Source organism: Pyrus communis, chromosome 12, assembly GCF_041283825.1.
Source record: "Pyrus communis isolate YQ-2024b chromosome 12, ASM4128382v1, whole genome shotgun sequence".
In the NCBI taxonomy this organism is placed as follows: Eukaryota; Viridiplantae; Streptophyta; class Magnoliopsida; order Rosales; family Rosaceae; genus Pyrus; species Pyrus communis.
This window is the reverse complement of record NC_142576.1, coordinates 20232434-20303049: the sequence shown is the minus strand read 5'-3', so window position 1 is coordinate 20303049 and position 70616 is coordinate 20232434. Positions and strand designations below refer to the sequence as shown.

At 35.8% G+C, this 70616-nt stretch overlaps 7 protein-coding genes and 1 pseudogene across 13 annotated transcripts; 5 read left to right on the top strand and 3 right to left on the bottom strand.

The window, feature by feature from the left end:
- Positions 1-6026: 6026 nt before the first annotated feature.
- On the bottom strand, positions 6027-9804 carry LOC137745941 (Leucine-rich repeat protein kinase family protein). Its single transcript, XM_068485974.2, has 2 exons — positions 8253-9804; positions 6027-7016 (listed from the first exon to the last, which is right to left on the bottom strand). The coding sequence occupies exons 1-2, from the start codon at positions 9562-9564 to the stop codon at positions 6379-6381; spliced, it is 1950 nt and encodes a 649-aa protein (XP_068342075.2). The 5' UTR covers positions 9565-9804; the 3' UTR covers positions 6027-6378.
- A 3063-nt stretch (positions 9805-12867) lies between these two features.
- On the bottom strand, positions 12868-16338 carry LOC137745553 (WD repeat-containing protein 55). Of its 2 annotated transcripts, none has more exons than XM_068485514.2 (15): positions 16208-16338; positions 15551-15831; positions 15384-15448; positions 15201-15288; positions 15031-15103; positions 14844-14950; positions 14698-14740; positions 14540-14596; positions 14336-14412; positions 14114-14162; positions 13978-14024; positions 13815-13888; positions 13530-13585; positions 13283-13403; positions 12868-13197 (listed from the first exon to the last, which is right to left on the bottom strand). In XM_068485514.2, exons 2-15 carry the CDS (start codon positions 15676-15678, stop codon positions 13115-13117), a joined length of 1068 nt encoding a protein of 355 aa, XP_068341615.2. In that variant the 5' UTR covers positions 15679-15831; positions 16208-16338; the 3' UTR covers positions 12868-13114. The 2 variants fall into 2 exon arrangements, with proteins under 2 accessions (XP_068341615.2, XP_068341616.2); XM_068485515.2 differs by having other exon boundaries at positions 15551-15826; positions 16208-16336.
- An 807-nt stretch (positions 16339-17145) lies between these two features.
- Positions 17146-23233, bottom strand: LOC137745989 (uncharacterized). Of its 4 annotated transcripts, none has more exons than XM_068486031.2 (13): positions 22908-23233; positions 22722-22826; positions 22261-22416; positions 21758-21874; positions 21143-21253; positions 20911-20973; positions 20684-20810; positions 19470-19552; positions 18866-19082; positions 18585-18712; positions 17943-18017; positions 17643-17763; positions 17146-17422 (listed from the first exon to the last, which is right to left on the bottom strand). In XM_068486031.2, the coding sequence occupies exons 1-13, from the start codon at positions 23043-23045 to the stop codon at positions 17313-17315; spliced, it is 1551 nt and encodes a 516-aa protein (XP_068342132.2). In that variant the 5' UTR covers positions 23046-23233; the 3' UTR covers positions 17146-17312. The 4 variants fall into 4 exon arrangements, with proteins under 4 accessions (XP_068342132.2, XP_088536852.1, XP_068342133.2 ...); XM_088680726.1 differs by having other exon boundaries at positions 18866-19051; positions 19478-19552; positions 22908-23195; XM_068486032.2 differs by having other exon boundaries at positions 22261-22505; positions 22908-23086.
- Positions 23234-24513: 1280 nt separating this feature from the next.
- Positions 24514-28006, top strand: LOC137745219 (protein cornichon homolog 1). Of its 2 annotated transcripts, none has more exons than XM_068485136.2 (4): positions 24514-24674; positions 25147-25328; positions 26439-26561; positions 26688-28006. In XM_068485136.2, the coding sequence occupies exons 1-4, from the start codon at positions 24600-24602 to the stop codon at positions 26764-26766; spliced, it is 459 nt and encodes a 152-aa protein (XP_068341237.1). In that variant the 5' UTR covers positions 24514-24599; the 3' UTR covers positions 26767-28006. The 2 variants fall into 2 exon arrangements, with proteins under 2 accessions (XP_068341237.1, XP_068341238.1); XM_068485137.2 differs by having other exon boundaries at positions 24515-24674; positions 27690-28006.
- Positions 28007-56215: 28209 nt separating this feature from the next.
- LOC137744845 (transcription factor bHLH48) lies at positions 56216-61384 on the top strand. Its single transcript, XM_068484653.2, has 7 exons — positions 56216-57229; positions 57341-57460; positions 57555-57620; positions 60042-60110; positions 60334-60405; positions 60662-60868; positions 61036-61384. The coding sequence occupies exons 1-7, from the start codon at positions 56732-56734 to the stop codon at positions 61069-61071; spliced, it is 1068 nt and encodes a 355-aa protein (XP_068340754.2). The 5' UTR covers positions 56216-56731; the 3' UTR covers positions 61072-61384.
- Positions 61385-62090: 706 nt separating this feature from the next.
- On the top strand, positions 62091-65222 carry LOC137745573 (Pectin lyase-like superfamily protein). Its single transcript, XM_068485545.2, has 3 exons — positions 62091-62993; positions 63659-63990; positions 64601-65222. Exons 1-3 carry the CDS (start codon positions 62386-62388, stop codon positions 65086-65088), a joined length of 1428 nt encoding a protein of 475 aa, XP_068341646.2. The 5' UTR covers positions 62091-62385; the 3' UTR covers positions 65089-65222.
- A 135-nt stretch (positions 65223-65357) lies between these two features.
- Positions 65358-68097, top strand: LOC137745572 (putative pentatricopeptide repeat-containing protein At3g13770, mitochondrial; annotated as a pseudogene). Its single transcript, XR_015954103.1, has 2 exons — positions 65358-65970; positions 66433-68097. The product of XR_015954103.1 is annotated as a putative pentatricopeptide repeat-containing protein At3g13770, mitochondrial (transcript).
- Positions 68098-68305: 208 nt separating this feature from the next.
- On the top strand, positions 68306-68959 carry LOC148692458 (uncharacterized). The gene has a single exon (XM_088681173.1). The coding sequence runs from the start codon at positions 68399-68401 to the stop codon at positions 68723-68725; it is 327 nt and encodes a 108-aa protein (XP_088537299.1). The 5' UTR covers positions 68306-68398; the 3' UTR covers positions 68726-68959.
- Positions 68960-70616: the final 1657 nt, after the last annotated feature.

Here is a 70616-nt window from a genome sequence, read left to right as displayed (position 1 = left end):
TCCACCAATAATATGATGAATATGAAAATTACATTTTCAATTTAGATATAGGTATCGAATTCTTTATTTTCACCAAAAGAGTCGTCAATTTTTAGATATTTCAAATATAGGGATGAAATTTTTATGTTTGGTAAAAGAGTCGTCTAGTACAAGTCTACTTGTTATTGTTTGTGCTTCCTCTTTTAAAGAAATTTTTTGCTATAAGTAGTGCAATCAGTTTCTAAAATTAGATAGAGTTAGCAAACTCGGTCTACGTTAAATAAATGACTTATGTGGATGCTAAAACGGCAATTAGTTGTGAGTTCAATATGATAATACCTAATTAAGAGTAGACAATTTGTGGTGGCTTAGTTTTGTTATAGATGAGATGACTAGACTCACTGTATTATAGTTATCTTGTTTCTTGTTAAAATAAAAAGTTGGAATTTATTCCTCTATGACGACAGAAGCATAAACCATTCTTAGAACATCTCCAATAGGAATCTACAAAGTTGTCATTACCATCATATGTCCCTATATATGAGGACGATAAGACTTCCAACAAGGTAGTTGTTCCTATAGTATAAGAACTCACTGGAGTACCCCAAAAAATCCTCACATATGGGGACTCTATAAGGACCCCGTAGTGGTGCCCAAGGTTGGTTTTGAGTGGGCAGAAACCTCACCCACGTGGGTTGCACATCAGCTTCTCTCACTCACTAGACAGTTGCGTCACGGATGACCCCACATCACCTTATTCTTTCTTCTTCTTTTTCAACCGATGGAAAACCAACGGTCTAGACAGATTCTTGGTTTTTTTTTGTTTTTTTTTTTTGTTTTTTTGTTCTTATTGTTTAGATCAATGGCCACAATACTCAAATCAAATTAATATTTGTGGATGCAAATTTCTTCCTCATTGGACAAATTTGCACCTACAAAACAAATAACACTTTTGGTCAAGGCTAAGAGCCTCACGCGCCCATGATGAATTGGGGGGGGATTTGGCCGAAGAACCTCCGATGCCAAAGTTAGAATTTTGAGGGAAAAGTGTTTGGAGAATTTAGAGAATTTAGCAAGAGAATTGGAATTGAGTTCTGGAGAGAATGAAGTAGTATTTATAGGGGTGTGGCCGGCCCCTTTAGGAGGAGGAGGACCAGCCACTTGGTTGGTATTTTGGGTGAGGTTCATGATTTGTAGCTAATTAGGAATAATTGAATAATAAATCATTAATTAGATAATTAATAGAATAATTTCCTAATTGATTAGCTAATTAATATAATAAAAGATGAATGATTGGGAGTTACCTTGTGGAGAGGATTTGATGAGGATGGATGAAATAGGTTTTGAATTGTTACCTATTTTGGGCACTTTTGACTTGGTTGAGGAATGATTGCCCACTGCTATCGCGTAAGAATCCCGGTGTGCCTCGAGGGTAATTTTGTCATTTTAACCCAAAAATCCATGTGTCGCCTTGTGATTGTTTTTGGCTCCACAATATTGTTTTGTCCTTACATTTAGAGATTATACTATAAGGACCTTTTATTGGAGACAATATTCTTTTATAGACTTGAATATTCTTTTGAAATCGTTAAATAAGTCCTCAAAGGTGGTGGTAGAGTTTGGAGATGCTCTTACTATGAATTTTACTTATTCTTTCTACTTTTGTGAAGTTTTAGTTATTCCTAGATTGTTAATTGCTAGTTTCGCTTTTCGATATGGATTCATACTTGGTACGTAAAACTTTGCGTTTGAATTCAAGTGGTTTTCTATCAAGAGTTTACGATGAAAGCCCTTAAAACTTCACTTAAACTGCTATATAGGAAGCAGATGCTCTGCTAAAAATCACCAAGATAATGATAGAGAGAAAGAGAGGGAGCATCTTAGAAATATTGAAGGCTCCTGAATAACATTATCTGCTATGAAAAGCTTCCCTATGAATATTTTTACATAGGTAATGCTAAGGAAACTAAATTTCTAAATCAAATTTTGTAAATTAAATTATGTGGATGTTGACGATTGGATTATTACTTAAGTATTGATTAACGTGTTTATTTCCTATTGGTGGTGACATATCATTTTATTTAAAAATTTGATCTCCTTAACATTATTTTTTTGCACAACAATGCATTTAGTAATAGGGTTATGAGTTAGACCGCACAATAAGACAATCTTAATTAACTGGTATCGAACTCATCATCTATAAGTTGAATCTAAAATATCTCACTTACAAATTAAAATAAATATCAATAAATTGCAATATTAATTAGTAGTATCAATAAGTTCCAACTCACTCTTTATTTTCCTTTTGGGTTAGAAATTCTCAATATAATATCTATTAAGTTGTCCCTTGTGAATCTTTTTGAGTTGGATCGTGAACAATGCAAGAATATTATCACGTCATATATATCGTATTCTGATTATTGATTAGGCAAGAATTATTGTAAAAATAAAAGGCAATTATCAATCGAGATGGATACTCTATGTAAATTGGAATACATCCAAGTGCTTAGAAAAGGGACTAACCACCCAGAATTGCAAGCAACATTACATATATCTTATTCCACCAATGATATAATAAGTATATGAAAATTACATTTTTCAAATTTTTAGGTAATTTAGATATAGATATTCATTAAAAGAGTCGTATGTTACAAATCTACTTGTTATTCTTTGTGCTTCCTCTTTTGAAGAATTTTTTAGTCTAATTAATTATCGTTATTTCAGATGATATCATTACATGTTATGATGTAAATGAACGATATAACTATGTTCTTATAGATTTCGAGTGTAATGACATTCATATTATTCATGTAAAATGACCTTCATATTATTTATGTAATGTTACTACATCTTTATGATATGAAATAATGACATAATTATGTTTGGCCATTTTAAAACAATCAATTTTTTTGGTGGAATGGTCAAGTTATGTGACTTTGTATCGTTACATACATGTCAACACCTAGCATAGAAAAACATGATGCCCGTGATGTGTACTTGTCAGATGAACCAAATTCTTATTGAATTTGACATGAGTGAATGAAGCAGCTATATCCTATAGACCTAAGGTATAATATTAACAAATAAATGCACATCTTGTTATAAAACCATATTTGCAACACCAGTCCCATTATAACGCAAAATTACTCATTTTTGTGATGTAATTATATATTATAACGTGGATGACCAACATACTTGATACTTCATGGATCTAAGATATATATATTAATGAGACCTACGCTATATTATTAATGAATAAATATCTTTCATCAGTCGATTCGTAGCATCACATGATCTAACATTAACTATTTCGTAACATCATGTAATATTCACATTGAAAACTACTCACTTTTTGGCAGTAAAATTCCAATGTGCAAAGTAACTTTCTCGTTCTTTTCATTAAACAGATAAAATGGATTTAAAAAAAAATTAAACATTAAGATAAGTAGAAGAAGCTAGATCATATGCTGTGAAGGACCACTTCATGAAAACCTTGTTGGATGGAATCAAGATCTTCGATTTACTAGACTATGCTTAAATAAAGTTGAATTACGCCATCAAACTTTTTTGTGAGTTTATTTGTGGTCCCCCTCTCCATTGTCGCTCGTGTTACCTGTGATATTTAATCATAATAAAAGTAAAGAAAGTAAACCAAGAAAAAATAAAAAAAGTCAATTAAGAAATTAATAAATGATAGTGAGAGATGCAAGACGACGCCTTGAGGGGGCCAAAGGGTAAATGCACTTTTGTGCGGAGGGCAACAAGGCCACGTGACGCAGCATTTTCTCCAAGAAGTCTGCCCTATTCTTTTTCAACTTTTTAGCACACAACAAAAACATCATAAATTTTTCGAAGTAGGATTCTCCCTCCTTATTCTCGCCCTTTTATCTCCTCGGGCTCACATTTTATTTTTTATCTTACTATTTTTATGAAAAAAATAATATAAGATGTTAAAGTGATGTAACCGTAAATATTTAATTAGGAGAAAAAAATGATATAGATTAAAAAGAGAGAGAATCCTCTTTTATACTTTTCTATACTCGAAAAACAAATTGGCACATCATGTGTTGTAATTTAAATTTATGGTTTATTTACAAGAATAAGAATTAAAATTATTTTGATTCTTGATTCCATTCTTTACAAAAATATGAGTAAGAAAATCATTTTACTTCTTAAATTTCCCTCGTATTTAGTTATGTGTCTATAAATAAGGCAGAAGTGGAGAGGTGAGATATTTTTCAGTATCCTTCTTTTTATATTATAAGATATTTTGTACCAATATGTGTCCCGAAGTAAGCTGAACGATCCACCCCACCTTACAAGAAAAAGCCAATATCTTATTAAAAAGGGCTTTTAATTTAAGCAGAGTTTGCATATGTGGTGGTTAGAAAATCACTTATTCAGTTTCTGCTTCTGGGAGGAGAGAATGGGATGGTGGGGAGTCCCAAAAGAGGCATGAACTATAGAAATTAAAATGGCTTAAAAGTTAAAACCCATTTGATTCAGTGATTCCCATGTCTTGTTCAGGAATGAGGATATATATATATATATATATATATATATATATATATATATAAAGCCATTTCTGTTTAGGGAATCCATTAGATTTGGTGACATCCTCTATCTAGATTTTGTGTTTATATTATCTCCGCTTTTGCCAAACTTTAGCCATCATTGCCCTAACAAACAATATTTTTGACACAAAGAGGTGGGGAAGTGGACTAAATTTCATACTGGGCTAGCCATAAATGTGGTTTAAATTTGCCTTTGGCAAGAATCAAACTTAAGACCTCTTACTTACAAGTGAAAATGAATATCACTAAATCATGATACTGAGTGACAACACATGTTAAGTATATAAATTATTAAACATTGTATGTGACTAGCTGGTTTAGCGACAATCGTTTTTAATTTGGTTTAAGTAGCTCTCAAGTTCAACGCATTGAAAGTTTGGTATTCAATTGTGAAACACCATGACTTCTTGTAGCTGAGTTAATGCCTCGTTGGAGAATAGAAATATTTTTCATACATTCTTTCTGCACACATTCTTATAAAGAAAAGAAAAATGTGTGTGTATAAATTATGAACTCGTTTGAAAGTGTTTTTAAAATGGCTGAAAGTTCTTCTGGTGAAAATGTATTTTGAAATCCTTAGTACAAATGCAAGTAAATCCTAGAAAATCACTTAAAGTAAGTGTTTTTAGAACCCAAAAATATTTTTTCTAAAAACGCTTTTGATCATTTTAAAAGTACTTCCAAACGAATCTTATGTTTATTGTGAGAATATCTTTGTAAATGTTCAAGCGCTTGTCAAAAAATACACAAAATGCATTGCCCTCCCTGCGCTTGTCAAAAAATACACATAATGACAAAAAAATGCCTTTTGGGCTTTGTATGTTGCAGCCTCTAATTTTGGATAAGGCCATTAAGCCCGTTATTTGCTTATGATTTATGAACCATTTTTCAATTAACTTTATTTATTTTCGATATGTTGTAAATATATTTTTATTTTTTGTCAAATTATATTGTGAATTTATTAATTTAGCTACATTTTACACCTTTCAAGTTTACGTAATTTTTAAAATAGGCCATAAAGTTCTATTTTTTTTGTCATTTAGCACCATAATGTTTTAAAATTGTATCAATATATATCTTTGCTTGGATTGATCATTCATTAACTTGATGATGCTATGAGCGTGAGATGCATATGTAAGCTAATGTGTAAGCCACATTAGCACCATATTGACAAAAAACTTCACCGACTTAATGAATGATTAGACGTTTAAAGAGGCAAAAAGTATGAATTGATACAATTTAAAAAAAAAAAAAAAAGTGCAATTCGAACTCATGTGATGGCATTTCATGAGCTTATTATGAACCGTAGTTATTTACAAGTATAAACAACAGTTATGTTATGTGCTACATCAGTTGGTATAAAAAATTTAGGACGATAGTTGGTGCCCTTTAATAGTCCACTCCATAAAATAAAATGAATGTCCTTTACCCTAAACCACATTAGCAATTAGCAAACATAACGAAGAACACAGGTGCTAATCAACATTAACCATTCGAAATTTCAACTTGAGCAAAAGCAGGGATTGAGAACAGGGCAAAAACAAGTCCTAAAGAAGAGAAACGAAGGGCGAAAATACTCTTCTCGTCCCGTTCCACCAGAATGCCGGCAACCTAAGAACATGTCGGTCCCTGTTGAATTCATCATCTTCAAACAAGCAATAATTCAACTACACAACACATATGATACATCCAACCCATTAAGCTAATGGATTTCCTAACAGTGATCGACTCGACAAAAACACTGAAACGCCCATCTGAGACCATTTTCAGCACCATAACAAAATCCCGGATGAGCAGTGTCAGCTTTACATTCTGTTTTTCTCTCTTAACATTGCAATTTGAGGCGATCAAGACTCTCGGAGACAGTTTTCATCCTAGGACGCAGTTCGGGGTCAAGCTCAGTGCAATTTAGGGCAATGTGAAACGCTTCGACAACTTGCTTCTTTGCATAAACTTCTTGCAGAAGTACAGGGTCTATGATCTCAGACAAGGGGCGCTCATCTCTGAATGTCTTCCTGACTAGGCTCTCAAGTCCCTTGCCACCATTTTCGATCCCCTCATCTGGCAACCTACCAGTCAGGATCTCCAAGAGCACAATTCCAAAGGAGTACACATCACATTTCTGAGTTAACTTGCTCCTAGAAATTCGAGCCTCGGGTGCCAAGTAAATGGTTGAAGAAGTTGGAACAACCAAACCAGAGGCCGCAATGGATTCGTTTGAGTTCTGTCTTCTGGATGCTGAAGTGGTGAACTTTGAGGTACCCAACATAAGACGTGCCAATCCGAACCCGGATATGTAAGGTTGGAGATCATTGTTGAGAAGGATCTTTGTCGATTTAATGTTTCCATGAACATACCTTCGAGTGCTGTGTTCGTGTATGTACATCAAACCCCTTGCAGTCCCCTGAGCAATTTTTAACCTTGCCGTCCATGGCAAAGGCGGCAAAGAGTTGGATGGTCCCCCTGCAATAAATTACATGACCACACAAGTTTGAGCATATTTGAACATTTTATGTCACTATATTGCATGAGAAAAACATATGTTAAAATATTTGGAGGTAAAATCTTCATCAACTGAATGTTTCATTGTGCAATAAACACACAGAGAACTAACTTCCGCACACCCGTGTTCATTTTTGTCCCTCAACTCTCATTTGATTTACTTAGTCCCACGGCCAAAAAATAACAGGGGTGTGCAGAGGGGAAAACGGCATACGAAAATCACTTCCCAAAGGACACAAAACAAATACCGTATATATGTGTAGACTGTTTCAAATTATAAAAATGTTGCTCCAGAATTGCAGTGGCCCAAATTACTTGAAATTGCATATTAAAAACTCTGAAAACTTGTCAGTCTTGCTGAAGGAGTCTTAATTAAATAACTTTAATAATAGGACCACAAGTGTATGATTTGAAGAGTGAATAAATGTCTAGCTAACATGCATTTCTGAGGAGATTAACCTATTCTGAACCAGTTGAGACAAAACACACTGCAATATTTTCGGTGCGCAAGCAGTAACACAAGAAAATATTCTAAAGTATTGCACGTCACGGGAAAAATTTCGGGTGCAACCGGGTGCCTATCTCTTTCATCACATGACACGTAAAGAAAAACAGTTATGCATGCATATGAGGATAAGGACGACGAAAAATGATGTCAAACTCAAATGCACTTCAAAATATTGATTGTATATGGCATCTGTAAGGTTTTAACTATCAATAAACGTTGGGACTCATCGTATCATTGTCTGAAATGTTTTACTTTTTAACTCTGAAAAGATAGCTAGTCTGCCAACAACAGAATGAGGACTTGTTTGGCAGGGATATACCGGCATGGTGATATCTCATGTCGTTGATGCAAGGATGTCGAGACAACATCTCCTTGTGTCCTAGTATTATTGACAAGAGGACATCGTCGTGACAATATACTCGTGTCATGCAAATCATTTCCCGTATGATAGCATTACTGAAAGCTTAGTATAGAACACAAACAAATTTTCTTTTAACAAATAGTAGTAACTTTCAATGAGCTTGTAACTCAAGTAATTAATATTTACTACACCCGAGGTCATGATCACCTCGACCCGTATTATATTATGTAGATCCCGCTTTACCAAAGATTATATTCAAATAAAAAAAGGCCAAAGATTTGAAAATAAAATTAAAAAAAAAAAAAAAACAAAGGGAGGGTGAATTTACCATGAAGTGCATTGTACAGGCTGCCATTGCGAATGAAATCAGTAACCAGAAGTTTCTCATCATTCGCGTAGTAGTATGCTCTCAGGCGCAATATATTGGGGTGGACCACCTTCCCTATCGCCTCCACCTCAGCCTCAAACTCCTTCAACCGCCACGTGGCATCACCCTCGCTCAGCCTCCTCACGGCCACAACCGACGGCGCTGCACCAGGTCCCTTCCCGCCACTCCCGGCGACTACCCTGTACGTAATCCCACTCCTACTCTTCCCCACCACGTACGCCGATGCCCTCAGCAAATCCTCCAATTCCAACCCGAATCCCTCGTCCACCACCACGAATTTACCATTTTGCCCTTCCCCCTCTTCCACCACCACCTCAGCTACTTCCCTTACCACTTTCTCCCTTCCCGTTTTGCCCTCCTTGGTCCTGCTTCTTATCCGAAACAGCCACACCGATACCGAGACGGCCCCGATCACCACCGAAACGCCCGAAATTATCGGAACCGTCACCGAACCGCCGCTCCGATTTTCCCTCTCTTCCACCCCGCGGACTAGACTCGGATCCAGGTCGATGGGTTTAACATCCTGACCTCCGCTTTTCGAGGAATTAAGGTTTTGAGCTTCCGGGCACGGAATATCCAACGGAAACCCGCAGAGGCTAGGGTTTCCAGAAAACGCGGTGGGGCCCTGGTTCGCCAGCGAGCCCACCTGAGGCACTTTTCCGGTGAGGTTGTTGTGCTGGAGGTCCAGGCTCACGAGCACCGGAATCCTTCCGTACGATGCCGGAACTTCGCCGGAGAAATTGTTGTAAGAGAGGTTCAGGGTTCCGGCGAGGGAGGGAAGCTCGGCGAGAGACTCGGGGAGTGAGCCGTTGAGGAAATTGGAGGACAAGTCGAGGTGCTTCAGGGCCTTGAGGGCTCCAATTTGCGCCGGGACTGGGCCCACGAGGGAGTTGTGGGAGAGGTCCAGAGTAATGAGGGCGGTGGCGTTGAATAGGTGGGCAGGGATGGGCTTGGAGAAGTTGTTGTTGGAGAGGCTGAGTCGCTTGAGCGAGTCGAGGTGGCCGAGCTCGGAGGGAATGTAGCCGGTGAGGCGTTTGTTGGCGAGGAGGAGGTCGGTGACTCGGTTGCGGGTGCAGACGACGCCGTGCCAGTGGCAGGGAGTGGGATCGGATTCCGACCAGGAGTCGAGGATCCCGTTCGGGTCGGTTTCGATTGCGGATTTGAGTGCGAGGAGGGAGAGCCCATCTGGGTTGAGACAGAGAACCACGTCAGGAACCAGAAATAGAGCAATATGCAGCAAAAGAAGCATCATTTTGTTTCTTTCAATTTTTGGGAAATTGGCAATGCCACTCTACATATATATCATTCTCTCTCCGTGGAGTTGCAGAGAGACTGGAAGAAGAAGAAGAAGAAAAGAAGAAGGGGTTTTAGAGCTTGAGTTTGAATTTGTGGAGAATTGTTTAATTCGAGGGGAGGTTTGAATTTTTCTGACCAGTGTTGTACTACTCAGCACAGCAGCACCTGCAAATCCCCATAATTTCTAACATTTTTTATTTAATTTATTTTTGTTTTTTTTTTATCTATACTCACTTTCTGCTTTAACTAATTAAAAAAAATGTCAATCAATAGTAGGTAAATTAAATAATGTATTACAATGATAAATAAATAGATTAATCAACACTCAAGTATTAATTTAATTATTAACTTTCATTTCATTTAGCTTACAAATTTAATATACAAAGATCATGTGACATTTTAATTGGGATAAATAAAAGAAATAAGTATAAAGAGTACTGATTAGTGAGTAACTAAGTATTATCACATTTAAAATTTTTGGTGGTTAATCTTTCGAAAAATTAAGAACAAATTAAAACGTGATTAAAGTTTGTCAGTTTCAAACAAAACAAGCAATAGGGGAGGGAGGAATGAGAAGATTTGTGAATTTTGGGATTGGATATACAACTATTCCCCTTGTTATTATTAGCTTATTTGTTTTTAAGATAATGGGATTATGTTATATCATATTCCCACTTGCAATTGTCATTACCGTTGTGCCCAAATTCAAATCCAAGGTTAAAGGTCAAAGTGACATTGAGAATTTTATGTATTTGATTAAGTTTAACATCATCACTACTTTCGCACAACTTGATCTAAAAATTAGAAATTATGAATAATAAATTTGATACCAAATGAATAATAAATTCGATACCAAATATTATGTTGCTCAATTAGGCGTCTTAGCTAGGGCCCCCCAATTCATTATTTCGCCCATATCATTACCATGAAATATTTGTAAACTTATACCAAATATTATGTTGCTCAATTTAGGGCCCCCCTCCCCCAAAAAAAAAAAACACAATCATTACCATGAAATATTTGTATAAATATAGAGATATTATATTCACATACCTTAAATTACTTATTATACACCTTTTTAATTTTTTAATATTTTCTACACACCATTAACCCTTGATAAAAAAATATTAAAAAATTAAAAAAGTGTAGCAAAAGTAATTTAAAATGTGTGAATATAATTTTCCTAAATATAAAAGCTAAGAGTGAAATCGAGGATTTGTTTATTAATTAAATCTCAACCACATCAACTTTAAAATGAACAATTTTGTGAGTTAGTTTTGTAATTTTGTAAGGGAAAAAGAAAGCTTTGTGTTTCCAAAAAAAATAAAAAAATAAAAAGGCTGAATTGACCATCCCCCGTTGGTGACAAGCGGAAAGAAAAGGTTTAGCCAAAAGAGGGTGTGTGTGGGGGACCGGTTTGTAATTTAGGAATTCAGATCGTCTGACCTTTTTGTGAGGATTTCGATGATCTGTGAATCGTATTCGTTCATCATATATCGTGCGGTAAGAAATTAAGTTATATATTTTTATTTAAAATTATACACAAATAGCATCTAATAAAAACTGATCGTATGATATAAGATGAACGGACATGATTTACAAAGCTTCAGAATCCATACCAAAGGAATTCCCGAGAGGATCCTGTTGAGTAATTTAGTGATGGTGTCAGAAAATCATTTGACAATGACACTGTTTTGTATTTTTACATATAGGCATGCTTGTGACTCACTTTTCACCATCCACTTTCCACTTTCCACTAACCAAGCAAGCAGGGGTATTTATGTCAATTCATTCTGAAATTTTGAGATTCAAAATTGATAGTTGGGACTTGGGATTATTCTATTCCGCCCAATAGAATCCAAGTAAAAGCTCGCTCTGTCTCCCGTGTATACTGTTTTCTCATGTGCACTCAAACTTTGGGTGACAAGACAAAACTTGTTTGGCTCATGGCTCGTCTCAATTCAAACTTTCAACAAATCCCATCATTTTAGTAGGTGGTTAGATTTATATGCTTTAATCCACTCTTCTAAAAATTTTCGCCCAACATTGCTTAAATGCTAGTGGCTGATAACTGTTCTGATTAATTCATAAGCGTATGAAAATTAAGAAAAAACATCTAGACTTGCTTAGGTGCCCTCTTAAACGTCCTAGGCTCCCGCCTAGATGTAAGGTCCCAACCCATTGTCCGACTAACGCCTAACGTTTTTTAGAACTTTGTTTTAATCTCGACACTTTGCAAGCTTATCCATTTATTATAACACATAAGGATATGATTTATTATTTATACTCCATAATTGATATGATTACTAATCAGATTTCACTTGTCCATTTCAAATCGGACTATTGAAGAATTATTTCAAGACAGAAAAGATTAAAACCTTATGCAGAATTTTCTTGATTGTGTTTTTTACTTTTTAATATTAAGAAATGATAAACAAAGTTAAGCTTAGTTTCAAGTTAATGATATGTTTATTTACTTTGAATAAGTAATATGATCTAGTAATATTCTTTTACATTTGTAAATAAAAGTTTTAAGTTCGAATATAGTGAATAGCAAACTCGACACCAACTTATTATTCACACCGCTTATTGTAAACTTATCGATGTATTATATGGGCCTTTAGTAAAATTTCAGCGTGTTTATTATAAAAAAGCTTAAAGAGACACACCTAGTGCAAACACAAAGATATGAGAAGGATACGTTGGGCCATAACCCCACCCAACAAGTGAGAAAATCAAAAGTTCAGTTTTATATGTTACCCGAGCCCATCCAATCCCCAAATCCCAACCCAACCCAATCTTGTTGTTCGGCTTTGCCCAATTAATTGTATTGGCTCTCACATAAGCTTTTGAACACCTACAAAAAAAAAATACAAAAGATAGCTTCCTGACTCCAAAGGATTAATGCTCGGTGTTCATTCCTGTTCGACATGGTTGTCGTTGATTGGATCAACTCGAGTTAACCTCCACATCTGATCATGTCATACTAGTCTATTCGGAATATTACTTTCGTTAATAAATGCATGGAGTAGATAGGCCTTGAAGTGCATAGCATATAATATTGGGAGTTTTAACGAAAAGCCCACGATACTGTTCACTTTAACGAAAAATCACATTTTTACACTAAAAAGTCAATCATGATACTATTCACTTTACCCTTTATTTTGTCCTTATTGTTAAAACTCAAAGTTTTCAAGCCATTTTCATTAATTTTCCTTATAATCTTTCCCGATAACCAGAACTCGAGAGGGGATGCAAATTGATGGCAAAACTGTGAGGGAGAATTTTTTACAACTTCAGATACAAAAGATTGGTTCGACAAATAATTAAATTGAAAACCTCCCTCCCTCGCATCATAAAAGTTAACATAAACCAAAACTGAATATCTTATAATCCCCTGAAGCATGTTATGGGAATAAGTGATTAAGAGGTCTAGCAATTGTGAGGGGAAACTATATGCATTTTGCTCCAACGAAAAATGTTGTACCGGAATTTACAAACCGTTTTCAACCCTCCATCTGTAAATCAGCAAAAAAATCGTTTGAACTTCCCGAAACACGATCTTTGCTTGCATTTTTCCTTTTGGTCCCTGCAAAAGATAGTAACCTCGCTTAAATAATGCTTTTCGATAATGACTAATGTGCTTGGTTTTGGAGCCAATCACGTAAACAAACCTTTGTTCGACTTCGGAGGATTAATATCCATATCCATATCATCACTATCGCTGTCCTCCACAGCTGCTTGAGGCTTTGAAGGCTTCGTCGAACCTTGCAATAACTCATCCATATCCCACAGCTGCGTTAAGCAATTGTCAAGGGTCAATTCATAAAACTACTAAGATCATTACTAGAAAGTAGGTTGAAATCATAAACGCGACAGATTAATAAAAGAGCACCGAGAGAGGGGGAGAGAGACACAAACCTTCAACATCTGATCATGTGCTATGCTGCCCAGAAACTTTTTATCGTGGGAAAAAGCTACAAAACGAAACAAGACAGCTTGTTAACCAACCACAAACAAATAAGAAAATTGATTTTAGGTTGATGGTAAAGATTCAACAACGAGACCATATTGAACTCAGCAGCAATGAGTTCGCCACCATAATGTATTTTCCATGAATAATAAGCTGTTATATAATGCTCAACAAGTGGAGTTAAGAAACACACTTTGATTACTCAACCCTCTAAAAATAAAAGAATGCATTACCGAGACCCTCAACCGGGTATTCTGAGTGCTCTGCAATAGGTTGGATGACTCTGTTGGGTAATATACCTACGAGGCTGAAAGAAATTTGTATGAAATCAATCTTAATGCTAAAAAGGTTAAAGAGCAATGAAATATAATGAATCGATTCTGCATGCTATTTCACCTGATAAGTCCAGTTTCAGATCCAGTGATCAACCTATCTTCATCAAGCTGACACAACAAATTTTAAAATGCTTCAACAAACACTCGTACAAAAATTAAATGCCATCAAATGTAAAACAGATACATGACCAACTCACCTTCAACAAAACATCAACAGAATTCGGAGAGAGATCAACAAATCGATCGCTGGAATTCAAAGGGTCATCCAGAACGGAAAATCAGAAGTGGGAGAGAGAGAGGAGCAATAAAGTTGAAAGTCTTTCTTTCATGATTAAAGACAACATATCTTCCGGTTTGTTACCCCACCAATTACGATTTTCAACTTTTTAAACATGATTAAAAATGAAAATAACAAATACCTGCAGTCCTTGAAAGATCCCCATGAGTACAATAACAGATTCCCAATGTGTGAGCTGCACACCACTTTCCGACCATTCTGACCAACAAAAAGAATGAAAAAGGCATGGAATAAAGGAGAAGAAAAGCAAGAGGGAAAAATATATGATATTGATGAAATCATAAAATCACGGGAAGGAATTCAAAGGGGGAGACCGCAATGCAACCTTCATGATAACCACAGACAGTAGCTCCTCTTCTGAAAATTCAGATTGAGCTTGCACCTGTCGTTACCATAGAACCAAATTTGGAAATCTTTTAGTAATCCTCTAAAAGCATTGACCTTGTAATTTACAGCAGTTTTAGAAAGGAAAAAAAACCTTACTTTATTTCTTCGAAGATTGCAAACAGAAAGAGTCCCATCTCCACTTAACAATGCAAAAGAACAAATATAAATGAACAACTCTTGAGGGTTGCATTTGCCGCAAAAGTAAGGGAAATACAATAAAAAACAAGGGCACGAAGGACTACCTAGTTCCTAGGAGTTTCATGGAATCAGCCGCAAAAGTCATATCAGAAATGTACTCTTCATGAGCTTTAAAAGTATTGCAGCAAGACTGTTGCCTGGTATCCCACACCTGACCAATAAGCAATGTCAAAAAACGACAAAACCAACGAAAACAACGGTAAATGAAGCACAAGCAAAACACAAAATGACCTTAATACAGCCTTCGTCATCTCCAGAGGCAACTGTGGACTCAGTCAAGTTTATAAGCTTATTGACTGCAGACCTGAATTTGATTAAGGAATGTTAGGTCATGATCTAAATGAGAATTTCTTGAGAGCTGACTAGTTACAGAGCAGAGAGAGAGAGAGAGAGAGAGAGACCCGTGAGCCTCGTCGAGGCGAGCAATAGCAGCACCAGTTTCCACATCCGTTGCAAGAATTGAACAGTCGGGAGAGCCCGTCAAAATGGCTAACATCATCATCCATCAGTAACTTCTTATTAGCACAACTAATTATGATACAGTAACAATATCAAATAACTAAAAAGTAAAAACTCAATGATACCTTGGCCATTGTTGATGAAGCGAACAGCTCTGCAAGATTCACTGTGTGCATGAACTTCCAACACCCTAAAATCATATTCATCTTAATCATCATCATAGTAATAATAATCATATAAGAATGCAAAGACTAATTAAGAAAAAATAACGGAGAAACTTAAGAAAATTGACCTTTGAGGTACTGAATCAGATGCATATCGGTACAAGTGAAGATCGCCATTGATAAGACCTGTAGTCACCAAGTGCTGCGATGGATGAAAATCAATGTCAAACGCCAAGTGCCCCAAATTTATCTCCATTCCTTTATCACTTTCCTCTTTCTTCCTCACTATATGCAGCGAACGATCAGTGCGTACTTCATGCAGGAAAATATGTTCATAAGCCCGTACGACAGTTGCAGTCTAAACTCTAAATTTTCCTCAGTTCAATCCAGTCCAAACTTGATTGCTTTTCTAGTAGGAAAATAGAAACGAAAATGCAGACATTAAAAGCTGTTGTCGAAACCAACCCGAATAGTAGATATGAACAATTCACCACAAAACTGAGATAAATTCAACTAGAATATGTTTAAACTCAATCACAACAAAAGAGAGAGCTTACTGAAGTTGAAAATTTCTAAATCCAAAATTATCAAATAAACTGAGAGTAATCATTTCAACATACAACCCGAACATAAAAATTAATATAGTTCATATCCAATTAATTCCAATCAATTCGGCCTCCAATTTATGCAAAATAATTCAAAATTTTCAATTTAATAAAATAGTAATCACAGAAAATTAAAAAAAAAAAAAAAATTATTTCCGAGCAAGATGAAGTATGAATTACACAGTGAAGATTGAGACTGAGAGAAGGAGAGAAGGCGGCGGCGTTGTCTGTGGCGCTGAGACCGACGGAGAGGAAAAGGAGGAGGAAGAGGTGCAGCGGCAGGCAACAGAGGAAGAGGCAGAGGGGTTTTGAGGGGACTTAACGAAGGCACATGACGTAATCACTGGGCTGGGATCTGTTTGGGCTATAATAACTGAAGGCCCACATTCGAATCCAGTCCAATATTTTTGGACTTTGAAACACCCGATCACATTCGTAAAATGTTTTGGTAATGGAATCCAAAGAACGAGTCATATTACAAATGAATGGATGAGAATGAAAATAGAAGGTTTAACAGTTATGAAAGTTAAATCTAACGACTAAATAACATGTAGTACTGTGTGTTGCGGAGTATTAAAGCCACACCCTATAAGTCAACTGATTTTATATTAAAATAATTCTTTCAAAAACAAACTCTACTAATATGTCGGTTTATGTTAACTTCTCGTTTTCAACGTGAGCTTTTCAATTTTGACCTTTAAAGTTGATTCGAGATATAACGGTTTCAATCGCATTAATAATACTTTAACCCAATCCAACCCACCTATTCAACGGGTTTTTACCCAAAAGTAAAGTTTTAATGCTTAAAATCCAACACAAACCAACTCATACCGGGTAGGGGTTGGCTGGTAATCCCATTCCAATGCCCACCCCTAATTTGGATTAAAACTCTCGTAATAGATGTTATGGTAGTCGACGTTGGCTTCGCCCCACTCTTTTACCATCCAGAGGGAAAATATGAAGTTTACTCTAGCAATAATATGATTCAAATTTGCTTTTAACGAGAATCAAACCAAAACCTCTCACTTACAAGTAAAGAAGAACAATACTAAACCGTGAGAACTCTCATAATAAATGCTAAATTTGAAGTTTACGCTAAAGTAAACAATTTGAGAATGTTCTTCAGCAAAAGAAAAGGATTGATTTATGAATTGTCGAAAACATTGCGAAAAATACATTAAAGGAGAGAGCAGCTGGGGAAAAGGCCCCTTACAATACTAGTACAGATCGAAGGACTAACAATTTTCGAGCTCAGATACGAAATATTCATCCTGGATGGAAAATTTTACCCGGATACGTATGTGAATGCTAGGTCCTGGAAAAACATTCCTCTGTGCTCAAAATTTCTAAATTCATCAAAGCTTGCACAACCTGGACTTAATACAATACTGTCCCCTGCAACAATCAGAGAATAATGAAATAAGCTCGATATCTTCGCATCGCTAAAATTCATAAATTTTAAGGTAAACATATCTTAAAACAATGCTCAATGCCAATCATTTAACGTAGATGTTTTATAACTGGAACCACTAATACGCAATTAAACAGAAATGGGCTGGAATGCAAATAATAGACAAACGGATTTTCTAGCACTTTTGAGCAATGATGTACGTACCATGTTCTGCCATCCTCCTAGCCCAGTTGACAGCATCCTTAAGATTTACGGCTCTGATGCAGGGAATGCTAAGTCCGTTATCAGACAGCGTCTTCTGAATCAGCATTCCGGAAGACCCAAACTTCGAGGCATTGGTGAACAGATAGCATTAGTCAGGGAGAATATTGAGAATTCGTTGGTAAAAAATGATCACAAGATGCAGGTAAACTATGTTTCATATTGGAAAACCACTACGAGATTTGAAGGCACAAGCACTGATATGCGCAACTAAGTATAAATCAAGAGGAAACGATAATATACCGTGATTACACATCTCTGGTACTTCAAAGGTTCTATCAATTGTTCAAAACCATTACACTCTTGTCCAACTAACACCTGCAAAAGAAAAACATTATCATGAAAATCTTAACAGTGACACGTTTGTTTGAATAAAAAGAAAGAAGTTAGATCACATAAACGAGAAATATATGTTGACTTTGTTAAACTAATGTGAATTCCATTGGAATTCCTCCTAAAATTTAATGTAATTATTTCATTTACGAGTAAAATTCATTGTAATAAAGTTAAATTTAAAGCGAGAGTCTAATTCTTCAATTCATAATTCATACTAATGATGCAACACTACTAGCACATGCACTAACCATTTTGACTTATCTAATGCGTACTCAAATGAGTATTTGGCAAAGCACAACAAACAGGGATTTCTCACATGAACTTGACGTGTAAAATGATAAAAGAAACTTCACACATTTTCATTTTTACTATAAACAATGTCTCAGTTAATCCATTAATTTAACTCCAATTAATTTTCCATCTTTTCCTCCCCACTTGACTGGTGAACGCGATGTCTTACTCTAAGCTTTTCATGTAAGGAAAAAAAACAAAGACAACTGAGAAGTATGAAGATTAAAGCAGCATTTAGCAACTAGGATAAATTGTAACCTTCGCAAGGCCCCCAAGTAGAACCACAGACTTTTGTTTCTTTAGACCCATTAGTCCTGCGTATGTTGCTTCCACATTTGTTGCCTTACTGTCATCGACCCAGGTTACTCCATGAATATCCTTGCATACTGCATAACAAAACTAAAGTAGTGAAAAAGACATAAATTTGATCCACGGGAAAAAAGGTCATGCTCCAACTCATTGATTTCATATTTCCAATCAAGATGGACTGAAGAAAGAAACAGCTCACTACTTAGAGAGGTGCATCTGTTTCAACTGACCAATTTGCATACGATGAGGTGGTGCCCTTAATTTTTCAATACATGGACCTATGGCTTCAACATCAACTCCAACATTCAGTCCAACAACAGACAGAGCAGCCACCGCAGCATTGTGAAAGTTGTGTCCCCCCATCGTTTTCATTGCCCCCAATTGTAGTTGTGACTTGACTCCCAATGCAGGCACTTCTAAGCTTGCAATTTTTGTCTCCATGTCAATCTTTCAAATTTTAATACACATTACCAAATTAAAACCATATATGATACTAAAAGTAAAACTGAAGAAAGGCAGAAAGGAGAAAACATGAATGAAGTATAAATTTAGACTTGTGATGCTAATATATAAATTATGGTTTATGTTTCATTCCAAAATTTATCACCAATGACTTTGAGCCGTAGCTTTCGAAAAAAATTTCCTTCTCTGTTTCTAAAATAAAATGGCAACACTACAAGCATCCAAAATAAGACAATATTCCAAATTCTTAATATCACGTGGGGCTGGACTTCTATCTTTATTTCTCCAAATTTTTGACATTGATATGTGGACTTATAATGGTCGATTAGTTGACAGCAAAGTTCCTAAAATAACAAGCGAAGTAATTCTTACTTTCACACCTGGAATGGCTCCTATCCACGCAATATTAAGTTCATTCAAGCTTTCAATAATTGCTTCATCTAAGTACTGGTTTCCTGAAATAGATTGCAAGAAAAGCCGTCAGAAACATATACCAAGTCTCATATAGCAACAATGGTATGGTATCACCAAAATCACAGATACATACACAGACACCAGATGAATGAGGATAAAGTGAAACCAACTGAAAAGGTTCTGGTCATCATCTATTTTCCAGTACTTTTACACATGGTTTTAAAAATTGCCAGCCTCCATGCATCCTATGCAGTATTTCATAACGTTTGTGCTTTGTACTTTCAAAGATGTCCAGTGTAACCAAATAGAAACATATATAGTTTGACTCAAAGGTTGGTCAATGTATTCATAACATTTGCATCTTTCTCTTTGCTTGTAAACATCAACACATGACAATCTACCTGACACAAAGTAGATCTACATTGACCAACCTGCATTCCCTATCCCCAACCTGAGATCACCGGCCTAAGCGACGAGCAAACACTCGAATGTGAGAGCTAGGGATCACTCAATGAATGGATTAGAGTGGCGGTCCGAATCTTATCTCAACTGTGAGAATAACTGATTAAGCTGGCATAAGGGTTATTTTCCAAAAGGGATGGGGCCAAAGAAAGATCAGCCATAGGAGTACTCCGGGAGATAATCCAATGGACTTAGGAGACCCTTTTTAAGTATCACAGAAACCACAGCTAATCGGAAAGAGAAGTCATCCCAATATCACTTTTAGAAGTAGATTTTCAAACCAAAGAACGAAAGAAAAAAGTATTGTGGTGATCAAGGTTCATTCTACATGTCAACATCCGTATACCTTCTGGGTCTGCATTGAAGTCATTTTTAAGGAACCTAATAATTTTCTTTTCTAAAGTCAGTTATATAGAAATCTGAGAATTAGTTTCTCAAAAAGAAGAGAAAAAAAAATCTAAGCATTCGACTTCACAGGTTATATCCAGTCCTAGTTTAATCTTGCTATCAGAAAAATGGGTTTAGTCATCATGCATGATATCCAACCCAACCCCACAAACTCACTTTTTCGTGCCTTACCTATAATCTAATAGGAACCTATTACAAAACAGCAATGATGGGTAAATTCCTGACAATGGATGTCAGAAATAACTTCAGAAAATTTCTATAGACCCAAAATACATTTACCAAGAGAATGACAAAGTGCATACCAAAACAAAGAAGGCCAAGCTTGGCACCAGTCATGTGAAAAAATAACCGGCATTTAGTCCGTGCATAATCCCTCATTGTCCCATGCCTTTCTAGATGATCAGGTGTAAGGTTTAACACCACAGCAACCTCCACAAAAGCATATTATATTGAAGGAGGAAATAAAGTGTGAAATATTTATAAAGCTGGAAGGGGGTGCAACGACGCAAAGTTTCAAAAAAGCACTTACAGAAGGGCAGAAGTACTTGCTGGGAATCTCCATTTGATAACTGCTAACCTCCACAACTGCAACCTGGAAAAATGTAGCAACATCCATATATGTCTGTTAAGTTCCTCCTATTTTCTTCAACAAATTTCAAGTTGAGCCAAAAATTCTCGTTAATCAATGACTTTCAACTATGTTATTGCAAAATCACTTTCACAAACACAGGAACACAATTCACCCAGACTATTGGACACACCTTAAACTTGGGTTTTGAAGAAGGTGGCTGTAAGCATTGGAAAGCAGCCTCTGAGAGTGGGTTACCAAGGTTACCCCCAACAAATGTCTCGATTCCAAAATGACTAAGCATCTACCTTCATATGAGAAGAAATTAATTAAGGACTCCATTTTACAACAGGATAAATTCATGATATAAGAAACTAAATTTATCCTAGTATTCTAATTAACAACTCTCTTCATTCCAACATAACTTTGCATGGATGCTGCAGCTTCTATAGACAGCAGACAGGGACTTGTGCCAATTGAAAGCAATGCATGCTGGAAGCAATGTCAAGGCAACTTATCTAGATATTTGATGATTATTCATCCATTTTTGGAGTTTGGGGATTGGTAAAACGCATTTAGGTTGTTATATTGTGAACTTCAGAAATGATAGCATTTTTCTCACTGTCCATTTTTCATTTGGGCTTTAGATTTAGTGTTTCGGTTCAGATTTCTGTTGCTATCAGCAACAATATGAGACATTGATACTTAAATTACCATGAATAAGCATAAATTAATTCAACCCCACTTAGTGGGATAAGCCTTGTTGTTGTTGTAAGCATAAATAAATAAAAAGAGTAAGATCTAGTACCTGTCCAGCAAAAGTGACTACAGTTGATTTTCCATTGGTCCCTGTCACTGCTAAAATCTTTACACTTTTTGGGAGAATTTCAGCAGCAAAGTCCAATTCAGACATTACCTGCTTTCCCTGCATTTCAGCACCAAAGAATTCATGACAAAATCTCAGGAATCCACAGCTAAACTAAATAAGGCTGCATATTTCCCTAAATGAGGCATTGTCCAATGCCTTTACTTGAATGAATCCATTCAGAACGGATTATAGAAACATTACACCACCAGTCCACACGTGTATAACCAAAGAATGTTATGATACATAAAGCAAGGCAAGTAAATGTATATATTTCTCCAAAGCCTAAACTTATTCAAAATTAAACTTATAGGTTTGTTGTCTTCGATTTATTCATTCAATGGTTGCACCAAAGCTTAAACTTATTCAAAATTAAACATATACGTATGTTGTCTGTAGATTTATTCATTCAATGGTAGGCACATATTATGAACGCACTAACTTACCGACTGCAACAAAGACGAAAGACCATAGTTTTGTAGGGGAACTCCAGGGGACACCACAACCCTGTCCGCATTATTAAGTAGCTCCTCATCAAATTCACCCAGGATTGTTTTCAAAGCACCTATTCCGTCATATTGCTTCTCAAAGAGCGGATCTTTCTGCAACCAACTAGAACTTAAACCACTAGAAGTATGCACGATGATGGCAGGGAAATTGGGTGAAATGAGGGTTTTACAAATCCCAATTGCTGAAATGAGGATTTTAAATATAGATCAATATTAACGACATTATCAATTCAAATATTCATGACATATCAATAAAATCCAGAACATTGATAGTTTCAGTAATTGGGATTAGTGTTTTCATCATTTCAGCCAATTTCTCTTTCTTGTTTATGAATACAAACACAGCTACACACACATACACAATGCAATCAGTGGGACAAATGGATTTTTGGGCATACCTCTAAAAGGCGCAGATTCGGGTTCTGATCGAAGGCGAAAACTGAAGCACCTCTGGCAAGAGCAAGCCTGGCCGCAGCTCTCCCAGATTTTCCCAACCCAACAATCTGCAAACACCAAACTTTCTCGGAAGATTGATTTGCAATAACTTAACGGAATCAGAAAGGGAATGAAATAGCTTAGCTTACAGCGACGGACTGGCCTCGAAGGTCCTGTTCCGGAGCGCATGATCGGACGGTTGCTGGGAGTTTCAGCTCCGCGGAGCAATTGGGTTTGGGGCTGAGGGTTCGGATTGCATAGCCATTGTTCAAAGATTGCAGCTTCATGCCGATTGAGCGTTTACATTTGTTCGTTCAAATGGGGTTTTGCTCGAATGCGCGGCAAAGTATTATATATCGTGCAGTGATCGGAGCCGTTGGGCGTCTTCCAGATGAACCGGGAAGAGGGGTTTTGCTTTCTTCTTTTTATTTTTCAATTTCTGGTGTTTTGCGACATTTTCTTTTTCTTTTTTCTTAATAATAAATTTTGAAATGTTGTAAAATATAGAGTGAATCATTGAATGTCACACATGTGATTATCCGAGAAAGCAAACAAAATAGATTTTGGTGATAATTGTTGAAAGTTTTAGTTAAAAATGTCTTACAGAGATTAAAAATTTTCTTCATGTATGTAAAATGTTATCGATCAAAAGCTTTGTACATAAAGATACGTTTATATCCTCAATAAATGATTAAAATTTTTCTTCATGTACGTAAGATATTGTCGATCAAAACCTCTGTATATAGAGATATGTTTATATCTTCAATAAATTTGTTTACACACCAAAACCCAAGTCAACAAATAAGGTTCAACATTGGTGAACACAAAAAGGGAACCAGATCCCCTCCGAATTCAAATGAATTGAGTCCACTAATTAATGAATCCTGACTATTGAAATTTGATTTAATGACTATAAACAAGGGTCCTCTAAAGTTATAATAATTGTAGTTGTTGAATCAAATTTCAATGGTTTGGATTCATTGATTAATGGACTCAGTTCTCTTAAATCCAGAGGGGATCCGGTTCCCATAAAAAGGAAGTTCAACAGAAAAAAGAAGGATGTTGATGTTGTAAAGGTGACTGGATGGCTGGCCATTAATCCACTTCAATATGTCTTTATTGGATGGAATGTCAGGTGACTCTGCTAATATGCCTTTCACTATGTTGCTCGTGATTTGCTTCTATAAAAGCAAGTCTTATGGAACACAACACACCTAAGGATGAGAGTAAGAAGTTCATGGAAGAGGAAGAGAAAAAAGAGAGAAAGAGTAGAGGGGATAATAGAGAGAGAGTTATTATGTATTCTTATTATTTTAAATTATGATGAAAGCACCATTGCTACTTCGATGACGTACTCCAGTCACACTGATTGTAGAGGAATTTCGTAAATTTTGTGTTTTGTTTTATTTATTCCACTGTACATACCATCGATTTTACAACAATTGAGTGTCTTTATAAAATTATAGGGTGTTAATAAAAGTATATAAGAAATCACACAAGAGAAATGGATATAAAAAAAACATTAAAAATAAAAAAAGTAACAAAAATTTAAAAAAGTTACAAATAAAATCTCATTAAGTAACAGAAATTTAAGAAAGTTACAAATAAAATCTCATTACTGAGGGTTTGTACTTAAAATAATTTGTGAAATTAGTATAATTTCTTGCTGTATTACGTAATAATGAGCGTAAAATCAAAATAATTTACAGTAAATAAACTCATTATTTTGTTGATTTTCATTATAAAAAACCCTTGCATGTTTTTGGCTAAAAAGCCTATCATACACACTGAGCTTCAGAGCGAACCTCTGTGCAAGAAAGCAGGCAAACGAGAAAGCAGGCATGGCTTGGGAATTGATCTATTGGCTAATCTGCTTCTGCGTTGACCTTGCCCTCTTCGCCTCCAGCCTTTACCAAGTACTTGTTTTTTTCTTCATTTCTCTTTCTTATAATCCTAAACCCTAATGAATGCCACCACCGTTAAACCCTAGAATCGCTGCTGCTCTTTTTTCCCTAATTTTTCTTTTCAAGGGCGTTTTGGGTTTGTTTTGTTAATGCGGGAGCCAAGAGCTCTCTGAGATCGCTCAAGTATATGTATTTGTGCTGAATTTTCTTGGGAAAGTGGAAATTTTTGTGGGTTTTTGAAATTTTCCTCTTAATTTCCTGTGATTTGTGGTTTTTCAAGGGAGTATACTAACTGTTAATATGAACAAATATGGGAGAAATCGGTCCAAATTTTATCGTAAATCTGAAAATTTGCCTCTGTTATTTGTGGGTTAGAGAGTTTTCATAGCATAGTTACATGTATTGGGCATCATGGATGAAATTCATATTTGTGCTTCTCGAGTGAAACGCCTCTAACGTTTTTCCCCTTCTATGCATTTTGTAGTATGTGATGTTAACAGACTTGGAGGCTGACTATCTCAACCCGTACGAACTATCAAATCGCATCAATCAATTGGTTGTCCCTGAGTTCATAGTGCACATTGTGTTCTGTTCTTTTTTCCTCTTGGCTCAACGTTGGTTCATGTTCCTTATTACAGTCCCTCTTACTTGCTATATTGCGATGTTGTAAGTATTACTCGTCATTTGAATATGCACTGGATTGCTAAAATTATGTGATGCTATTATCTCAACATAATGCTTGTGATACAATTTGTGTTTTAAGTTTTAACTGAAATGAATGCATATCGAAAACATAATCAACACCGATTTAACTTTTTGAACAGAATTGTGATTTCCATCTAGAAATTGTGACAGATAGATTTGACTAGACTTGGTATAGTTGAGAGAATTAGGGTAATATTCTTGTAATATAGCACTATATCAGGCATAAGAAGGTGAATAAGCTAAAAGATTGACTGAAATTTTAATTTCATCATTGGTCTAACTTGTTATTTAACAACTTCTGTCCTAAATTTTTCAAGGGGTTAAAGTGTTCTAACCACCTGTCGCAATATTTTGCTTTCGAGAATGCAGTTGGACCGCATTTCACGTTTTCTTTTGAATTCAATAGTCAGCAGACTTGACATACTTTATTAGACACTAACTAGTAACTAGCATCAATAATGTCACTGTTATTTCTTAAAGTGCTTTTCATATTTTGAGTGGAAAGACCACATGGATGGTGACGGGAAGGATTTCTGTTACTTTTAACCGGCCTTGTTAATTTCTTTATATGTATTCTTCACCATCATTGCGGGTGACATTTAAAAGAATGAAACTCAGCATTTCCTTCACTCTTTCTTCTAAAAGTCATTGGTCCTATATCTGGAAGTTTTGATTGGATTTCTGTATTTAGTTTCATAAAAGGATAACAAAAAAGCCATTGTACTATGTTCCTCACCACTCACGGCATTCCCCAATAATAGGGAATTTTTCATATCTCTTCTATTACATGCCATTAGCAGCGATGTTACTTTGGACAATTTAGGGTTAGTGTGTCTCTTGATTGTTAAAACTTTTGCTCTGCTATTCCATTTAAATTGAGTGGTGAAACAAAAAGAATTGGAAATAAATTATTGCTTGATCCACTATAAATTAGATTTTGTTTTGGTTTATAGTACCTATTAAATGACTGTCCATATGCATATCTTGATGTGTGGTATTTATGTTTGAGAGGACGGGGGGTGAACTTGCATTCCCAACTTCATAACCATCATTTCCCCATGATTCATTCAGGTTTGTAAAACAGCAGCATCTTATTGATGTGACTGAAGTGTTCAGGGTTCTTAATACTGAGAAGAAATGCAGGCTTGTCAAACTTGGTTTCTACTTTTCCCTCCTTGCTGTAATCATCATCAGGTTTGTTCTTTACAGTATAAATAGACTTTTGCATACTACCTTTTGCAGGGAAATGTTTTTTTGCTCTTTGTGTTATCATTTAATTCATTATCTCTAATTAAGTGTTTCGCTGCTGTTTGGTTATAGAATTGCCATCTCTGGAATATTAATTCCGACGGCCGGATCTGAAGAATTAGACATTCGTGCCTCTTTTCTAGAATTCTAGAACCGAAACTTCATAATCTACTTTCATTGTATATACCTTTTATTACTTGGAGTAGCACCTGTTGACATGAATGATTAACAGATACATGATATCGATGGGGGTATCAAGATTAAGGATTAACGGATTCCTCCTTAGGTTGCAAAGTTTTCTCGATGGCATATTTTACCTATTATTCTTTTATCATGATATCGATTGCTTTTAGAAGTCGCTGTATCCTGTATATATAGGTGGTGATATGTTTTATTTTTGATGATCCACAGTTATGGTATCTGATTTAATTATCTATCCAGCACTTAACTCTCTCTCTCTCTCTCTCTCTCTCTGAACAAAGTAGGGATTAAGTTTGTGAAATGGTAGTCTAATTCAGCTTGCAGGATTCTGTATTCGATCAAATTATAAAAAAAAAAAAATAAAAAAAAAACACCTACCCTGAAGAGCCTGGGTCAGATCTATTAAAATCCTAATTTACATCCGATAATGGAGAATATCTGCTTATTAATAAAAATTGTGTATAAATTTGTTAAAGAGTAGTATGCAAGTTCTCTGAAATGATGATCCCCCGGTTTTCATTCCATTGTATTTTCATTGAAATTTCTTCACCGTGTAAATATTTCATATCCCATTGTGTTGATTTATCAATGGGGGCTTTAGCCGCATTTCCCTACATCTGTCCACTCATAACTGCCATTCCAAAATTTGTTCCCCTCGAGGAATTGTCTTCCTTTCCAAAAAAGCGCTACTGTTTTATATGAGCCACAAGCACCAAAATGTACTCAAAGTCTGTCATTTAATTGATTTCATTAAGCCTTGTACTTTTTTCTTTCATCATCAGTTTATCTGGAGGCGATATTGATTGTCGCTAGTTGCTTCTTTTGCCTCCCTAGGTGATATATCACATGCTGATAACAAATCCTAATGTGCAGGCTTACCTTAGCTGCTTTCAACTCTTTGACTAGTGAAGAACATGCTGTGATATTTTGATTACTCACTGCTTGACAGTATGATTGCCACTCATTGTAAGTTTGTTTTCTATCTATAGTTTTGTACTACTGAAAGATGAATCATAGCTCAGGGATTATAGAAATTTAGAGCTCAAAGGGTAGAATGATTGATTCAGTGGACAACCCTACCCTTTTGTTGTTTGATATGTGAAGTATTCGCGTTGACTGATAAGCATGGTGAATCCTTGTAGATTGTACCTTTGTGTTCAGATGATTAATGGTATAGTTGTTACTTGTTAGCTTGTCTTCAGGGTGCTTTAATCGTGTCCATGGTACGTCATCTTTGTTTTAATGTCTTGTTCTGTTGTTAGCTTCTCTCGAAAGGCAGCAAGTATCTTGGTTGTTCATCCATTGATTTCGTAAGTGAAAGTGACGACTGAACCTGCCTTCCGACACTCCTAGTTCATAGGTTACCCTAGTCGTGCCAATTCATTCACCACTGTTATCCTTGCTGCGTTATTACTGAATGTTTGAACTTCCATTTCTGTGTCCATTTCCCGCAAAATATTGAAATTTTTATCTACTACAAATGCATTCTTTTCTTCTTTCGTATATAACCACAACTCTTGGCCTTGTTAGGCGAGATCTATCATCGGTTGTTGGTGGTGTCAAACCATATGTTTATCTATGCCATTACGTTACTAGTCATTTGGTAAGAGCGATAGAAACATAAATGTATACAAGCAGTTGCACCTCTTGTGATTAAGAGAAAACTAGGTGCTTGTAATTTCTGGTTGTGGGCAGAAAATACAGCCCAAAGACGAGTGATCTGGGCTTTTGTTGTTAGGCCCAGACTTATGTGGGTTTGGGCTTTTGGGGGGGGTGGTGGGACATGAATGGGGTTCATGTCCTTTGTTTTTGTACACCTGTTTGGGCTTTCTGAGATTGCTAGATATTTCTTAAGAGTTAGGGTTAGGATCCAAAGTCCTAGCCATCCTAAATTGACAGATTTTTTTGCGGAATGAACGTTACTTTCGGCACTCTTCTTCCATCAATTGCACTCCCTTCTTTTTATGATAAATAAAAGGATAAGGGGACAAAATTAAGGGAGAATTCAAAAGAGAGTGCGGAAATCATTTTCTTTTTTGAACTGAGTTTTGAAATGACAGAAGGCATAAAATAGGCCCCATATTTTCTTGGGAATTTTAACGAAAAACTTCTGATACTGTTCATTTTAATGAAAAATCATATTTTTACACTAAAAAGTCAATCATGGTACTATTGACTTTACTTTTTATTTTGTCTTTATCATTAAAACTTAAAGGTTTCAAGTTTTTTTCATTTGTTTTTCTTATTTTCTTCACCTCCCAAGTGTCCAACCCTCATGAGCTTGTCAGACACCAGACATACGGTAGGCAGCTTCAGAAAAGCTTTGCCTTTCTTTGTACAATCAGAAGATGCCAATAATGTGCATAGTGGGCCCTACTCCCCATTGGTCCGTGACTTGTAGCGTGCTGGGTCCTTTTCGGGCCCTAGGACTTGACTAGTGTTGTTTTCCTGTTTCTGGACTGGGCCCGCCATCATTGAGGCCCTTTTTGGGCTACGGAAAGTGGACCTTCATGTGGATGGTCACTGTCAAGTGGGCCTATCAGCTCGATGACATCTGACCGTCCGATGTACCCAGTCCCTCTCTGTTGATGATGATTTTACCCCCAAATAGACCTGGCATTCGTGTCGTGTTTCTCGTGTTCGTGTCGTTTTCGTGTCATACCCGATAGCTTAACGGGTCGTGTCGTGTAATACATGTTAAAGTAAACAGGTAATATGACCCGACCCGAAATCAACCCGTTAATATTATCAGGTAATATGACCCGACCCGTTACCCGTTAAGAAAATTATATTTTAAAACAATAAAACTGAAAAGAAAAACATAATTTGACCCAAAAAAATGTAAAACATAATATTAAATTAGTATATACATACTAAATTTCGGAGTTGACCCCTTAATGAAAGTTGTAAAGCTTTTCATTACGTGTGATTACATTTTTCACACTTATTATTATTAATTTTCACTCAAACAAATAACATTGTTCATGAGATTTTTAAAAAATCTACCCTTATTTATACTTTCATCAAGTATAACAAAAGATTTTATGGTATCCACTAGTGTAAATATTTTAAATTGAAGATCGAATTCATTCATTGTATTCATATAGGGTCAATGAGTGTAGCTGTAAAAAATCATCAAAATCAGAGTTAAAATAACCGTTAAATCGTAAATTTTCGTTTATAACCGTCGAAAAGTTTTGTCTCATTACTTGATCTTTGAATGTTTTTTTTTTTTTGCAATTTTTGGCATATGCGATCTCGAAGCATATATAAACAAGTTTGACGGTTGGATCGTTGAAATTAGTTTTGTAGGATGCGTATCACATCAAAACGATAGATTCACTAACACTTAAGAGTTTATTTATACTTTCATCAAGTATAACATAAGATTTTGTGGTATCCACTAGTGTAAATATTTTAAATTGAAGATTGAATTCATTCATTGTATTCATTTAGGGTCAAGGAGTGTAACTGTAAAAAATCATCAAAATCAGAGTTACAATAACCGTTAAATCATGATTTTTCGTTTATAACTATCGAAAAGTTTTGTCTCATTACTTTATCTCTGAATGTTTGTTTTTTGCAATTTTTGGCGTATGCGATCTCGAAACATATATAAACAAGTTTGACGGTTGGATCGTTGAAATTAGTTTCGTAGGATGCGTATCACATCAAAACGATAGATTCACTAACAATTAAAGAGTTTATTTATACATTCATCAAGTATAACATAAGATTTTGTGGTATCCACTAGTGTAAATATTTTAAATTGAAGATCGAATTCATTCATTGTATTTGTTTAGGGTCAAGGAGTGTAGCTGTAAAAAATCATCAAAATCGGAGTTAAAATAACCGTTAAATCGTAATTTTTCGTTTATAACCGTCGAAAAGTTTTGTCTCATTATTTGATCTCTGAATGTTTTTTTTTTGCAATTTTTGGTGTATGCGATCTCGAAGCATATATAAACAAGTTTGACGGTTGGATCGTTGAAATTAGTTTCGTAGGATGTGTATCACATCAAAACGATAGATTCACTAACACTTAAGAGTTTATTTATACTTTCATCAAGTATAACATAAGATTTTGTGGTATCCACTTGTGTAAATATTTTAAATTGAAGATCGAATTCATTCATTGTATTCATTTAGGGTCAAGGAGTGTAGCTGTAAAAAATCATCAAAATCGGAGTTACAATAACCGTTAAATCGTGATTTTTCGTTTATAACCATCGAAAAGTTTTGTCTCATTACTTTATCTCTGAATGTTTGTTTTTTGCAATTTTTGGCGTATGCGATCTCGAAGCATATATAAACAAGTTTGACGGTTGGATCGTTGAAATTAGTTTCATAGGATGCGTATCACATCAAAACGATAGATTCACTAACACTTAAGAGTTTATTTATACTTTCATCAAGTATAACATAAGATTTTGTGGTATCCACTTGTGTAAATATTTTAAATTGAAGATCGAATTCATTCATTGTATTCATTTAGGGTCAAGGAGTGTAGCTGTAAAAAATCATCAAAATCGGAGTTACAATAACCGTTAAATCGTGATTTTTCGTTTATAACCGTCGAAAAGTTTTGTCTCATTACTTTATCTCTGAATGTTTGTTTTTTACAATTTTTGGCGTATGCGATCTCGAAACATATATAAACAAGTTTGACGGTTGGATCGTTGAAATTAGTTTCGTAGGATGCGTATCACATCAAAACAATAGATTCACTAACACTTAAGAGTTTAATTATACTTTCATCAAGTATAACATAAGATTTGTGTGGTATCCACTAGTGTAAATATTTTAAATTGAAGATCGAATTCATTCATTGTATTTATATAAGGTCAAGGAGTGTAGCTGTAAAAAATCATCAAAATCGGAGTTAAAATAACCGTTAAATCGTGATTTTTTGTTTATAACCGTCGAAAAGTTTTGTCTTATTACTTGATCTCTGAATGTTTGTTTTTTGCAATTTTTGGCGTATGCGATCTTGAAGCATATATAAACAAGTTTGACGGTTGGATCGTTGAAATTAGTTTCTAAGATGCGTATCCCATCAAAACAATAGATTCACTAACACTTAAGAGTTTATTTATACTTTCATCAAGTATAACATAAGATTTTGTGGTATCCACCAGTGTAAATATTTTAAATTAAAGATCGAATTCATTCATTGTATTCATATAAGGTCAAGGAGTGTAGCTGTAAAAAGTCATCAAAATCGGAGCTAAAATAACCGTTAAATAATGATTTTTCGTTTATAACCGTTGAAAAGTTTTGTCTCATTACTTCATCTCTGAATGTTTGTTTTTTGCAATTTTTGGAGTATACGATCTCGAAGCATGTATAAACAAATTTGACGGTTGGATTGTTGAAATTAGTTTTGTAGGATACGTATCCTGTGAAAACGATAAATTCACTAATACGTAAGAGTTTATTCATACTTTCATCATTTTGATGGGATACGCATTAATGTTATACTTAATTAAAGTATAAATAAACTTTAAGCGTTAGTGAATCTTATCGTTTTGATGGCTTGGAATAAATATATTAATTATTTATATATTTTAAGTGTTAATTAGACTATGTTTCAATTAGTATGTGATGATATTTAATAATAAAATTATATTTATGTTTTTTATTACATATTTTATTTTTATTCAAGTTAAAATGTTATAAGAGATAAAAAAAAAAAAAAAAAAAAAAGCTGGTTATTTTTTTTCTTTGGGTTAAACATTAGGCGGGAAATGGATGGATATAGGTTGCAAAATTTCCCAAACATTAGGTGGGAAATGGATGAAACTCTTGATATATTAGGCGGGAAATTAATTATTATAATTTTTTTATGTTTTTGGTATTTTTAAATTACTTGATATTTTTATTTTTAATGTGTTTTATGATTTTTAATCTCAATCTTTGCCTATAATATACTATAAAAATAAATAAATAAATAAAACTTAAATTTTAAAATTTATATAGAATAATAATAGAATAATAATTAATAAACAATATATACATATTCATTATATCTATTTCATTTTATAGTAAGTTTTTTTTAGTAGTTTAAAAAATTAAAATCATCAAAATAGCATTTTTCTTATCGTGTCGAAATAGGTTACCCGCGTGTCACTCTCGTGTAAACCTGTTAAGGACCCGTTATTAACGGGTTATTATCGTGTGACCCGATAATGACCCGATTAGTTATCGTGTTGACCCGAAACCCGTTATTTCCGTGTCGTTTACGTGTCGTGTTAACGTGTCGTGTAATAAATTGCCAGGTCTACCCCCAAAGGACCTGTTTGGGTATTGAAAGTCTCTGGAGCCTTGGTCTTCTGTTGGCTGTTTTTGTTTGGGAAGATAATTCCAACAAGGTGTTTTTTGCCTGCATCTTCCTCCATGTTAAGGCGTGGGCTTCCCTCTCTGGCTTCTGACATAAAATGAACTCACTCTTTTCCTCTTCCTTTTTTATTTTTTTATTTTATTTTTAATTTTTAGGTACATCGATATTTTTATTAAGGGGAGGGGGAGTTCGACTAAGCCACACAATAGGCCGCCTAATTTTGTATCGAATTCGCCATCCATGAGATACGAACTTAAGACCTCTCACTTCCTAGTGAAGAGGAATATCATCAGACCGTAGTACTGAGTGGCAAATGAACTCACTCTTACATTCACTAGATGCACCGAAGATTTGTTCGGTTCGTTGTTTTTCCTTGATTCATAATTTCCATGGTTATGGAATGACATATAGTGGTTTCATTAGAAGGGTGTCGAAGTTGAAAGTGCTTCGTGAAGAAACACATTCTCCAAATAGCATTAATATATGGTATTGTAACTCAGAATCACTTTTAACTGTTACACGCTCTCAAAAGTGCTCTCGGAGTTGTTACCTGCTTGAGCATTATAATGAATGGTTTGGCGTTTATGAGCAGGTTTTTCTGACTAAAATATCTCATCCATTCATCAAAAAACCTCCCATCCACACCATCTAGGGTTTACATTATCCAAACATTAATACTGATATCGTGCCTGTTGCTTTTGCTCTCACATTCGGTATGGCCTCTAGATTGCTATGCAGCACGTGGATTGCACCTCTCATTGTTCTTTGCTTTTTGAAAATTAGTATCATTGCAGCTAGCAATTCACAAAGTGAAGTGATAACCACACACCCGTTTTTCTTCCGCAGACTCTTATTGCATTTTGTTCATTGTTTCTGTTTGATTTATTCAATTTGACGGCCATAAACAAAGATGAGTGTGTACGAGGAGAAGAGTTGTTTGTGGTTCTCATTTCCCATACACAAAATACATTGAATCATTAACAAAGTTATGATTCACCTTGTTCTGTGGTTTGCTTGTAATGGAGACATTTTTACGTACGCTCCTAGCTAGACAAAGCCTTTTGGATTGGGTTATATGAATTATTTCCTTCAACGACTTGGGGTGGAAAATGAGCTCTCAAGTGGACCCTCAACCCACTTGAATTAGACACTTGGTACGTTTCTGTGGCAGACGGTGGCGGTCCTCGATGTTTTCCAACTGGATATTTTCCATCTGGATAGTAGGTTTAGACTAACTTTATGATGATTGACATGTTATGTTATTTGGATTGTTAAATTAAGCCACAAAACAAGAGGGTTTACATGTTTGAAATGTTAATGACCATGACTAGGGCACATTGTGTCGTCCAATAACATTGTTCGACATACAAAGTCATTCTTCCTCACCTGCAAATCACGGTCTTTTCTAGTAGAAACTCAACCCGCCATCCACAACTAGCACAAAGTTCTAATTTGTCCCTTGGAAGTGCGCATGAGGCTGGTACCTTCCTCTTAAAAATCAAAGTAAGAAAAGGTCTAATATCCAGAAATAAATATTAATTTTGAAATGGGCCTATGGGCCATCGTCACGTGGACTGCACGCAGACCCGCATTTAAATGTGGCTGCTTTCAAAATCTTATGTGGTCCAAACCCCAAATATTCCTTATGCAAACCTTTTGGTACAATTTGGTCAGCTTTTACACCATATCTATTCTTAATCCAAACTAGCCGATGAACACGCATTTTGTATGTGTGATCAATTTTTTTTTATTTTTTTTATTAAGGAGTGATTAGTTTTTAAAATTTTAAAAAGAGTATGAAAAAATGTTGATGGCACAATTTCTCTTAATAGGTGCATGTTTTATCTTAATATTATATAAATTTTTAAAAAAGAGTATGAAAAAATGATGGTGAGACAATTTCTCTTAATAAGTGTATATTTTATGCTAATATTACATAATTACTGTTTTGTCCTCATGTAAATATTATGTATCAAAAGCGAGGGTAAAATAGGAAAATTAGGGATATGATTGTCATTTTCTCAAAAGGTACAAAATGACTATTTTGCCCTCATTATGTAAGTATTGTATATCAAAAGTGAGGGCAAAATAGGAAAAAATGGGGCAAAAAGTTGACAAGGAGGGTTCTCTTAATAATAGTATAGATAAATCCCAGTTGTCTCATTTTTCTATTTTCTTTTAAATAATTTATTATATCCCACTTTCTCTGGGTGTCGAACTCACCACAAATAATAACTGTACAAACGCAATTCGCTTCTCTCTTATCACAATTCTATCATGAACTTTGGAAGATTGTGATTGAGTTAATTATACAGTAATTCTCTTTTTATTCAAGAAAAAGATGATAACTGCAAAAGGGGTCGAGACCTTCCAATATAACCGGAAAAACAGTAATTTGCCGCGAAAACTACACAATCGTCACGCTCAAAAGCTTTTCTTAGAGAGAGGGTGAAGGGTCACACTCACATCCAAGCACGTCTTAAGCGATTAAAGTGAATATCCCGTTGCAACGACCACTCTTGATGCCGAAGATCTAGTGTTGGCCTGTGTGGCCCTGACCAAGATGGTCCTGCTAGATGTGAAACCAATTAGCAATCCTAGCATCTGGTAAACGTGAAAACATTTGCTGACCAGGTGACTTGATACGTGATTCAAGTTCATATGTAGTCAACTTCGAACCCTTATTTCTTTCGAAGGGAAACAAAATATTCATGGAAAGAATCGACTCGAGGACAAGTCACGGGTAATTATCAAATTTATTATAAACATGTGTCGTTTTTCGTATTTGAGTGTCACAATTAAATATCAAACTTATCACAAATATATATGGTCTTCACATTTATGGATGTTAAACTCAACTACGGTGTAAGATACTAACATTGCATAGTCAAAATATAAGATTATTTTAAAACTATTTTTTGGGGATAAGATTGATAGGTGCATTATTTCGTATATTTTCACGTCAATTATCCCTAATTTTGTTAAGGAATTGGTTTTTGAAAGAGCACTATTATTTTTCTTTTCTCAATTTCAACCAAGTTATGCACTTAGAACATTTTGGTGATAAATCGACTTTATGGAGGATTTTTTATGAAAGGCCAATTGGAGGAGGAAGCTAAGAGGTTGAAGATTGTTGTGTCTAAATTTCATAATTCTCTATGGAGCCAAACATTCCAGTTTTACAAGTTAATCCTATGGTTGTGGAAGTTACATTCCTGTCAAAACTGCACAGCTGTGGGAGAATGAAGATGCGATGTCTTTCCCGATTTTTCCTAGTAATGTGCAATATATTCCTAGAAATATAAGACATAGAGCTACAATTTTCCTTTTGTTTTTCCAAATTTTTTTAGAAGAGGGAAGAACCCCGAAGCTGGCGTGGAAGACATATGACATGTTTTTCAAACCAAGAATAATTCTTTGTCAATAATTGTTTACAAATTTGTTTTATTTTAGGAGAGTTTCTACTAGACCTTTTTAGACTTTTTAAGTATAAATAAGGCGTCATAAGCTCTCTGTCCATATCACCACACCATCATAATACCATACCATTTATGTGTAACTAAGTTATTTTCTAAAGTTTATGATGAAGCCATGACATGAATATTTGTGAAGTACTTTGTTAATTGCTATTTGTCTCTATGTGATGTTACATTCTTAATTTTTATACGTATTTTAGTCTAGATTTGGATTTATAATGACTGATCACCCATTGAAATAAGTCTATGAGGATGACCAATAAATTAAGTTTACTAGAATTAAGACTAAGAAGAGTAGATAAACTAGTGAGAATGACCAATATCAAGCTAGCCCTACTTGGTTGATAATTCTTCTATACTTAATGGGTTTCTATGTGTTAATTGTATGTCAGACAAAAAATATATTTTCATTGTAGAGATACACGAGTTAATGTTTGACCACAGATTAATTCACACCTTGGAAAGAACAACCTTTAACATTAGCATGATAATTGGATAGTAGTTGGCTCTAGAAAAGTAAATAGGATTGTTGTTGATGGATTCATAACCTTAAGCTTCATTGTTTCTCAAATTCTTCTTGACGTGTGTTTATTTTGTTTACTTGTCTTTTTAATTTTTTTGTTAATTTTAATCTTAATCAATCATTCAATTCAATCTAATTGATTAATTAAGTTAGGTTTGATTAGTCGGTTAAATTGGTGTTAAAGTAATTCATATGGAATCGACTTCGTATTTACATATTTTACTACAATTGTTCGTGCAGTTACGAGTATAATTGGTTTGATGATTTGTTAGAAATGTGAGTAGGGTTAAACATTATGACCTCAAAAGGGTAGATGGAATCTAATAACTTGATAAGGATGGAGAATAATTTAGATCAGAAATCATGTGGACTAGATCACCAGAATGCATGCATGTCTGTGTTCTTCTGGTAAGCCAATAATATGCTTGTTGCATTCGGAATATTAGATGAGAATGCATGTGAAATGGTTAAATATTTGGTGTAGTAGTAGATGGTATGATGTGACAATTTGACAATATAGATTCATGCAAATAGACATGACAAAGTCGTGCAACTGCTGTGTGAAAAGATATTCGACACATATACGTCGTAAACTCATTTTTTTCCCTTTTTATTTTTGTTCCAATATGCTACCACTTACCATCACCATGGGTAGCGCATATATAATCCTTCGTTAACTTTTTATCAAATAAGTTGTTGAGAATAAATTCTACATCGATGGGAAAAGAGATCATGCATGAACTTATAAGTAAATTGGTCAGCTTCCTATAGTGCCAAATTAATTTTATAGTAGAACTCAAATTTTATTCATAAGTTGTTTGTTAAACATAAAGAGAAAATATAGTATACCTGAAGATCAGGACCTAAAGTTACCTACTTAAAGACACTCGGTCTAATTATCATCATCGAGCATAAACTACATGATCAACACTCCTAACTAAATACAAAACTTCCAAAAGACAAGAATACAACATGCCATGCATTACACACTATAATGTGGGTCTCGGTAAAAAACCTTCCCAAAAAAACTTGTTATTATAGAGATTGATTTATGTACACCATCTTCTTTTTCACTTTTTGCACCTTTTTTTTTTTTTTTTTTTTATATATTTGTTTCTTAATCTAATGGGTTGAAAAATTAGAGTGATTTTTTTTTTTTTTTGAAATTCAAAATTAAGGTGAATTTAACTACGTATTCAACTAGGTTATTTATTTATTTATTTAGAATTTTGAAGAAGACGTATTCAACTAGGTTCTATGTAAAGAATAACTATATATTCAACTAAGAATATTGTTGATTGAGATATGAGAACTGAGAAACTAAGGGTACAAACCACCTTTATATCTCTAGATGATACATAAATGCATGTACGATACATAAAGTTAAATTCCCAAATGAACTAGGAGATAACATCAATGCATGTTTCATATTCAATAAGAAACATGAACCTAAGCTATAACAATGAGCCTTGCTTTTTATTTATTTATTTATTTTTGACCAAATAATATTATCTACACTAAAGGAGAGGGTGTCCGCTTAGTCTCATAATGTGCTAGCAATAGTGTGGTTCAAGTTCTCCTTTGATGAGAATCAAACCTAGGACTTCTCACTTATAGGTGAAGAGAAATACTACTAGACCGTAGTACTAAGTGACTTGTCTCTTATTATATGATCACAATTTTCCATCTTTAAACGTTTTCTCCTCGTTCTTGAATCAAATCTATACTAGCAAAAATCCGTCGTCTTCAATCTAGACGAATTTGTACGTACAAAACAATTAACACATTTGATCAAAGACCAAAGCTTCACGCGCCCACGAGGTGGGGGGTTGGCTAGTAGGTCTCCTATGCCTAAGTTAATATCTATGAAAAGAGTGAGTGGTTAGGGCTTGTATGCGTAGCAAAAAGCTTACCAAAATTTGGTGAAGATAGAGGTATTTATTAGGAGGAGGTTGCGGATGATAGTGTTAGGGAGTAGCCCTACACATGGTGGCATCCTATTGGCCAAAGTATGTCATCTGTTTGATGAATGAAGAAAGAATATTCCCAAGATATTAATTAGGAGATAATATCATGGGATAATGGTGGAAGTATTCTAAGTGATAGGGATTCCTTACTTGCTTGAGTTGATTTTCAATTGAGATTGTATTAAAGATGGATCTGGTAATTAATCCCTATTTTTAATACTTCTGACTTTTTCATACTATGAGTAGGGGAGCTTTGAGTAGTCGTGTCAGCTGCTTGAACTTCTTGAGATGTTGAGCTGCGCGTGAGAATATTTGTGTGTCTGCTCATTTAATGAAGGTCATATTGTCTTTCTTGAAAAAACGTTCATGTCTTTCTTGAAAAAACGTTCATGTGTCGCCTTCTGAATTTTTGAAATTATTTCTAGCTCCATATAACCCTTTTTCAAACTTTTCCTTCTAATTAAATACCCCTTTCTTATCCTACATAATTTCCCAACTTACTGTGTCTAATCCCGCTATCATTAAATTTACCAAACATGAACCACAGCTCTTGATTTTTGTAGTTGGATTTTTTTTTTTTTGGTCATGAGTCGTGACTCACCCACCAAACACGAGAAATTCACACAAAAAATGTGGCCTAAAGGGTCATAAAATAGGCCGAATTCAAAAATGAAGTCATTCTCAATAACATAAACGTTAAAGTCAAATTTGTTTTTGAAATGAAGTGCGATTAACAAAACTACAAATAGGAATCTCTGTACTTTTTAAAAATAAATAATCATCATCAAACACAAAACAGTAAGACTCATTTTTGTTCCAAAAAAAAAAAAAAAACTCTAAGACTCATTTCAAATTCACATGTATTAATTAGTATGCCACATGAAAAGGTGGAATAAGGCCAGGAAGTTACCAAGCAACTCCAAGTGAATAACCCAACCACGACTATTTAACCAACTACCTATGAACAAATGAATAACCGAACGAGACTGAATCCAAGCGAGTGAATGAACAAGCCAGGGGTTTGTAAAGAGCAAAGGACTATAAAAAAAAACGCTACCGAGAGCTAAGTTTGTTGGATCCTCCTCATCTTCAGAACTAAAAAAAAGAGAGTTTGAACTCTCTTCGTCTTCTTCTTTGTCTCCATTTCCAACTTTCTCTCCTTCGCATTTTTCTCCCCACCCCCACTACTTCTTGAAGGATGATTAGGGCTCATAAACCCTTTCTTTCATTCATCAATAGGGTCTCAATTAGTCACAATTGGAAGAACCCATAAACTCTTATATTGGTATAAAAGAGATCAAAGGAGATGGCGGTATGTTTAAACTTTGGCAACTGAATTGTAGGGTAAATATTACTGCTTGAGTTACAAACCCTTATATAATTTCATCATACCGATTGAATATCGTTACCATATTAACAACTATATATCACATGAACCAAGTGAATGATTGTCCTAGCCTGGTTATGCTTCCTATTTTAGCACCAATAGTAGCATCTTTCAAAAGGTGGTACTTGATAGGGATTTTACCACACACGCAAACGGGTTAAAAACTCCTATAATACTTGCAAGAATAACAAGGATATTGTAGTATAAACGGATCTTGTAAGGTCGTTCTCCACAAGGATTATTAAATAATTTGAAGCAAATTAAATTTCAATTAATTATTGTAAAGTAGAAATTTTAGATGATTGATTTTTATGACCTAATTTAATAAAACGAATTCAACTAATAAAAGTAAACTCATCTGCAATATTAAAGATGAAGAAAAAGGAAACAATTTTGTAGAAATCAAATTAAGAAAACACTAGGGATCCGCCGTCACCTTAACAATCCTATATAATTCTTTCAATTACTTATGACTTATACATGCATATTTCGAAGGTTAGGTTTTCCTATTATATGCCTACTTGGACCCCCAACATAGAGCGTATATCAAACATGCAATCCGTCTATGGTATTCATATCAAATCTAAACATGCATGACTCATTAAGTTTTGTGAAACCTTTTGAAAAACCATGCAACCCTCAAGATGTGGTATTCATCCTAAGTGAAATTGCAAATATTAATCACAAAAAGCCTTCGTCAATTTCAGGGACCGACCTCCAACCAAAATTGCATCAAATTACTTTTCTAAACATCCTAATGGTGATCAAGCATCAAGATAATTAGATATTTTAAATCAATGATTAATAATTTGAAAACCTGCATGCATATAATCATAAGCAAATTAAAGAGAAACTACATATTCTTATTAAGGCTCGTGGCCTCACCCTAACAAAAAGAGAATTAGTTACGCATATTCATAATAAAAATCATAAAGTTTTTTATTGAAATAATAAAAGATCGAAAACACCTAGAATGGAAAAAGTCTAAAAATATCTACACTTGATCAGTTCCCTCTCTTCAAGAACGCATGGAGAAGAAGTAGACCCAAGAATAAAGCCGGCCAAGCTTATTTAACCTAGTAGAAATTCAATCCTCCTAATCAAAGGTCTTCCAATTGAACTAGTAAACTAAATAACTAAAATAAAATAGGAAGCATAACCCTAAATTAAATGATAAAATTCGCCTAAAATCTGAACAGCCACGTTTTGGACCCCTAAACTGCTCCAAAACCGGCTCAATACAGCTGATGTTAAGGTTTGGAATATTCTGAACACTTTTCTAGAAGGCCACAAACCCATCAGAAGTGATCTCGGGCTCCAAAAACGCAATTTAAGCCTAGAAACGTCATTTCACAGCACCGCGCACAACTCCTTAATTCAATCGATAGAAAATACCTGCTTGGTAGAAAAATCCCAAATTTTGACACAAATACGCTAGAGACACATGAACATCATTCAATTTGAATCACTCCAAAATTTGTCCGTTTGATCACGTTTTGCTCCAAAAAAAGTCGAATGTCCTATATTGAAAATATAAATCAAAGTATTAAAATTCTACCAGAATAATTACCAAAACATACTAAGAATAAAGTAAAATATATAATATGAAATTGACTCATCAATACATTATTCTCATTGATTGTGTCCACCCTTAGAGCATCTCAACAACCTAGTTAATGAGATTTTTCTGGCTACTTTAACAAAAAAATACCAAAAAGTCAAGCTCCAATAGGTTAGCTGAACGATTGGTTATCTTAACTTTGTGAATAGTAATTAGCTAAATTTAGCTAGGAAGAGAGAGAAAATTATTATTTTTCTTGATGAAGAGTGGGGAATACAACCCAAAAAGGTAAACTACAAAACAGCAACAGACGTAAAACGAGTCTGAGGGGCTCCAATAACATCATTTGTAAGAGCTGCTCTAATCCAAGCAGGAGGCTCACCAATACAAGAAGGAAATTGTTATTAGCACTCCAAAAATTTCATTTGGCACTCCAAACTTTCTATAATTAGAAAGAAAAATACACTTTTGAGAATTGTAGAATGTTATTTTTAGAGTGTTAATAACAATTCCCCATGAAAGTTAAATTTTTGCTAAACATTAAAAATTATAAAATTGCACTTTTTGTGGTTTTGAAGAGAAGAAAAAAAGGTTTCGATTGTTAAGTGTAGGAAAAATAATATTAAAATATTTTAACTTAAGCTAAAATAGTTAGGATTGTTGGAAGTGGTGGCTAACCAAATGAACATTTAGATCAAATAATAAAAATTAGCTAGCATTGTTAGAGATGCTCTAAGGATGGTCATAGGTTAATTAGCTGACCTTGGTACATGTGCTGAGGCAGCGAGGACTATATATATATATATATATATATATATATATCTATATATATATATATTTGCATTATTGCTAGTAAATACGGCGTATGTAGGGCATTATTTTGTCTTTGTCGGTCTTGATATAGTTCCCCGCTTGTATCTTTTTCGTTTGCTTTCATTATTATTAATAAATTTGGTGGAGGAGGGAAGAGCAGCGGAATTTTGGGTGTAATGGTCTTAACCATTTCGGAGAAGGGTAGATGGCTTGCATGCGACTATTGCCGAGCAGCTAATCTCGTCTAATCTTTCTTCATTTTGAAAAAAAAAAAAAAAAAATCTAAAATCATATAATCGTTGGATAAGTGGTACTTGTTTTAGTTATTTTTTTATAGAATCATATTTTTCCATTTTCTTCATTATAAATGAATGTCTTATTTTGTGGATTTGTTTAACTTTTGCCTTGTTGAATTTGGAGGAAACTGATACAATCTTCACCTGATATATCAAGTTTGTGTGGTGGCTTGCACTGAACCAGTGTGAGTTCTAGGTCATCGAGATAATGGGTATGGTACTTCCATGCACGTCTCATTGATAAGCATTAACTTTTTTTTTTAATATCTCAAATTCAAAAAAGAAATTCATAATTTTTAATTTTGTACAGAAAATTAAGTGAAATGTTATTAGCACTCCAAAAATCTCATTCTACACTCCTCACAAATGTATTTTTCTTTCATAATATAAAAAATTTGGAGTGTAGAATGAGATTTTTGAAGTGTCAATAACAATTCTCATAATTAAATGTATGAAAGATCTTTTATAAAACTTGACCTTTCACTTTCAATTTTGGTGTCAGTACTTTTGTTTTTGTCCTAGCATCAATTGATGTGATAATTTTTTATTAACCATAAATAAATAGAATTTAGCGTGAGTCATGACATGAACAAATAAATTATCCCAACATTAGTTTAGAGGTATAAAGTTAAAGTAATCAGTGACAGAACTAGAATTTCATGTGTAGAGGAGGCTCTTAGATACATGGGTACTGTGAAATCAAAACATGTGAGATTAGAGTAATTTGAATAAAAATTGGAAGACCATAAATTCAACAGAGAGAACTAAAAACATTGTAAAAACCCAGAAACCGAATATGAGGTAAAAGTAAGCAAGAAAAATTTTAAGTTATAAGTTAAAGCTAAAGAAAAATTGATAGAATAAGGAGGGTAAGTTAAGGTTGCACCGTAATACGAGGCATGAAGAGAAAAATGAGGTCTGGCCTGGAACGAAAAAGATATTGGATTGAGAACACACTTGAATTTTAAGAGTATTAGATTGATTTACAGTAACAACATCTGTTAAAGTGGCAAAAAAGAAAAAAAGAAGAAAAAAAAAAGGTGCGCGAGAGACCATTATGGTCCTTTTGTGACTCTGTCCATGGGAATAACGAGTTTGTACCTTTGATTCTAAACCAAGATCGTGTCTTTACGAGTTGGAATATCGAGTAGGTACAAATGTTCATGTTTAACGTCTTAAGAGTTGTAAACGATCGATTGCTTAAATGAATAGAGTCTTCAAACGTTAAATTCTGGCTCCACGACTTTGTCACCCTTCCCTTCTAACGTTTTACAATGAGTATCTATCTCATGAGGTGATGGAATTTGGGCTCCAAAGCATTTTCTTGGTTCTCCACAATTTTGATCAACCTGGGAAGGATGACGAAAATGTGAATACTGGAAACCTTTGGGCAGATTTTCGTAATTTGCATATAGGAAGTATTATTGGTATTTCAAAAATCTCATTCTACACTCCTCACAAGTGTATTTTTTTTCTTAATATAGAAAATTTAAAGAGTAGAATATGATTTTTGAAATGCTAATAACAATTCTCCTTGCATATTCACAAATTAATTGCGTTTACCTTTTTGGTGTAATGGCTCTGCGGCTTTGACAGTGATAAATCATAAAAGAGCCTTTCTAGGTTCTTTCCGTAAATTAATTGTTTTGAGTAGTATGGACCCAAAACTTTTTTGTTCAATTTATGAACCTAATGAAGCCTGGGTTGGGCCTGCCCAGTTGTTATAAATTCAAATTAAGGCTTTTTTTTTTTTTTTTTTTTTTTTTAATGAGCTACCCAACCATGGTGGATGGGAAATCAAATTAAGGCTAATTAGATCTATGTAGCCACTTAATATTACAGTATAGTAGTATTTTTCTTTATTTGGAAATTAGAGGTCTTAGATTCGATTTTTAGCAAAGACGAGTTTGAACCACATTATTGCTAGTCCATTTGGAGTACTTTTAAAATTACTGAAAAAGCTTTTGCTGAAAATGTTTTTGGGTTCCAAAAACACTGAACTTAAAAACACTTGAAGTGTTTTCTGCAATAAGCACCAGTTATATGCTTCTAGCAGCGAGCACTTTAAGTGCTTTTCTATGATTTGCTTGCATTTTTATTAAGAACTAGTTCCAAAAGAACTCTCATCAAAAGTGTTTTAAGTCATTTTAAAAACACTTCTAAATGAGCCATACAATTCGACTTAGTCCACTACAAAGGAGTCTCAAGCCCAGGTAAAGGAGAAGGGGGAGAGCGTCAGGTAGTCGACAGCCGGCACTCCTAGATTACGTCGAATCCTTATGAAAATGAATCCATAACGAAATCGCGCTAAAACTAGGGCGTCACCCGCAAGTGGCATGCTGTGTGGCTCGAGCACAGTGATAAGTGAGCAAAGGTCGCTGTATCTCCATCGGCTCCCGGATGTAGTGTTAAATGAGCAAGGGAGCCATATAAACTTCTTTTTGAACAACTAAGCTCAAAGTTGTTTGGAAGTATATGCTCCTATCAACTTTACACAAGACACACAAAAGAAGTACTTTGATGTTATTAAACGGGGGAGGGTGAAGAAGTTAGGACATGAGGGTAGAGTTTAAGAGAGTAGAATGTGTTTAGGAACATGGAATATAGGAATCTTAACGGGAAAATCTACGGAATTAGTGGAAGTTATGGTGAGGAGAAGGATAAGTATTATGTGCCTACAAGAAACTAAGTGGGTTGGTTTTAAGGCAAATGATCTAGAAAACTCAAGTTTCAAACTTTGGAATTCGGGCACAAATAGAACGAGAAACGGTGTTGGCATCATCGTGGACAAGACCTTGACATAAGATATTGTTGATGTCAAGAGGGTAGGAGATAGAATTATTGCAATCAAGATTGTAATAGGACAAGAACTCATCAATGTGATTAGTGCGTACGCACCTCAAGTAGGGTTGGATACGAGTTTGAAGGAGAAATTTTGGGAAGATCTTGGAGACTTGGTGCAAGGAATTGCTCAGACAGAGAAAGTATTTATAGGAGGAGATTTAAATGTACATGTGGGCAAGAAGACAGGAAACTATGGAGGTTTTCATGGTGGCCATGGTTTTGGGGAGAAAAACAAGGATGGGGAAGCCATCTTGGATTTTGCAATGACATATGATCTCTTTTTAGCCAACACCTTTTTTAAGAAGAGAGAAGCACATGTGATCACCTACAAGAGTGGGTCGTCAAAAACATAAATAGATTTTCTTCTAATGAGGAAGGGGGATCGTATAACTTGTAAGGATTGCAAAGTTATACCGGGAAAGAGCTTGGCTAATCAACATCGCTTGTTGGTGATGGATGTACATATCAAAAGAGAGAAAAAAAGAACAGGATCTTGAAGTGCCCAAGGACTAGATGGTGGAATCTAAAAGGAGAAAAACAAGCCATTTTCAAAGAGAAAGTAATCACCTAATGCGTGTGGGATAGAGAAGGGGAAACTAGCCAAATGTGGGATTCCATGGCTAGTTGTATCCAAAAAGTAGTAAAAGAGGTATTAGGAGAGTCTAAGGGCTTTGCTCCTCACCAAAAGGAATCTTGGTGGTGGAATAAGGAGGTACAAACAAAGGTTAAGGCTAAGAAGGAATGTTGTAAAGCCTTATACAAGGATAGGACCGATGAAAATGGTGAAAGCTATAGAATAGCGAAGCAGGAGGCGAAGAAAGTTGTGATAGAAGCTAAGCTAGCAGCATATGACGATATGTATAAGCGACTAGATACCAAAGAATGAGAGTTGGGTATCTATAAACTATCTAGAGTAAGGGAAAAGAAGACAAGGGACCTAAACCAAGTGAGGTGCATCAAGGATGAGAATGGAAAGGTTCTTGCTACAGAGAATGCGGTCAAAGACAGATGGAAATGTTATTTTCATAATTTTTTCAATGAAGGACATGAAATGAGTACTTCTTTGGGGGAGTTGAGTAACTTAGAAAAGTGTAGAAACTACACATTTTACTGCTGAATTAGGAAGGAAGAAGTGGTTGTAGCTTTGAAAAAGATGAAGCATAGAAAAGCAGCGAGCCCAGATGATATACCAATCGAAGTGTGGAAAGTCTTGGGATCAAAGACATTTTTAATAGGATTTTGAAAACGAAGAAGATGCCAAATGAGTGGCTAAAGAGCACTTTGGTGCCTATCTATAAGAATAAGGGCGACGTAAAAAATTGCATGAACTATAGTGGTATTAAGCTAATGAGTCATACAATGAAGCTCTGGAAGAAAGTCATTGAGCATAGACTAAGGCAAGAGATGCGGGTCTCGAACAACCAATTCGGGTTCATGCAAGGGCACGCAACCATGGAGGTAATCTATCTCTTACGAAGATTGATGGAAAGATATAGAGATATGAAAAATGACTTACACATGGTCTTTATAGATTTGGAAAAAAACGTATGATAGGGTCCTAAGAGACATTCTTTGAAGGATTTTAAAGAAGAAAGGAGTACGAGTAGCATATATCCAAGCTTTAAAGGATATGTATGATGGAGCAAAGACTGCCGTAAAAACTCATGAAGGGCAAACCAAAAGCTTCCCCATAATTGTAGGGTTACATTAAGGCTTATCTTTAAGTCCTTACTTTTTTGCATTGGTAATGGATGAGTTAACGGGACATATTCAAGATGATATTCCTTGGTGTATGCTTTTCACAGACGATATAGTGTTGATAGATGAAACTCAGGAAATGAGTAAATACGAAGCTTAACCTTTGGAGATAAATGTTGGAATCTAAAGGTCTTCGCCTAAGTCGATCAAAGACAGAATATATGGAGTGCAAGTTCAATGCAAATGGAGGCTCAAATGAGTTAGGGATGAGGATTGGAGACCAGGAAGTACCAAAGAGTGACTGATTTCGCTACCTAGAATCTATCTTGCAAAAGAACAAAGAATTAGATGGAAACCTTAACCATAGAATACAAGTTGGATGGATGAAGTGGAAGAGTTCATCCAACGTGTTGTGTGACCGTCGTATGCCATTGAAGCTCAAGGGAAAATTTTATAGGATGGCAATAAGGCCGGCGATGTTGTATGGCATGGAATGTTGGGCGGTGAAGCATCAACACGTACATACAATGGATGTAGCGGAGATGAGGATGCTTTGTTGGATTTGTGGGCACACGAGAAATGATAAGATTAGGAATGAGGATATCTGAGGTAAAGTAGGAGTAGCCAAAATTGAAGGAAAGATGAGAGAAAATCGGTTACGGTGGTTTGGACATTGCAATGAAGGCCTATTGACACTCATGTTAGAAGATACGACTACGGGACAGAGGTTCAAGGTCTAAGGGGTAGAGGAAGACCTAGGAAGACTTTGGAAAAGACTCTAAGAAAAGACTTAGAGTATTTGGATCTAACGGAGGACATGACACAAAATCGAGCGCAATGACGTTTTAGGATTCATATAGCCGACCCCACTTAGTGGGAAAAGGCTTTGTTGTTGTTGTTATTGTTGTGTTGTTAAATAGAAAATTTAAATTTAAATTTGTCCCAATTTTCTATTTAACAAAATGCACATTCGACAATATTTAAATTTGTTTTTACAATCTCGATTGGACCCATTTAAACAACTCTTTCTGATATCTTGTTAAAATTTTAGCGAGATGGATCAATGTGCAATGACGTACTACTAACCACATTGATATTAATCCTCAACTTTCATCTTATAATATACTAGTGCAACATGTGTGGAACCACTCAAAATAAGATGTTTAGTTTTGTCGATTTTCTAATGTGTGATTCTTGTATGCTTTAAGTTTTAACACCTTACTTGTGTCTATTTTTATTTTGGTAAAGACCTTACATATCTAATTTACTTATCTTATGAATCATGCTTCACTATGTTTATTTGTCTTGTACATGCAATCATGCATTGTCGAGTGATTAAACATTTTCGAAACTTCATTTAAAAGTGAGAAATGCTAAAAAGACTATTTTAAAGCGGGACTTTCGATAGACTTTCTAGTACCTTATAGTTTAATCTCAATTTCGGTGTCAACTTTACAAAACATTGAACAAAAAACATAAGATAACAGAAAGTTATAAAGAATCTTACTTTTAAAAGAATCTCTTTAACATTTCTCTTTAAAAATTTCAAGTTTTGGAATAAATTTACATTAATCCAATTGACAATCAACAGTCGATATTTCCGTAAATTGAGCTGTCGATATTGTTGTGGATAACAATCCTTTCATCACACGCGATAAACCTTTGCTCATATGCCCTGAGCACTAAATCACAAAAGTCAGTGGTGGTCCAAATGTTTTGCACCAAATTATTACAAAACCAAAAAAATCCAGGCAGTAAATATGTGGTAAAGTAAATTAACTTTTTAATCGCCCACCCTACGTTGACGACGACTGAGGACACTTCACTCCACTGTAATTAATGAAGATCATTTCCGAATCATTTTTTTAAGAATATCGAGATCTTTTAATTATGTTTGTTCATCGTAAATTGTGTGATCAAATCATTTAAAATTTTTTTATTTGAAATTAAATACAAACAGTATCCGATGAAAACTGACCGCACAATATACAATGAACGGATACAATTAAAGGATCTTCGAGATGCTCAAAAAGAGGATCCGAAGAGAATCTTCATTCCACTGTAATTACTGATAATTTATGTGTATACACAAATGGGGTAAATATAATTAATGAATTATTATTACAATTATTACTGGGAAGTGTTATTGTTACTCTAAAAATTACATTCTATATTCCTTATAAATGTATTTTTCTTTATAAATATAGAAAATTTGAAGTTTAGAATGAGAATTTTGAAATTCCAATAACATGGATAGTAATTATTATCGATGCAAGAAAACGACGGGTCGTCTTCTTCTAATTGTGTCGGGTTTCGGCTTCGTGGACGGTCCCCGCCCTATGGGACCCGGCATACATATCATTCGATTCTACGGCCCCAAGGCCTACCATCCAACCACTGCAGCGCACTGTACTGTACACCTTCTCATTTGCGGTTTGACCACTTTCAGTACGGTTCCATGGTATAAAGGGAAATGAAAAACATTTATTGTAAAAAATAAAAAAAAAACTATAAATAAAAGACTGGACAATTGTTTGGAAGAATATTTGTATTTCATATTGGGAAATACATAATATTAAACTAAAAATAATAATAAGATATAAGAATCATATAATAGATCAATTTTTATGGTTGTGTAAAGGAAAATAGAGAATTAATTGTTGGTTCGTTTAAAAGTGTTTTTAAAGAAACTAAAGATGATTTTAGAGAAAAAAATTTTGGGTTCTAAAAGTGCTTTAAGTACTTTTTGCAAGAAGCACAAATTATATGTTTTCTGCAAGAAGCACAAATTATGTGTTTTTTGCAAGAAGCATAAGTTATGTGCTTCTTCTAGGATGTACTTTAAATACTTTTCCAAGATTTACTTACATTTTTACTAAGGACTAGTTACAAAAATATTTTCACCAAATATTTTTGGGTTCTAAAAGTACTTTAAGTATTTTTTTGCAAGAAGCACAAATTATATGCTTTCTGCAAGAAGCACAAATTTTGTGCTTTTTGCAAGAAGCATAAATTATGTGCTTCTTCTAGGATGTACTTTAAATACTTTTCCAAGATTTACTTACATTTTTACTAAGGACTAGTTACAAAAATATTTTTACCAAGAATACTTTCAACTATTTTAAAAACACATCAAAACGAGTTCTTAGTTAGGGATCATTTTAGACATATAAGTAACTCAGTGACACACGATAATATAGTTGGTTTATTACAATGGATAATCATTCTTTCAATAACATTTAGGATAGATTAGGTTTCTACCCCTCATTTTTTCTTTCTCATTAATTGAAATCTTATTCATTTTCATTTTTTATCAAGGTCATTTTGACTTTGGTCCACGTTATTATTTGAATATTATATTATTTACATGTAATCATACGTCAATTTTAAAATTTGTTGAGGCCCAAAAATGTCACATGCAAGCCTAATCAAGTCTCGAAACTCAATTTTTATACAAGATTAAGCTAAGCCCAAATACATGCAAAAGTGCATAATCAAGAAGGAGTTATGTTCGTAATCATGTCATGCTATGTTAATCAAGCCACACATTTGTGTAAATCATGCCATGCTCGTGCAAACTCATGCATATTTGTCACACCAAGCTTTATCACACTAATCACTATTCATGCTAAGATAAGCCTAAGTCGTATGGCCGGGGCTTGTCAAGTGAATTGTGGCGTGGCTGCAAGGGCGAAGCTACATAGGGCCATGGAGGGGCGGCCGCCCCTCCACTCGTCAGAAATCTCTATGGACAGTAAGAATTTCGCCCCTCTGCTCTTTTGAACTTTTCGGATTTTTGGAGGACGAAATCTGGAAATAAAAAAATAGTTGCAAAGTGGCGGAAGTTGTGAAGAAGATGAAGGCTTATTTATTTGATATTCCTACACCTACTCGAAGTTGTTTGGCAAAAGAAATTGGATTTCTCTACTGACCGGTTGTTTACCCTTCTTCTCTTGAAATTGACTGTACTAACCCACCTTTTTTTAACTCTTCTGCCCATTCGTTTAATTACCCTTTTTTTTTTCTTTTTTTTTCTCTTCTGACCCCACATTTTTTGTGGTTTGTTTACCCATTTATCTTTTTATTTTTTTTATTCTTGTAAGTTTTACTTTTTTCTTTTAAGACCTATATCATATTTATCTTAAACTCTCACATTAGATCAAACCTAACCCTAGGTTAAATGCTATTTTTTAGGTTTTATTCCCCCCTTCCCCCAAAAAAAAACCCAACCCAACCCATGCTAAATGTGTGGGCTAAAAGCTAAAAGCTAAACAAAAACTAAATTCCCCCAAGATTTAGATCAGAAAATGGTGTGGGCACCACCAGCAGGACCTTACTCACATGGGTATGTCTCTTAGGATTTATTGAATCCAACGGCTGAGATCGAATATAATCAAATCTAACGGTAAAAAAATGATCTAACATCCCAAATTTAAATCCAACAGCTAAAATAATTAAAAAAATTATTTAACTCAAAATTCATCCAAATTTAGTGATTTTTCAATATTTATCGGAATTTAAATATTTTTAGGTTAAAATGTTCATAAAATTAAATTATGATAGTGTACATAATTTTTTTTAAAATTATTTTAAAATAAAAAATTGGCCTAAATTTATTCTTTAATAATCTCGGGCTAAAAAATTTCGGCCAGAATGGTTGAAGCAGAAAAGCTATTCGGGCTAAAACCTAAATTTTCGGGGCTAAAAATTTTAGGTTTTAGTCCAAGGGTTGGAGATTGTCTTATATATAAATATAGTATTATTCTTTTTTTAAAAAATACATAAATATTATTTAATACTTATTTATACGATATAATAAATTCATTTAAGTCCTCCTAAGCTCCTGCATAGATCTCACTTAGACGTTAGGCCTCATCTCGTCCATCGACTAGCACCTAACATCTTTTAGAATCTAATCATAGCCAATTTAAGCTTCTTACAATGGATTGATGTTACCGCTTATAACTGTTGCAGTGAAGAGAGCATTCTCTTTTATTAATATTGTCAAAACTTTGCACTCTTCAATGTGAAAGCTCGCTTCAGTTGAACTTGCACTCTTTGGAATTTCGCCCCTCCTCTCAAAAAATCCTGGCTTCGCCACTTTGTGAATGGTTACGGAAGGTCATTGGGCCTACGTGGAGTCAAGATTGTGGTAGATTTTGGTTGCTTGGAAGCCCAAAAGTCCAAGCCCATAATCTTTGTATCCCATGTGAGCAAATTTCAGAGAGAACCAACTTAGTTTCCTCATTTCTAGCAAGCTAACCAACTTAGTTAGGAATGAACTGTACCCTAAGCCTTAAAGTCACGTGAAAGCCCAGCAGAGCATGCATTTAATGAAGAGAGAGACTGACTTTCCTTTTCGAGCTCATGTTGAAGATCAACACATAAAAGCCATGAGACGCGTTACTATAAGTAATGACTGTGAAAGGCTGACCTAGGAAAGTCGTACTTCGGGAAGAATAAGCGATGCATGTTTCACAAGGTAGCAAAACCTAGCTACCTTCCATCAAAACAAAAGTGACAAAAGAATTAGGGAGAAAATGGAGAAATGACCAAGCCACAATTAGAGATTCCTTAAGAATAAAGGAATCATTCACCCCAAAATAGACCAGAACATCATAAGGGGAGGATAGGATGAGAGAAGAGAACATTAGGGGATTGTACTGCACCAAGATAAGGAAATCTCTCCCTTAGTGCAAACAACCTCAAATCCCAGAAAGCATCACTATGGAACCTTAGTATTGTCCATAACCTCCCTTTGAGTATTCTAGCCATAAAAAAACCTTGTTACTACCCTAGGAAACCCAGATTATCTAGCCTAGAACACCACATGCCAACTTTCTCTCTCATGCTAAATTGATGATCTTCTAGCTTCCACAACATGCCTCACTTAAGCAAGCCGTTATTTGCTTAATCATGATATCTTCGAGTTATTGATCTAATCAGGATATTTCTTAAGACGAGCTAACTCTTTTGAGATATTCTGGGACTTGGTATGAAACTGAACCAAGGGAGATAAAGAGGATGTTCTCAAAGCCCAAGTCCACCTTGACCTAATAGTCCCCCATCAAAATTGAAAAACTTATTAATCATTTTTAAATATATTCTTTTAGTATTTTTCATATATATATATATATATATATATCTATGTTTAATATGTAAATGTGTACCAATTATGCTTTTTAGTTTAATTTGTACCCATAACTTTATATTTTATTATGTGCCCATATATATATATATATATATATATATATATATATATATATAATTTTTTTTTTTTTTTGCTAAATGTACCCATGCTAGTTACATGTACTTATTTTATGTTTTAAAATCTATCAATAGTTATTTCTTAAAATATATTAACAATTCTGTGAATACATTATTATTGTGAAAGAACTGTGCGAAGAACAATATTACTTTATTATTGATTTTTAAGTAAATATTATTTTTTGCTAGAATTTGCTTAAATTTTATAATTTGGGGGAAATTGAATTCATAAGTGCAGAACAAGAGTTAAATCTCTTAAATGATGCTAAGGGACCTTGATCAAAATAAATTTCAGTCTGACAATTAGGTTGACTAGGAACCGAAACCAAAATGACCCTTATTTTTTTTCATTTTATTCTTTTAAGATCACAATGTAAGTTCCAAGCTTTTTTTGTTTTTTTTTGTTTTTTTTCATTTAACATGTGTTATGTTATACATAACTTATGCTTATATGGGCATGCAAACGAACTACATTTTGAACTTTCAAGTAAAGTCATTGAAACCTCACAACTATTCTTACATAAACTACCATATTGTTTTTTTTTCTTTCTTTTCCAACGATAGAGATTTTAATAATCAAATTTGAAGAGATAGATTGACATTAGTTGCGAGTACCTTGAAAAGTGGCTCTAACTCATAGGGCATTATATTAAAAAAAAAAAAAAAATCATACTAACTTACACACTCTTTTTATATTTGTCATATAAACTAAAATTTGAAAAGATTTGTCAAATCAACTTTCCAAAATCATTAATTTGTCATTTCACCCTCGCTCTATTAAGTTTCTATCCAAAATAAGTCATTTTGCATATGACTTGGTTTCAAGGTTATTTCGGACTTTTTAACTCCCCACCACCTTGTCAATGTTATTTCGTACAATTCAACTCCTTTTTTTTAAGAACAAGTGGACCGCGTTGAGCATGTTGAATTCTCGAAGTGTGTAGTTAGTTAAACACTATTATTTTTGAAACGAAATGACATGGTTTGTTTACTTGCCAAAATTTTTGGGTTCATACCAAAGAGAGTTAACTTGTAAAAAGGAGATCAAATGTCCGAAACCAATTTAGTCCTCCACTTCCTAGTATAAATACATCTTTGTGTAAAAATACAAACAAAATAAAAACTTGTGAAAATGAGGTCAAAAGTCTGAAATAACCCTGAGCACAAGTCATGTGCACTGCACGTGACTTATTTGGATGGAAAACTTGACAGAGTTGTGATGAGATGCTAAATTACTTATTTTGGAACAATTTATGTGACAAATTGCTTAAAAATTTAGTTCATATGACAAATTAAAAAAAAAAAGTTTTATATGACATGTCACATCTCGGCCCAGGCCCCCACTACATCCTGGACTCAACTCCACTGTAGCACGATATTGTCCGCTTTGGGCCCCGACCACGCCCTCACGGTTTTGTTTATGGGAACTCACACGAGAACATCCCACCCATCCTAGGAATGCTCTCGCCCAAACTCGCTTAACTTCGGAGTTCTGATGAACTCCAAAACAAGTGAGCTCCCAAAAGACCTTGTGCTAGGTAGAGATGAAAATATACATATAAAGCTTACAGGATCCTCACCCCTGGCCAATGTGGGATCTTATATGACATTCAAATAAAAATTTCCTATTAAAAATGAAAAAGTATAAAACAAAAATTATTTTTCACTCGCAGTTAATTGAAATTGTTCGTACTTGAGACTAACTCGATTTGTTTATGATTATATATTTATTACTAGACCAAGTTATTTATAGGTTTATATAAAGCAATAGTCTAGTGATATTTTTCTTCACTTGTAAGAAATATCACTAGATTGTACTACTAAATGACAACAATAAAAATGTTAGACGAAAAAGAAATGTATGTACAAAAATAAAGAAAAAGTCGAAACAGATAAAAGAAAAAAATTGAAAAGGAAGAGGAAAAGAAAAGGGGAAAATGGAGAAAGTTTTTTCAGTGTGATCAGCACACGAGGTGGTATATGACGTGTTATTATACAGATGGGTACCACATCGTGTTATTATACAAACGGTGCGATATGTGTGTTAAAAAGTTAATAACTCAAAAAATAAAATTTCTCATCACTTAGATAAAAATACGTGATATACGACTCGAGGTTTCCGTCACAATTAAAAATTTCTCGAAAATGGAGGCAGCTTTTGGCAAATAGTAGTGGTCCCCTCCATTTTTCCGTTTCTTCCCCCTGCTTTTTACTCCTCTCTCTCCTCAGCTCACTCTCTCTGTCCTCAGCTCAGCTCAGCCCTCAACGAACTGTACGAATGGAGGGTAAGAAAACCCGTATAATTTAAAAACAGGACACCCAAAACAAGTAACGTTGCTTTCGCAATACTTCAAATGCCCCAGAACACCTAATATCTCTCCTCCCTCTCTCTCTTCAGAACCAACACCCAGAAGCTCTCTCAGACAACGCACAGATAACATTTTGACCACCATAGCCATCTCTCTCTCTCTCTCTCTCTCTCTCTCTCTCTCTCCCCTCATTATATCTCCTACCCACTTGCCCAATTTGCCCACATTTGCTAACAACACTCGTTTCTCTCTCTCCCTCTCCAGCTTCTCTCTCTTACCCAATTTCAGTTCCGAAGTCCGCTGTTCTTCCCAAGACTCTAATCAAATTACTGGGTTTTTGCTTAATTTAACTCCAACACTTTGTCTGAGTTGAAAATTTTGGGAATTTGCCACGGAATTGAGCTCTGTTTTAGTTCAATTTGCCGCCTAATTCAATGGACCCAACCGGAGCAACCGTACCCGGATCCACTTTATCAGGACTCGAGCTGGAGTCCCTCCAATTCCGAGAAGAAATCCATCGACTCATGACAGCGCCGGAGAACGCCAGCTCCTTCACCGCGCTTCTAGAACTTGCGCCCACCCAAGCCATGGAGCTCCTCCACATCTCGACGGAACCCGACTCTGCTCCGCCGCCGGCCGCCGTCTCCGGCGACCCCCAACGCACGCCCTTCGTCCAGCACTTTCCTTTCAATTCCAGCCTCACCTTCCCTACCAACCCCGCCCCAATCGAACGCGCCGCCAAGTTCTCGACCTTCGCCGGAGATGGCTCACCGGATACAAACTCCGCGCTGTCGAACTACGGCGCCGAATTGGAGAAGGTGAAGACCGAGCCGGCCGAGACCGATTCGAACCCTAGCTCGTCGCAGCTGACGCTTGACTTGACCAAAAACAACCAGAGGACCTCGGGTAAGAGAAAGGAGCGAGAGAAGAAGGTAATTCCCCGTCGAATTAGGTTTCTAGGGTTCCCTTTTCGAAAATTTTGCTGAATTTTCGCAGTGATCGATAAAATTCGAATTGAACCCCTCTGACTTTGTGAAATTCAGATTAAGGCCCCGACGAAGAAGTGCAAGACCGAAATCAAAGAGGACGCCGAGAAGTTGCCGTACGTTCATGTTCGAGCTCGTCGCGGTCAAGCCACGGACAGCCATAGCTTAGCAGAGCGAGTAATCAATCCTCTTTAATTAATTAAACCCACAATTAATTTTAACTAATCAAATATTTTCTGTTAATTAATTAAATACTTTTGGGATTATACAGGCGAGGAGAGAGAAGATTAATGCGAGGATGAAGCTGCTGCAGGAGCTGGTCCCAGGATGCAATAAGGTTTGATTGACTTTTAGGATCTTAATCTTTTGATTAATTGGTTGATTGGGGATTTTTAAGATTATGTGCTTTTTTTAATAACGGTTTTGTCCTTGTTCCCTTTTCACAAAAGTGCCTTGCTTTTCCACCAAGAAAAGTGCTCTCTGGGCTTGCCCAGTGGCATTTCCGTAATTCCATTGCAGTTTTAATTTTTTAATTTTTTTTGTTTTTATAATTTGGAGAAAATTTGAGAACATGGAAAAGTTGTAGTGGTGGGGATGACATGAGGGTGGTGATGGGGATTCTCTCCTGTTTTTTCCCTCCCCTCGTTCCCCTCCTCTCACTGTCTTTTTTACTTCTTTCTCTCCGTACTTTTTCGTTCTCTTTGTACTTTTTTCTTCTTTCTCTACCTACAAAGATGAAATCGGGTGTGTACTGGCCTTGGTGAGGAGTCCTTTTTAAGGTTAATTCTGTTATCTGAAATTTCATTTAGTTTTTTAGCTTTTTAACCAAAATGGTCATTGAGATTTGCCTAACTCCTTACTTTGTTTCTGATATTTGAAATCAATAGAATAGAAGTAGTTTCTGAAATTGTCCATCATCAATAGTTTTGGTCTTTAGGTGAAAGATTATGTTAAATAATGATCAAAATGACAAAATTACCCTTAACATAATAAACAATATGCCAAAATGATTTGACGTGTTTTTGTCATTTTATTCTTATTTTATTGAGATTTTTCACGGGATGACCAAAATGATTGATGGTGGACGAGACCAATTTTATTGATTTCAAATCTCAGGGACCAAAGTGATGAGTTATGCAAATCTCACAATGGGCTAGCAATAATGTGGTTCAAATTCGCTTTTGGCGAGAATCGAACCTAAGACCTCTCACTTACAAGTAAAAAGCAATACCACTGGACCGTAATACTAAGTGCCGAAATTTCATTTAGTTTTGTATGTTAGAATTTGTATTTTTTTTGGTCTAAATGACACTTCTAGTTCCAAATTAGTCTAAAATGGAGATATTTGAACTCGGATGTAAGGTGGCGGACCACAGACATATTGCCATGTCCAACTAGAGAAACACTCTCATGTCTTTTGGTGTATACCCCCTTCTTTCTATCTCTCTCTTCAAGTGATAAGAGGTAGAAAGAAACAAATATATTCCCAAGTGTGTAAGTTTTGGCCATCTGACTAGCCTAACTCATATATTGTTATTATTCGCTTAGAAAATAGCGGAATTTTGTTGTAAAAGACGGATGTGCCCTCATGGGGTAATGCTAGCTGGATTGAGTTGTGGTGCTTCGGGGGAGAGACCCCACAATTAGTGGGCAATGTTGAATTTACAGATTTAGATATTTGTGGGTCCCACAAGTTGGGGGGGGGGGTGGGGGTTCACTCTAGCTCTATGTGAAGGGTGCATGGTACTGCCACCTGTGACGAGTTTGGTAACCATCCTTCGTTGGATGGCGGAAAAGAGAAGAGAAAAGAAAGCCTCCTTTAACAAACTGCCCTTCACCACCTAACTGCGTGGGACATCATGATGTGGGTGAGTGAGAGTCCAATTAGCATTTCACTTGATTGAGCTGAACCAAAGATCTAGCATGCCTAAGATTCCTTTCTGCTGATGGCAAGTTTTTGGGATTTTCCGGTATAATTTTGTGAAGTTTCCTCAAATTGGATAGGAACAAACTTTCGAATAAAATTTAGCATACTACCTTTTCTTCGGTGTAGGTTCGATAATAGAAAACAAATGTGATTGATTTCTATCTGCTCTCGTTGGAGTTGATCCATTGAGCTGTACGCTGCTTGCTGACAGATTGCAAGAACAGTTTACTCCACCTGATTTACCTTGCAGAAAAGCCAAATGACGATGCTTTCTTAAAACGAGTTGTTCCTTTTAGTGCATATTGAGTCATTGTTCTTGACCTGCATCCATAATTGGAGCCACCAATTGCGCACCTGCATCTTACCATCAAAATATTCGAGTTTCAAATGCGTTTTCCTCGTGGAATTGCACTTTCCAGTTTTCAGAAGTCATTCTATTATTCTCCAGTGAAGTTGACTACTGTACTCAGTCCATTCTTGATGCCAATTTTTTGGTACTTCATTCAAACTGACACGATGAGAACGCTTTTAGTGTGCAATGTGAATCTAACTAGCATGTTTTTATTATGAAAAAGAATTATTTTTCTCATATGATCTAATTTTGGCCTCATCTAGTGAAAATGCTTTACAGTGAAAATAAATATATAATGAGGAGCTGAACATTTTGATCACGAGAATGATTTCCCAGTTACAGGATTCGTTCCATCTTGTTAGATTGAATGTGTTAAGCAAACTTTTTCTGTTAATTGTTCTCTAACTGATATACCTTAGATCATTTGAATTTTTGTATGCCTTTTTTGAGTCACTGACTAAAATAAATTTGCTTTGCAGATTTCAGGAACAGCATTGGTTCTAGATGAAATCATCAGTCACGTGCAGGCCCTACAACGTCAAGTTGAGGTCAGACCTGCTGCCCATCTCATACATCTCATGTAATAGTTTTGACGCTAAAATGAAAAGGCTTGAACTTGGCCAGTGGTTGTGCTTCATTATGGATCTGGACTCTGGATCCTGTCCTTGTATGCCACCATTTTTTCTAACGACTTATGCTTTAGTTATCGAACTGGTAATTTGAAACTATGTTGTGCTGCTATGTTCTGATTCTGGTTTGCATTTGTTTCAGATCTTATCAATGAGACTTGCAGCAGTCAACCCGAGAATTGATTTCAACTTTGATAGTCTATTGGTTGCTGAAGTAAGTATCGTATAACTCCTTTACTTACTATTGCATAGTAAAATTGGTAAATTATTAAGTTGCCCTTTTGTTTTATAATTTTATCAGTTGTTCAGTACAGGTTTATGCATGCATTCTTGCTTAGGTGTCTGTTTCCAGTTTCCATCGAATGAAGTTATGCAAAAATATTAGACTCGTCAAACCTTTCTTTGAGTTAGTGTTAAAAGGTTGATGCTGTCTGTTACTGAAGTACTTTTCAATCCTTCACAATTTTCAGAGTGGATCTCTGATGGAAAGTAACTTCGCCAGTATGGTTACACCTCTGATGTGTCCGGAAGTCCCTATCAATAGGAACAGACAACCGTATCAACAGCAATGGCACTTTGAAGCGCTTCCGCAGCCAGTTTGGGGGCGGGAAGAAGAAAATCACACTTTCATTAGCCCAGAACCCTCCTCATCAGTTGGGATTCTTCAGCAAACTCAGGTAGACCTTAGACCGATTTTAACGTTATTGGCAAAGTTCTTTTGCATATCTCATTTTCAGGCTGAATTATACATGAAAAATATACATGAGGTGCACTTTGTTTCAGTTGTCACTCGAAAAGCAAAATGAAACAACGATTTTAACTTGGTTTCGGTATTTATGTACAGCAACTGCAGACAAGTCACCTGGAGATGGAGATGTGAAGACGTAATTAAGTTGTACTAGTAGAAATGTGTATATGAAGTATAGTATTAGCAGTTAGCAGGTAGTAGATGAAATGTCTCGGTATTCATGGCCGAGTTTCTTTGTTCTCTGTTTTTCAGAGTCAGTTAAGAACATCCCGATTTGCTTCGCCTCGAGAGGAAATAGATTTGGTATGTTATCCTTATAAGTATATATATACCAACTCTGAGGGTCATTCAATCTAATACCTATTTTTTGAACTGATATATGATTCCTGTTGTAAAATCATTGAAGGAACCCTTGCTTAATACTATATTTGTTCGTTGTGCGCCATGAATACTTCTGCACTTTAGCAATTGCACGGCTAAGACGCTGAGGTAGCTTCTATCTCTTGTCGAGGATTTGTGCTCGTTTGTGTTGAAAACTTGTTCGTTGAAGTTAAACACAACCGAATTAGATTTTCATCAATCAACAGTACGTCGTTTTTAGTTCAAATCTCATGAATGTTAGTTTTTACTACAGAACTCTGAGACACTTTAATAGGCAAATGATTTTGGCATATTCTTTTTTTTTCTTTTCCTTCTACACACTCTTGTTATTTATATATCTTAATTTTTCAATCAAAACTCAAAATTTAACATGTTTGCGCTGCTTGCATGAAACAATTGTTTGAACATTTGCTACATAAAGTGAGCAACAAATGACTATGAATGTGAGAGTTTGAGACACCAATTTTATGCAACGGATGCATGCAAGTTTTTCTCGATTATTAGAGTTCAAAATAAAATAAAAAAGGGTAAAATTGTAGAATCAATAAAATACTTGAGTATTGTCAAATTAGTTAAAGCAGTGTGCTCATTCATTTTCATCTTAGTTCTAATCATTCCATGCATAATTTACATTAGAATAATTGGAATGTCATTGTAGCTAAAAATTAGACTTGATAATGCCCTGAAATTGGATTGAACTACTATTAGCTGTGAAGTCTTCTAAATTCCATCATATATTAATTCTATATTCCATAATCTTGCACTAAGCAACACTAAAGTAAAGTTGTTTTGAACTGCTTTTTTAAGAAGCATTTTTGTTCCGAAGCACTTTTAGTAGAATAAATTCTATTAGCATATTGAAGTTTTTAATTAAAGTATAAGCGCTACATAAAAATGGGCTTCAAGTTCAAGAAGCACATAATACACCGCAAGTTCTTCTTCTAAAAAGCGCTAGAAGCACTTCTAACTTTCTTCTACGAAACATACATGATTTTAGTTGCTTAAAAAACACTCCTAAACCATAATAAACCGTATACGCGTTGTAGGGGAGTTTCGCAATTCCAGATGGCACCTCCTCCGCCCCTCCTCATCCAATCACTCACTCTCCCGCTCCTATTCCTCCTCTTTCTGCTTCCTCCCCTCCAATCCCACTTCGCCACGTCACCCATCATCGAACTCCCCAACAACCCCACCACCACCATCTCCGTCGCCGACTACGGCGCCGTCGGCGACGGCCTCCGCTACGACACCATCGCCATCCAGTCCGCCATCGACAGCTGCCCCTCCCCTTCCCCCTGCCGCGTCACCTTCCCCGCGGGCCTCACCTACCTTACCGCAACCATCCGCCTCAAATCCGGCGTCGTATTAGACATCCAAGAAGGCGCGACGCTCCTGGGCGGCCCCAGGCTCGAGGACTACCCGAAGGAGCAGAGCAAGTGGTACGTGGTGCTGGCGGAGAACGCGATCAACGTCGGCATCAGCGGGGGCGGAGTGGTGGACGGTCAGGGGTTGAAGTTTGTGACGAGGTTCGATGAGAGGAAGAATGTGATGGTGAGCTGGAATTGGACCGGGGCTTGCTTGGGCGACGAGTGCCGTCCCAGGCTCGTCGGCTTCATCAACTGCCGGAATGTCAATCTCTCCAATCTCAAGCTGCGTCAGCCCGCTTACTGGTGGTGCGTTTTGTTCCTCTCAATTATTTTTTTATATTTTTTAGATAATTTTATTTTATTTAACTGATGACCTTGAATTCATCATTTGGATATGGAAATGGATACTGGGAATATTTTATAGTTCAGTTATTGGGGTATGCCCAATAGCTAAGCTACAAGTTACTTATACAATTATACAACCATGTATACCAAAATTCTAGCATGCTCCGGCGCTTTCTATACACCGAAATTTTAGCAGTTATATATCCTTGATCAAGAATCTAGTAACTAAATACAGCCGAAAATCACGGAGCATAGTAAAGAACCTCCTAGATATAATGTCATTCAATAAATTGTGCAACTTTATATACGAAAATTCTACTATGCTCTGGTGCATTATATACGCGTTGATTTTTATCCATTAGATCCTTGATCAATGAAACAATGACCAATAATCCAAGATGGAGCCAGAAACTCTGGAGCATAGTAGAAAACCTCCCATATCTAACGTCTTCGAAGCCGCTGACATTCTTTTTCTCCTTATTTAGTTGTTATCAATTAATTACATCCCGATCTGGTCTAGTGAAACTTAGTCTCTTCTTTTTTTAAAGAGGTCCGGATCGAATCAGCTTGCAGTTTGTACAAGTTTGAAATGCAATGTAACTGATGGGAACATTGCATATTTGCAGCTTGCACATTGTACAGTGCGAGAATATTTTCATTGAAGATGTTTCAATTTATGGAGATTTCAACACACCCAACAATGATGGGATAGATATCGAGGATTCAAATAACACAGTGATTACTAGATGCCATATCAATACTGGAGATGATGCTATCTGTCCAAAGACGTACACTGGCCCCCTTTATAACTTGACTGTAACAAATTGTTGGATTCGAACAAAGTCTTCGGCAATCAAACTTGGCAGCGCTAGTTGGTTCGATTTCAAGGGTCTGGTGTTCGACAACATCACCATTGTGGATTCTCATAGAGGGCTGGGACTCCAAATACGCGATGGAGGTAATATATTCTCTATCATTTTGTTGCATTATTGTTATGACTGTTGCTTTTAAGTTAGGAAGAAGAAAAGAAAAGAAGTACCACAACTATAATGCGACATCTTTAATCAGTTGATGCATTTATCACTTCGTATTGTCAATGTAAACGATGAGATAGCTTAAACCCAACTGGGACTTTGAATGTAAAATTTCCGGACTTATCTCTTGGGCTTCGGGATTAACGTAGCTCTAGTTTGTACGCAAGTTGGGGAGTTTTGACTGCCTGAAAGTTTGAAGCAGCCCGTGAATAACTCTCAGCGATAGTTGCATGTCTGTCCCTAGTAGGTCTCACTTGTATGAACGATTGACCACCACTTATGGGGGACTGTCCTTAAACGAAACTCCTTCTTTCTGTGGCTTTTGTATTGTCTGCCTTCTGAGTTCAAACTAAAGATTGACAGGTTTAATAGTTGAAAACAACTAACAAATTGGTTCAACAAGTAGCAGCTGGACTTGGTAATTTACTGACGTTTGACAGTAGAGAATTTCGTTGTGATAAAATAAAGGCTGATTAGAGCTTGCTGTCATAGCTCTCTCAGTATGACAAGATTACTAATTATTCATCTGTGCAGGAAATGTGAGTGACATTACCTTCTCAAACATAAATATACGCACAAGATACTATGATCAATCCTGGTGGGGAAGAGCGGAGCCAATCTACGTGACCACATGTCCTCGACACTCAAAGTCAAAGGAGGGTTCAATCTCTAACCTACTCTTCGTTAATATCACCTCAACTTCCGAGAATGGAGTATTCTTGTCAGGTTCTAAAGGCGGGCTTCTCCGTGATTTACGATTCATTAACTTGGATCTGACTTACAGAAGATGGACCAGCGATGCTGGTGGGTTGGTAGACTACAGACCGGGATGCCAGGGACTTGTTAAACACAGCATGGCCGGGATCATCATGGAACACATCAATGGCTTGGTGATTGACAATGTTAATATGAGATGGTCCGATGATCCGTTAAGGCAGTGGAATGATCCTTTGGATTTCAGGTCTGCTACTGTAAATAACCTATCTCTGCTTAATTTCCACCCCGCCTTGTACAAACAATGAAAGAGGTGGATAGAGAGAGAGAGAGAGAGAGAGATTAGGAAGAAGTATTGAATAATGTCATTCTTCTGATTGTATGTTGGTGATGGATTTTGTTCAAAGTTTTTGTGAGATTAAAGGCATGAATGTTTGTTCAATTGGTCACCCACCAAGAAAAACCAATATCTAGATTTGTTTTGTATGTTATGGTTTTAAAGGTTTTTAACCAGAATACACTACAAATTCCTTTCACTCGCACTCTAAGTTGTGAGAAGTATGCTAAGATTAGTTGAGCACGCGGGTATGGATCAATTATGACTATTCATGTGGGATAGACAAAAGGGACGAGAAGATCAGTGTCTAATCCGTGTTGTGATGTATGAATGCGCATCTCGTGAGATTTTATAATTTTTTGGGGAGGAATTAAAAAAACGGGGACAGAACCTCTTGGACCTTGAAGATCTTTAAGCCGTCTAAACAATTTAGAAGGTTACCCTTTTGGAAATGGCCAACCAATTTGCCCGCCAACTCTGCCTTTTTCCTTCCCTCCAAATCCACAGAATTTTAAATCTCTATGCTCCAACGGTCAACTGAGAGAAGCTCTGTTGGAAATGGGCGCTATAGGCCTGAGATGAAGTTCGACGGCTACTATACACTCTTAAATGAGCTCTGAAGGCCAAAGAGTCCATGCCCACATGATCAGAACCTGTTATCTTCCGCCTGTGCATCTCGGAACCCGGCTGATCATCTTCTACAACTACTGCGATTGTTTGGGTGACGCAGGCCGTATGCTCGACGAAATCCCCGAAAGAAATGTTGTGTCTTGGACGGCCATGGTTTCGGCTTATTCTAAGAGGGGGTATGCCTCTGAAGCCTTGAAACTTCTTGTACAGATGTTAAGATCAGGTATTATTGTTCTTAATTCGAGTTTATATAAGTGCGTCATTGAGACATTGCTTGTGTTGTGAGTAAAGTTTTTAATTTGAGTTTAAGTGGGTCGAGCTTTCCTTTTTTCGTTAATGTATTGTTTTTTTCCTTTGACGGGTTTTGGAGATAGGGAACAAGGGGGTCATTCTATTAAGGAGTTAGCCATTTCTAATCGCTCTGAGCAGGAAGGAAGTAACCTATTTTGTAGTTGATGGCTAAATCTCAGGGCCTTGGTTCTTTCTGACCTTCTTGTGTGGGTTTAGAGAGTCAGGCTACCATGGTAGACAGATGACCAAGCCTTATGTGTAGCTCGACTATCTAATCCTTTATCTTCCTTTCCTTAAGAAAAAAAAAATGATCTTTTGATTAGTTAGGCATTATTGTTATTATGTTTTCTCTCTCTTTGTTTAACAGGGGCTTCTTGTATTGATAATTTTGCAGGTATGGAGCCTAATGAGTTCATGTTTGTGACCATAATTACATCATGTACAGGCGCTTCGGGATTGGACTTGGGAAGGAAAATCCACTCTCTAATAATAAGAAGAAATTTTGAGTCGCACATATTTGTTGGGAGCTCCACTTCTTGACATGTATGCCAAAGCTGGTAGAATCTATGAAGCCCGAGGAGTTTTTGACTGCTTGCAAGAAAGGGATGTTGTTTCTTGCACTGCTATAATCTCTGGATATGCCCAGCTGGGTCCTGATGAGGAGGCTTTGGAGCTACTCCGCCAGTTGCAGAGAGAAGGAATGACTTCGAACTACGTCACTTATGCGAGTGTGTCAACAGCATTATCAGGGCTTGCTGAATTGGACCTTGGCAGGCAAGTTCACAGCCACATCCTTTGTCGGGAACTGCCCTCATATGTGGTTCTTCTGAACTCGTTGATTGATATGTACTCTAAATGTGGAAACCTGAGTTACTCAAGAAGGATCTTTGATAGCATGACAGAGAGAACCATCATCTCGTGGAATGCTATGCTTGTAGGGTATAGTAAACACGGAATGGGTAAAGAGGTGGTTAAGCTTTTCAAATTAATGAAAGAGGAAAATAAGGTCAGACCAGACAGTGTCACTTTTTTGGTGGTTTTATTCGGTTGCAGCCATGGAGGAATGAAAGAGGGTTGGAATAGTTTTATGAGATGGAAAAAGGTGAAAATGGAATTGAGCCAGAGCTTGAACACTCTGGGTGTGTCGTTGATCTTCTTGGGCGTGCTCGTCGAGTTGAAGAGGCATTTGAGTTTATAAAAAAGATGCGTTTTGAAGCAACCGCTGCTATATGGGGTTTGTTATTAGGTGCTTGTAGAGTTCACTCAAATATCGACATTGGTGAATTTGTGGGTTTCCAACTTTTACAGATTGAGCCTGAAAATGCTGGTAACTATGTCATTCTTTCAAATTTATATGCTTCTACAGGGAGATGGGAAGATGCAAGAATCATAAGGGAATTGATGTTAGAGAAGGTTGTGATAAGGGAGGCAGGAAGAAGTTGGATTGAGTTTGACCAAATCCTTCATACATTTCATGCAAGCAATTGCTCTCAAGAAAGAATTGTCAATTAAGTTGAAGGAAGCTGGTTATGTTCCTGATTTTGGTTGTGTTTTCTATGATGTGGATGATGAACAGAAGGAGAAGACACTCCCAAGCCACATGAAAAACTGGTTTTGGCCTTTGGGATGATTGCTACTCCTGAAAGAGTGCCAGTAACCTTCAGATTTGTGTTGATTGCCATCACTTCGCCAAACTTGTCTCGAAGATTTAAGGAAGACAAATGTGTATGAGAGATAAAAACCGGTTTAATCACATTGTTGGAGGAATGTGTTCTTGCAGAGATTACTGGTGAGTGTGAAGATCCTCCTTTAAAGCTACAAATATCTGACTTAAGAGTGAAATGGATACAAAATGCAGTTATACTATAACCGTGACATGAAAATGAATTGTGAAACGTAGAATACTGGGGCAGAAACAAAGGCAAAGAGGCTAGTGTAAACAGATATATTGTTTTAGGTGAGATTACGATAAGTGCAGCATTACTCTTTTGAAAATAGACTTTGTAACTTGTACAAAAGTAGAATGGTTTAATGCGCAAAAGGACAAAGTTTCCCTTCACTTGTCGCTAAGTAGTAAATCGTTTATAATTTTTTACTCATCTAACGAAAATGCATAGAACTAAACGGAGCGTCAAAATTGTTACGTAAAACAATATAAATAAATAAATAAAGCCCAAGGAGATTACTGCGAGTGAGGTTGGGTTTCTCCTCCTGGCCCATATAATTCTAGCAAAGGCCCATCAAATAAGCAATACCACGGCAAACCAAAGGCTCGCTCACTCCACTCCTTTCCTCTCTCTCTCATCCTCTCTCCCCCTTACGAGCTGGGAGCAAAGGTCTTCACCATACCCGCCTCCACAATGCTCCGCCAGCGCCTCGTCCAGGCACTCCGAACCCGCGGCGGCTCAGCCACCGGTCCGAGCCGGTGGACCAGCCCGGGTCACGAGGAACGACCCAAAGGCTACCTCTTCAATCGGACCCCGCTCCCCCCAGGTCAGTCTCGTAAATGGGAGGACTGGGAGCTCCCCTGCTACGTCACCAGCTTCCTCACCATCGTCATCCTCGGCGTCGGCCTCAACGCTAAGCCCGATCTCACCATCGAGACTTGGGCCCACCAGAAAGCCCTCGAACGGCTCGAGATCGAGCAGGCCGGCCTCTCTGTTGCTGGGTCGGCTGAATCTGACTGAAATCCGATCTGGGTATGCCGGTTCGTTCTGAGATCGATCCTTTTTTATTTTTAAGAGTTGAAATGGGTTTTCGGTTGTTGATATGATATGTAGTTGAAATAATGGTTTGGGGATGTCTAATTGGGCTTTTGATGTGAAGCTTGATGATTACTTCATAATTTAGTTGTTTTTCAATTATTTGTATGTTTTGACTCGTCGATGATTTCGAATAGTTCATCAATTTCTTTCCTCTAATATAGTTTTTTATGCTTGTAATTTGAATTGTGCAGTGATATCAGTAGCTAAATTTATAGAATTAGGATGCATTAATTAAAATTTCTAGGGCTAGGATGCCATCTATGTGCCTGAAGTGCATACGCTGTTGAGTGTTGACAGTTAGTCTGAAGAACAGAAGTAGGATAAATTTGTAACGGGTTTTGCTTCGAATGATGCTAGATGTATAACAAAGGTTTACGAAATGATGTGAAAACTTACATGGTACGTATTGCATCAGTTTGTAAATTAGACATTGTAGAACTTTGGGAACGGTTAGCGTTTTTCTTTTTTCTTGTAATTGTTCATTTGGAGATATAAGTTTTAGAGGCGCGGAGAGAATCAAAGTGCTGAATTGATACATAGGAGCCAGGGTTGTAATCTGTGTGCATAAAGGGCAGCAGGGCTTGAAACATATCTGGATACTTACACGCTTACACTGTTGACTTTTAAGATATATTGAAGTCTGAGGAACCTAAATAGGATTAGTAGGGGGTTTTGCTTAAAATGATGCTAGATGTATAAAAAAAAGGTTTACTAAATGATGTGAAACTTACATGGCATGTGAGCTCTTGCGCCAGTTATAAATTAAACACCATAGAAATTTGATACCATTTAGCATTTTTCTTTTTCTTATAATTGTTTCCTGAAAACATAAATTAAATTTCGTACGTGCTGAATTGTGATATAGGAGCTGCGGGTTGTGGTTTCCATGAGTTTTACACATCACATTTAGAATATAAATGCAGATCACTGGAAATTTTCTCTGAAATTTTTGGAAGCGTTTGGGTTGGTAAAACACACACTGAAAGGTTTTTATTAGACTGTATCGTGAACTGTCTCAATTCCATATTTCATTACTGAGGTGGTCAGCTGACTCATACAAAGAATATTCATTTTCTTTAGTGGCACGGAGTATGTTGTAGTCTCACATTATAAAACTTGGTTGATACTTGGGTGATCTCTAGGTTTGATCATAGAGGTCTTCTCTGCTGTTGGGAAAACCATAAACGTAGTTTAGGTGTCGTTAGCTAAAACTAGAGCATTGTGGTAATCACCTATATCTATAAATGAACTGGCTGTTACTCTTTTAAGCGGGGTGTGTTATTCTTTTGCATGTGTGGCATTTTTTCTGCTAAGTTCCATACCATTTACCAATTTTAGTGACTTTTCGTTTGTATACAAATGAAGGGTTGAGACTTTGGAGATGATGAAATTCAGATTCAGTTACCTCTGTACTCATATTTTTAAGTTTTGTCAAACGTAGGCAACAGTGTAACCCTAAAAAGGCCCATTTTGTGATGAATTGGTACAATGGGTACAAAAAAGGATCAGCAGCTATTCGTATTTCATTCTTTTTCAATTGAATTCATAGTCTTTGTTTCGGGTTGATTTTTTTGTTGGATTTATTTCGGTCAAAGCTATCATCTTTAAAAGGGTTTTTTGAGTTGTTCTGTATGGTTCACACATACCATGAACCTTTTGTGTTGGGTATTTTGGTGCTTGATTGATTAACTTGAACTGAGAGGTTAAAGTACATTGTGGACAATACTCGGGAAAGCCTTGGACCTAATGTGTAAGGAACTATGTGTACCAAGAACCCAATTTCTTTACACCTTATATACTAGACATGTCTTTT

Coding starts and splice junctions, on each gene's coding strand:
- LOC137745941 (XM_068485974.2), bottom strand. CDS start 9,564: ATGATGCTTCTTTTGCTGCATATTGCTCTATTTCTGGTTCCTGACGTG. Junction 7,017..8,252: donor CCTGTACAATGCACTTCATG/GTAAATTCACCC, acceptor AATTTATTGCAG/GGGGACCATCCAACTCTTTG.
- LOC137745553 (XM_068485514.2), bottom strand. CDS start 15,678: ATGGAGATAAATTTGGGGCACTTGGCGTTTGACATTGATTTTCATCCA. Junction 14,951..15,030: donor ATGACGAAGGCTGTATTAAG/GTCATTTTGTGT, acceptor CTTATTGGTCAG/GTGTGGGATACCAGGCAACA. Junction 14,413..14,539: donor TGTCTGTGGTTATCATGAAG/GTTGCATTGCGG, acceptor TTTGTTGGTCAG/AATGGTCGGAAAGTGGTGTG.
- LOC137745989 (XM_068486031.2), bottom strand. CDS start 23,045: ATGAAGCTGCAATCTTTGAACAATGGCTATGCAATCCGAACCCTCAGC. Junction 19,083..19,469: donor GAGCCATTCCAGGTGTGAAA/GTAAGAATTACT, acceptor AAAATTTGAAAG/ATTGACATGGAGACAAAAAT. Junction 17,764..17,942: donor ACCAGAGATGTGTAATCACG/GTATATTATCGT, acceptor AATGCCTCGAAG/TTTGGGTCTTCCGGAATGCT.
- LOC137745219 (XM_068485136.2), top strand. CDS start 24,600: ATGGCTTGGGAATTGATCTATTGGCTAATCTGCTTCTGCGTTGACCTT. Junction 25,329..26,438: donor ACTTGCTATATTGCGATGTT/GTAAGTATTACT, acceptor TGATTCATTCAG/GTTTGTAAAACAGCAGCATC. Junction 26,562..26,687: donor CTTGCTGTAATCATCATCAG/GTTTGTTCTTTA, acceptor GTTTGGTTATAG/AATTGCCATCTCTGGAATAT.
- LOC137744845 (XM_068484653.2), top strand. CDS start 56,732: ATGGACCCAACCGGAGCAACCGTACCCGGATCCACTTTATCAGGACTC. Junction 60,406..60,661: donor ATAGTCTATTGGTTGCTGAA/GTAAGTATCGTA, acceptor CACAATTTTCAG/AGTGGATCTCTGATGGAAAG. Junction 60,869..61,035: donor GGATTCTTCAGCAAACTCAG/GTAGACCTTAGA, acceptor ATTTATGTACAG/CAACTGCAGACAAGTCACCT.
- LOC137745573 (XM_068485545.2), top strand. CDS start 62,386: ATGGCACCTCCTCCGCCCCTCCTCATCCAATCACTCACTCTCCCGCTC. Junction 62,994..63,658: donor CGTCAGCCCGCTTACTGGTG/GTGCGTTTTGTT, acceptor GCATATTTGCAG/CTTGCACATTGTACAGTGCG. Junction 63,991..64,600: donor ACTCCAAATACGCGATGGAG/GTAATATATTCT, acceptor TCATCTGTGCAG/GAAATGTGAGTGACATTACC.
- LOC148692458 (XM_088681173.1), top strand. CDS start 68,399: ATGCTCCGCCAGCGCCTCGTCCAGGCACTCCGAACCCGCGGCGGCTCA.